This window comes from Ziziphus jujuba, chromosome 12, assembly GCF_031755915.1.
Source record: "Ziziphus jujuba cultivar Dongzao chromosome 12, ASM3175591v1".
NCBI lineage: Eukaryota > Viridiplantae > Streptophyta > Magnoliopsida > Rosales > Rhamnaceae > Ziziphus > Ziziphus jujuba.
Genome location: NC_083390.1, coordinates 13,893,989 through 13,966,077, shown reverse-complemented (window position 1 = coordinate 13,966,077; position 72,089 = coordinate 13,893,989). Strand labels below are relative to the sequence as shown.

At 31.8% G+C, this 72,089-nt stretch overlaps 3 protein-coding genes across 7 annotated transcripts; 1 reads left to right on the top strand and 2 right to left on the bottom strand.

Moving 5' to 3' along the window:
- The first annotated feature begins 42,591 nt into the window (after nucleotides 1-42,591).
- On the top strand, nucleotides 42,592-47,852 carry LOC107428961 (phosphate transporter PHO1 homolog 3). Its single transcript, XM_016039566.3, has 13 exons — nucleotides 42,592-43,764; nucleotides 44,118-44,481; nucleotides 44,605-44,653; nucleotides 44,813-44,884; nucleotides 45,106-45,235; nucleotides 45,338-45,458; nucleotides 45,649-45,907; nucleotides 46,012-46,116; nucleotides 46,284-46,328; nucleotides 46,442-46,591; nucleotides 46,751-47,032; nucleotides 47,143-47,279; nucleotides 47,421-47,852. Exons 1-13 carry the CDS (start codon nucleotides 43,173-43,175, stop codon nucleotides 47,518-47,520), a joined length of 2,406 nt encoding a protein of 801 aa, XP_015895052.3. The 5' UTR covers nucleotides 42,592-43,172; the 3' UTR covers nucleotides 47,521-47,852.
- Nucleotides 47,853-50,940: 3,088 nt separating this feature from the next.
- Nucleotides 50,941-51,879, bottom strand: LOC107428938 (uncharacterized). Its single transcript, XM_016039542.4, has one exon. It carries the CDS (start codon nucleotides 51,695-51,697, stop codon nucleotides 51,182-51,184), a length of 516 nt encoding a protein of 171 aa, XP_015895028.3. The 5' UTR covers nucleotides 51,698-51,879; the 3' UTR covers nucleotides 50,941-51,181.
- A 5,405-nt stretch (nucleotides 51,880-57,284) lies between these two features.
- On the bottom strand, nucleotides 57,285-63,112 carry LOC107428945 (phosphate transporter PHO1 homolog 10). 5 transcript variants are annotated; one of them, XM_048462167.2, is made up of 14 exons: nucleotides 62,730-63,110; nucleotides 61,483-62,036; nucleotides 60,857-61,175; nucleotides 60,699-60,747; nucleotides 60,496-60,567; nucleotides 60,049-60,178; nucleotides 59,790-59,910; nucleotides 59,426-59,684; nucleotides 59,158-59,262; nucleotides 59,025-59,069; nucleotides 58,782-58,931; nucleotides 57,984-58,262; nucleotides 57,757-57,893; nucleotides 57,285-57,660 (listed from the first exon to the last, which is right to left on the bottom strand). In XM_048462167.2, exons 2-14 carry the CDS (start codon nucleotides 62,006-62,008, stop codon nucleotides 57,558-57,560), a joined length of 2,295 nt encoding a protein of 764 aa, XP_048318124.2. In that variant the 5' UTR covers nucleotides 62,009-62,036; nucleotides 62,730-63,110; the 3' UTR covers nucleotides 57,285-57,557. The 5 variants fall into 5 exon arrangements, with proteins under 5 accessions (XP_048318124.2, XP_048318126.2, XP_060669229.1 ...); XM_048462169.2 differs by having other exon boundaries at nucleotides 62,756-63,110; XM_060813246.1 differs by having other exon boundaries at nucleotides 61,483-62,032; nucleotides 62,756-63,110.
- Between the last annotated feature and the right edge of the window lie 8,977 nt (nucleotides 63,113-72,089).

The window sequence follows — 72,089 nt, the reverse complement described above, 5'->3', positions numbered from 1 at the left end:
TCAATGAAAAGTGAAATAGGGCAGCTTTAAATTATCCAACTTATGACAAAGAGCTATATGCATTGGTTAAAGCATTGGAGACATGGCAGCACTACTTATGCCCTAAAGAGTTTATGATTCACACAGATCATGAGTCCTTGAAGCACATAAAGGGATAAGGAAAGCTCAAAGGCGCCATGGCAAATGGATGGAATTCCTTGAGATGTTTCCCTATGTCATTCGCTACAAGCAAGGTAAGGAAAATATTGTAGCTGATGCATTATCCCGCAGGTGTGTATTACTTTCTACTTTTGATGCTAAATTACTTGGTTTTAAACAAATTAAAGAATTATATGCTTTAGATCATGACTTTGGTGAAATCTACAAACTTTGTGAAAAGCATATTGAGGGAAATTTTTATAAATTTGAGGGATTCTTGTTTAGGGAAAATAAACATTGTGTGCCAAGTTGTTCTTTTCGTGATTTACTTGTTAGAGAATATCATGGTGGGGGATTAATTGGATATTTTGGAATAGCTAAAACCTTAACTGTTCTACAAGAGTATTTTTATTAGCCACGTATGAAAAGAGATATAGAAAGAATTTGTGATAGATGCATTAAATGTAAGTAATCTAAATTACGGCTGCAGCTACATGGGTTTACATGCCACTTCCTAACCCTAACCACCCTTGGGTAGACATTTCTATGAACTTTGTTTTAGGGTTTCCTAGAACGAGGAAAGGTCGAGACTCAATTTTTATGGTTGTGGATAGGTTTTCTAAAATGGCACATTTTATTGCATGTCATAAAACCGATGATGCATCTCATATTGCTGATTTGTTCTTTAAAGAAATTGTTAGGTTGCATGGAATTCCTAGAACAGTCGTGTCTAATAAATATACAAAATTCATGAGTTACTTTTGCAAAACATTGTGGGCTAAGTTGGGTACTAAATTGTTGTTTTTTACTATTTGTCATCCACAAACTGATGGACAACCAGAGGTAGTAAATAGAACTTTTTCTACTTTGTTGTGTGCGTTAATAAGTAAGAATATCAAAACTTAGGAAGAATGTTTACCTCATGTTGAATTTGCTTACAATAAATCTGTACATTTAGCCACTAAATTTTCACCTTTTGAAATTGTATATCGTTTTAATCATTTAACTCCATTGGATTTAACATCTTTACCTTTAAGTGAGTGTGCTAATTTAGATGGGAAGAAGAAAGCTGATTTTGTTCGGAACCTACATGAGACGGCTAAAGCTAATATTGAGAAAAGAACCAAACAATACATGAAGTAAGCAAACAAAAGGGGCCAACAAGTTGTTTTTGAGCCTGGAGATTAAGTTTGGTTGCATTTGAGAAAGGAAAGATTTCCCACACAAAGAAAGTCTAAACTCATGCCACGTGGAGATGGTCCATTCCAAGTATTGGAGAGACTTAATGACAATGCATACAACTTGGATCTTCCAGGTGAGTATAATATAAGTGCTACTTTTGCCAATGTGAAAGAAAGCTTGACGCAAGGAATCCTACAGCATGGTGATGTGGCAAGTTTTGATGGCATGGATGGTGATGTGGCATCCTATGGTGACATGGCACTTTTTCCACGTGGAGGGTGGTGATATGTGCCTACATGGCTTTCAACTAAGCTTGGCCGAATTTTATAATTAGGAAAACATTAGTTTTTATTTATGTCTTGAGTGGATTTTGGCATGTTGCCTATTTACTTTCCTAATTTAATTTTTATTAGGACTTCAAATTACTTTCCTAATTTTAATAGAGTTGAATTGGTCAAAAAATTAAAGGTCATTCAAATTAGGAAACTAGGAGCTAAATTAGGTTTTCTAAACCTAACCACATTAGGTTTCCTAAACCTATCAAAATTATTCTAAACCTCATTTTCGTCCATTATTATTCCATCATTATTTTTAGCAAATTTAGAAAGGCTTTGTAATTTATTTTGCCTATTTAAAGACACAAAAGTCATGAATAAAAATTAGATTACAATTTTGATTCAAAGTGAGAGTGATTCTCTTGATTCTCTAAGAACTATATCGAACTTTTTCAAGCTTTGCTTGTGGAGTTCAAATTCGACTTATCAATAGATTATTCCGCACCCTATTGTGGTGTCTTCACCATACCAAGGTTCTTACCTCAAATATACGTAATGGGTCGAAGTTTTCCATTGATGACTTGTAATTAGACAATCTAAATCAACCTTTGTTATGGGTTTAGGAGCAGGTCGTCCTAGGTTCGTATCATCTCCACTCCCCGCAGCTCGGGAATCACCCTTGAATCCTATGGATTCCTCTTCATTAACTCTCAATGAACCATTTCCTACTCCTCTTCTCATCCTTGAGTCTGCCATGTTAGTAAATATATTGTAAAAATAAAATAAATCCTCACCAAAATCACTCCCTCACATGTTTCGCTCAAATAAGATCTCAACACTCTTGTTTGCACACTAGTTTTGGCTTTTACCCTCTTTTAAACTGACACGCTCTTGTCTTTTTTCCCTCAAAGAATTATCTCAAAGTTCTAATTAAAACACCCACAAAACAACAATTAGATCACAAGTATATTTTAATTAATCTTATCAACAAAATAATAGCGAAAAGCAAGCAATACCGAGTGAAATAATAAAACCCGGTTCCCAGCTTTTCTAAGCAAAAACAAGGTAAATCAACAAGATAAATTTTGGAATGAAATAAAAGCTGTCCAAAATATGATTAAACCAATAAATCAAGGATAAAATATAGGGAAAGAAATTCAAACACGAACAAGAATCAAATTGAACAAAAATATAGAATAGTTGTTCGTTGTTGTTCTTTGTAATTCAAGTTTTTATATCAAATCGTTTAACTAATTTTAATCCAATAGTTTTAGCACCCAAAATTCAAATATCCAGCAGCAAGATTGAATTTCCAGCAACTTCAAATATTGAATAAATAAGCAACAACTTAGCGCCAACAAATTTCTAGCAAACAAATTCAAACTCCAAATTCATCAAAAATCGAACTTCTACAATTTTTTTTTATTTGGATTTTCTTCTCCTTTGTTTTTTCTTTCACTCACAGAATATACACTCAACTGCAGTAGCAGGAATTAATAACAAAATTTCAATCCAACACTAAAATTCCACCGAACATGTGACTACACAAAAATAAAAACAAATTGCACAATTTTTAGATTTTATGCAATATGATTTCAAAACTCTTTTTTTTTTTTTTTAATATATGAATGCAACCAATTAAGATTAAAACAGAAATAAAAATCAACAATAAACCAAATTAACAAGAACAATTATGAAAAACAATCAACAAACCAGGAAGTAAAAAATACAGTAAAACAAGGAAACCTAATTTGATTAGGAATAATTTTTTTTTTTAATGCATAATGTGTATGAGATGGATGCAACCTTAAACTAATGCTAAAATTGCAAAATAACACAAAAATAAAGAAAATAAATAAGATAGATCAAACCTGAACAAAATTGCCTCTGATACTAAATGATACAAATCTAGGTCGACTCGCACCTAAACCTGTATTATATTAGCCTGAATCTCAATTAAGTTCAATCCTAATCAACCTGTGATAAGAAACCTTGGTATGATGAAGATGCCACAATAGGTTATGGAAGTCTTAAAACAAAAAGTCAAAATCAAATAGGAAAACAATTGAGTATCTTTCAAATTAAGCTGTCTTTGACCAATCAATGACCAATTTTAGCTCCAAATCAGCTCCCATATGTCATGTAGGATACCAAATAGGATTATCATTGAGTCCCACATGTTTCCCTTAATTGGAACAAGGAGAAAATGCCAACTCAGCAAAATACAGTAAAGCCGGCAACAAAATCCAACAAAACAAGCCAACTTTTTCTCCTATGCGCACAAGCCCTTTTTGATTGCTTTTGATTCTGCCTTAGCTTGATTCCATAACCTCTTATTGTTATTCATTGATTCCATGAAGTTTTGGAACCACTTCTTGCTGCTCGGAGTCCATATTTGCATTAAAACATCTTCCCAAGTCTGTAATGGCTTCCACCATTGGATGCTTAAAATAGGCTTTGTATCTTCGAGTATGGACAAGCCTTTTTAAGAATGATAACTCCATGAATAAAGGCAGTCAGGTTATCCTTAAATTTTTTAGCTTGAGCCCTAGTAATTGGCCCAGTCTTCCTCGGTAATGGATTAGCACCCCAGTAGGTTGTCGGTTGTGCGGGTTTGGACAAATTTTCATCATATATATAAACATAAAATCGAAAATTATATATATCTCATAAAATCCAAATTAGATAATGGATATTTAATAAACACACAAGCTAAATGGCATGCCCATGCCCAAATAATTAAATAAAGCAATATATCAATAAATAGATAAATAAATAAACGAATAATTAAATAAATTATCTACATAAATAAGTAAGAAAATAGATAAACAAAATATTATTTTATCCTTAGTTCGAGATAAGCTTTTAATCCCTTTTTTGGAATTTTATAAAATACTTATTTAACAACAATTGGTTAAATATATAACTTCTTTAAATGTATCTTTTAATAATAACTAATTAAATAAATAAAATATACTTATAAATATATATACACACACAAATTTAATTATACTCACATACTCATATATATATATATACTCATATATTCACAATATATATACATCTATGCACATGCTAGAGGTGTACACGCATATACTTATATATATATATATATATATATATTTACAAACATATATGCACACATCTATACATAAACATGTCTTTATACAATTTAGCACAATTTTCACATTAAATACAAAAATTTACTGAAAAATGACAATATTCCAAATACACCACCATAACCTACAAACAAGGTTTCAATGGAAAGCTAAATGAATGACGAATGATAAACTAACCTCCATCAAGCTCAACATTACCCATGGTGGCCAAATTTTCAGTCAAAAGCCGTTGTTAAACTCACCCCCTTTGATACGAACCTAGGACGACCTGTTCCTAAACCCGCATTATATTAGCCCGGATCTAATTATTTTCAAATTTTATTGGTCACCTTGACCCCTAACCAACCTGTGATTAGAAACATTGGTATATCATGAAGACGCCACAATAGGTGATGGAAGGCCTATTGATAAGTCAAACGAAAACACTCATTCACTAATGATATTTTAGGTGTTCAAAAGAACAAAGAGAATTCAATCTCACAAATAATTTTCTGTATAAAATTCAAGCTTAATTCTTATTGAAAAATAAGCCTTTAAATAGCCTACAAAATCACAAAATAAACCCTAAAAAACAAAGGGAAAACTAGCCATATAAAGTGGTTTCCCATGGTGGCCGAAATTCTCACTCCTTTCCTAATCTAATTTGAATTAATTAATTCCTTTATTTTGAATTAGGAATTCATTAATTTATAATGAAAATAATAAAATAATAACTTTCCTAAACTTATTTCTCCAGAAAATAAATAAATAAAAACCAAAAAGTAATGGTAATTTCCTAAAACAAAAAGTAGAATCAAATTAGGAAACTAAAATACTAGCTTTTTGACTAAGTTGATTTTGACCAATCTTTAACCTCTTTGAGCTCCAAATCAGCTTCTATATACTTTTTAGGATGCCAAATAAGCTTATTATGGAGTCCCACACGTTTCCCTTACTTGGAGGAAAGAGATAAAGCCAACTCAGCACAATACAGTAAAGCTAGCACAAAATACAGCAAAAACAGCCAAATTTACTAATTGTCCGTACAACCCCTCTTTGGACAACTTTAAAGCTTCCTTGACTTGATTCCATGTCCTATTAGACATACGTATTGATTCCATGAAACATTGGAACCATTTCATGCTTCCCAGCCTCCATAATTGCACCAAAACCGCTACCCGAACCCGTACCGGCTTCCACCACTTGTATGCTCAAGATAGGTCTTGGATCTTCGGGTATCGACAAGCCCTTTTGAATATAAATTACTTCTTGGATAAAGGCAGCAAGATTTTCCTTAAACTTCTTAGCTTGAGCACTAGTGATCGGCCCGGTCTTCATCTGTATCGGGTTGGCACCCTAGCAGGTTGTCGGTTGAGCGGGTTTTGGCGAATTTGCATCATTCCCCTCCTCTTGAAAAGGATTTGCTCTCAAATCAAAGTCATCACCTGCAACATAAGCAAACAAATCAGCAATATTAAATGTAGCACGCATATTATATTCACCCAGTAAATCAAGCTTGTAGGCATTTTCATTAATCCTTTCCAAACCTTGAAAATATCCATTGCCACACGGCATAAGCTTGGGCTTTCTTTGTTCAGGAATCCTCTCATTCCTTGGTTGAAACCAAAACCAATCTCTTGGGTCAAACACTATCACAAAAAATACTAAAAATACAAGTTCATCAAACTTTTTAATATTAGCAAATAATATTTCCCAAATTTTCAAATTTCCACTAAGTAAAGCTTTCAACAATGCAGATAAAGTTCTATGCAACAAAAACATCTTTAAATAAGTATCTTTAAAATTCATGACCAGCAATGATTTTTATTCATAATTACTTTACTAACATCACCAAAGCTAAGATAAAAAAATTTATTTTTCTTCTCTTTCCTTTCTTTTTCTTTCTCTCTCTCGGGTTTGTTAAAATTTTTCCATTCAACCTGGGTTTTAGAGGACTTGCCTTGGACAACAAGCTCACCTTCCTCCTTTTGGATGGATAATGGAACCGTTGGTGCCACACTAGCCTTCTCTTTGAGCCTCTCGGCTTCCCTCCTTTGTTGCATTTGAAGCTGATCGCTAACTACTTCCTTTGGAGTTAATGGCTCCAGCTTAAACTTTTCCCCTTTATATTTAAATATAATTCTATTCTCTCTACCATAATGGATAGAATCTCTATCAAATTGCCATGGCCTACCCAACAAAATATAACCCACATGCATAGGAACAACATCACATAATACAACATCCACATATATATCAATGCTGAATTTTACTTTGGCTTGTTTATTTACTTTTATCTCACCACTATCATTAAGCCATTGTAATCTATATGGTTCAGGATGTTTAATGGTTTTTAATACCACATTACTAATTACATTACCATAACTTCCACTATCAATTATCATACTACATTACCTTGAATTTTACATTGGGTATGAAATATGTTTTCTCTTTGAACTTGATCCTCATCCTTGTAAACACTCAACATTCTCCTTGCCACCAAGCTTAATTTAGAATTTGAAACCTTTAGGGTTTTAGCTTCATCCTCAATTCCTTCCTCTTCATGCAAGGTCTCAATTTCAGCTTCATCACTGTCGGACTCCAACTCACCATTGTCCTTCAACACCATGATTCTTCGGTTTGGGCATTGTTTGGCAATATGTCCTCGACCCTAGCATTTAAAGCAAACAATATCTCTAGATCTTGAAGGTTTATGATCATATTTTACCTCATTTTTATGTGCATGGACAGATTCGGCTTTAGCTCCTTCCTTGGCTAATTGGTGCTTTCTTTTCCCACCTTCGGCTTTGGCTTGCTTTCATAGGTTGGATTGTTTCTCCAACCACTTGGAATTGATCTTCCGCTATTAAAAACTCCTCCAAACCATGAGCCTACACCCCTTCTCTTGAATTGATGCTCCAATCTAATAGCCACATGCAACATCTCCTCCAATTCCAAATATTGTTACAATTCTAGTTGATTGGCTATCTCACTATTCAAACCACCAAAGAACCTTTCTGATACGAACCTAGGACGACCTGCTCCTAAACCCGTATTATATTAGCCCGGATCCCAATTAAGTTCAAGTTCTAATGGAATGGACCTCAACCCCTAACCAACCTGTGGTTAGAAACATTGGTATAATGTAGACGCCACAATAGGGGATGGAAAACCTATTGATAAGTCAAGCTAAAACAACCAATTCTCTAATGGTGTTTTAGGTGTTCTCAAAGAACAAAGAGATAATTAATCTCACAAGTATTTTCTCAATCGAATCAAAGTTTAAAGTTATATTATTCATGAAAAAATAAGCCTTTAAATAGGCTTTGAAAGAAACAAAATAAACCCTAAAAACCCTAGGAAAAACCGGCCACACAAAGAAGAATTCTACCTTGGCCGAAACTTTCCTATTCCTAAACTAATTTGGATTAATTAATTCCTTTATGTTGAATTTAGGAATTAATTAATTTACAATGGAAATAATAAAATAATAACTTTCCTAATCTTATTTGTCCAGAAAATAAATAAAAAGAAACTAAAAATAAGGGTAGTTTCCTAAAAAAAAAAAGTAGAATAAAATTAGGAAACTAAAATACTAGCTTTTTGACTAATTTGACTTTGACCATTCTTTGACCAAAGTGAGCTCCAAATCAACTTCAATATGCTTTGTAGGATTCCAAATAAGCTTATTGTGAAGTTCCCCACGTTGCCCTTGCTTGGAAGTATGAGAAAAGGTTAATACAGTAAAATACAGTAAAACCCGCGGAGAATACAACAAATCCGGCCCTTTCCTTCTCCTTGTGCGCAAACCACCTTGTTGGTCGGCTTTGAAGCTGCTTTGGCTGGTTTCTATGACTCATCCTCCATATGAATTGAACCCATAAAGATGGGGTTCCAATTCATACAACCCGGCCTCCTTATTAGCACCAAAAACGTCACCCGACCCTGTTTTGGCTTCTATTGCTTGTATGAGTAAAACAGGCCTTGGTTCTTTAGATGTGGCCAACCCCTCTTGGCTATGACTTATTCCTTGTATGAAGACAGCAAGATTTTCCTTGAACCTCTTGGCTTGGGCCCTAGTGATCGGTCCCACCTTCATTTGTATTGGGTCAGCACCCCAGCGGGTTGTTGGTCGAGCAGTCTCGGGTGGATTCGCATCATTCCCCTCCTCTTGAAAAGGATTTGTCCTCAAATCGAAGTCATCACCTGCAGCAAAAGAAGATAAATCAGCAACATTAAAGGAAGCACTAACATTATACTCACCCGGTAGATCAAGTTTGTAGGCATTGTCGTTTATCCTCTCCAAAACTTGAAAAGGTCCATCACCCCTCGACATGAGTTTTGATTTCCTTTGTTCGGGGAATCTTTCTTTCCTTAAGTGCAGCCACACCCAATCTCCAGGTTCAAACACCATTGAGTTTCGGCCTTGATTAGCCACCCTTGCATATTGCTCGGTCCTCCTCTCAATGTTTGCTCAGGTTTTCTCATGAATCTGCTTTACAAAATCAGCTTTTTGTTTTCCATCTAGATTAGCACGCTCACTTAAAGGCAAAGGTGTTAAATCTAATGGAGTCAAAGGATTAAAACCATAAACAATTTCAAATGGAGTAAATTTAGTTGCTGAATGTAAAGACCTATTATATGCAAATTCAACATGTGGCAAACATTCTTCCCAAGTCCTTAAATTTCTACTAATTAATGCTCTCAACAATGCAGACAAGGTTCTATTTACTACTTCGGTTTGTCCATCAGTTTGTGGATGACAAGTAGTTGAAAATAAAAGCTTAGTACCTAATTTAGCCCACAATGTTTTCCAAAAATAGCTTAAGAACTTAGCATCCCTATCCGACACAATAGTTTTTGGCATTCCATGCAATCTCACAATTTCCTTGAAAAATAAATTAGCAATGTTGGATGCATCATCAGTTTTATTACATGCAATAAAATGTGCCATCTTAGAAAACCTATCTACTACAACAAATATTGAATCCTTACATGTCCTTGACCTAGGCAACCCAAGAATAAAATCCATAGACAAATCTATCCAAGGATAGGTAGGAATCGGCAAAGGCTTATACAATCCGTGCGGTTTCAATGTTGATTTTGTTTTTCGGCACTTCACACATCTTTCACAAATTCTCTCAACATCTCTCCTTATGTTAGGCCAATAAAAATGTTCTTGCAGCAAGGATAAAGTCTTTAAAATACCAAAATGACCCATTAAACCACCCCCATGTCCTTCCCGAACCAATAATTCCCTAATACTACAATTAGGCACACAAAGTTTGTTTTCCTTAAACAAATATCCCTCAAATATGTCAAATTTATTAAATCCATGTTTCAAACAGGTTCTAAAAATTTCTCCAAAGTCACTATCATGCTCATAAAGTTCTTTCAATTGTTCAAATCCAAGCAATCTAGCATCTAAGGTAGAAAAGAGCACATACCTTCGAGATAATGCATCGGCAACCACATTTTCCTTACCTTTTTAGTAGCGGATCACATATGGAAATGTTTCAATAAATTCAATCCACTTAGCATGCCTTCGGTTGAGCTTTCCTTGACCCTTGATATGCTTCAAAGACTCATGATCCGTATGAATCACAAACTCCTTTGGCATGAGATAATGCTGCCACGTCTCCAAAGCCCTCACCAAAGCATACATCTCCTTGTCATAAGTCGGGTAGTTTAGGGCAGCTCCATTCAATTTTTCACTAAAGTAGGCTATGGGCCTTCCTTCTTGCATTAAAACAGCTCCAATACCTACACCTGAAGCATCACACTCAATTTCAAAAGTCTTAGAAAAATTTGGCAAAACTAACAAAGGTGCATTACACAATTTTTCTTTCAACAAATTAAAAGATTTTTCTTGTACTTCCCCCCATTTGAAGCCAACATTCTTCTTAACAACTTCATTCAATGGTGCTGCTATGGTACTAAAATCCTTAACAAATCTTCGGTAAAAGCTTGCCAAGCCATGAAAGCTCCTCACTTGGGTAATGGTTGTAGGAACCGGCCACTCTTGGATTACCTTCACCTTAGCTTGATCAACTTTGATTCCTGCAGCACTTACTACAAAACCTAGAAACACAAGCTCTTCTTTGCAAAAGTCACATTTTTTAATGTTAGCAAATAATCTTTCATTTCTAAGAACTTGCAAAACTTGCTTAAGTTGATCCACATGGTCATCTAAATTTCGGCTATATATTAAAATGTCATCAAAATAAACAACCACAAATTTACCAATAAATGGACGCATTACATGATTCATAAGCCTCATGAAAGTACTAGGTGCATTGGATAATCCAAAAGGCATAACTAACCATTCATACAGTCCATATTTAGTTTTGAATGCGATTTTCCATTCATCACCTTCTTTCATCCTAATTTGGTGATAACCACTCCTAAGATCAATTTTTGTAAACATGCAAGCACCATGCAATTCATCAAGCAAATCATCTAATCTAGGAATGGGATGTCTATATTTGATGGTAATATTATTTATAGCTCTACAATCAACACACATTCTCCAAGAACCATCCTTTTTAGGTACCAACAAAACAGGAACAGCACATGGACTTAAACTCTCACGAATATATCCTTTATCAAGCAAATCACTTACCTGTTTTTGCAGCTCCTTTGTTTCTTCGGGATTGCTCCTATAAGCTGGTCTATTTGGTATGGCAGCCCCCGGAACAAAGTCAATTTGATGTTCTATCCCTCGAATAGGTGGTAAACCACTTGGAATCTCATTTGGGAAGACATCTCCAAATTCCTTCAAAAGAGAAATCATTGAACTTGGCAATTCAAGTTCTTCAAAGTTAGTTTGATCATTTAAATAATTTTCTTTGTAAAGCATGACCAGCAAGGGTTTCTTACACTCAATAACCTTATTAATATCCCCTAAACTCAAATAAAAATTCTGGTTTTTCCTCTCTTTTCTTTCTGTTCTTTTTCTTCCCTCGGTTTGGCTCTCATTGGCGGAAATTTCCGGATTTTGTAGGCTCTCGGGTTTGTTCTCTTTTCTCACCTCTCTCTTGGCTTTTTCTTGGTCTTTCCACTCAATATGAACCTTAGAAACCTTACCTTGGTCAGCAACCTCAACCTTACCTTCTTGAATGGATGGTGAAGCCGTTGGTGCCATGCTTGCTTTTTCCTTGAGCTTTTCGGCTTCTCTCCTTTGTTGCATTTGTAATTGGTCCTTGTAAACCTCTTTAGGAGATAATGGTTCCAGCTTGATCTTCTTCCCTTTAAACCTGAAAACAAGACTATTTTCTCGACCAAAATGAGTAGCATCTTTATCAAATTGCCATGGCCTTCCTAATAGTATATGTCCAGCAATCATAGGTACAATATCACATAAAACTACATTCTCATAGCTACCTATATTAAATTTTACTTTGGCTTGTTTGTTTACTTTCATCTCACCACTATCATTAAGCCATTGTAATCTATAAGGTTCTGGATGTTTAATTGTTTTCAAACCTAATTTATCAACTACAAGATTACTTATCACATTAGTACAACTCCCACTATCTATAATCATGCTACAAATTTTACCTTGTATTTCGCAGCGAGTGTGGAAGATGTTTTCTCTTTATATCTGCTCTTCATCTTTGTAGACAGCAAGTACTCTCCTTGAAACCAAGCTCAACTCGGCCTTAGATGTATCTACAGGTTCGGTTTCACCTTCATTACATTCCTCCTCTTGCTCGGTTTCAGCGCCACTTTCTTCACTTGCGGATTCCAGCTCACCATCACCCTTTAATACCATGATTCTTCTATTTGGGCATTGGCTGGATATGTGTCCTCTTCCTTGGCACTTAAAAAAAATTATTTCTCTAGATTTTTGAGGTTTAGGATCAGATTTTATCTCACCGCTAAGTGCTTGGACAGATTCGGTCTTGACCTCCCTTCTTGGCCGGTTGGTTGATTCTTCTCCTAATTTCGGCCTCAACTTGTTTTCATAAGTGGAATTGTTTTTCCAGCCACTTGAACTTGTCCTTCCACTGCTAGAAACTCCTCCAAACCGTGTACTAACACCCCTCCTCTTGAATCGGTTCTCAAGTTTAATGGCTACATGCAACATCTCCTCCAATTCCAAGTATTGTTGTAATTCAAGTTGGTTGGCAATGTCACGGTTTAACCCTCCAAGAAATCTTGCCATTGTTGCCTCTCTATCCTCCCTCATGTTTAACCTCATCATTAATATCTCCATCTCTTTGTAATAATCCTCCACGGACCTACTTCCTTGAGACAAAGATTGAAGCCTTTGATGCAGCAACCTTTGGTAATGGGATGGCACAAACCGCTTCCTCATGACTCCTTTCATTTGTCGCCATGTTGTAATTAAGTCTTCACCAAACCTCCTTCGGGTGCTTTGCTCATTTATCCACCATTGGAGTGCATAATGGCCAAACTCCATTGCTGCCATCTTCACCTTCTTACCTTCCGAATAGTTGTGGCAGTCAAAAATCATCTCCATTTTCTCTTCCCACTCCAAATAAGCTTCAGGATCACTTTTACCCATAAAAGGTGGGATATTAACCTTCATATTTCCCAAATCTTCATCTGTATCCTCCCTCCTATATCTTCCACGGCCAGCTCTATCTTGGACAGCAAAGGTTTCGTCCATACCTTCCTCAAAGTCACCGTCCAATGGCTCCTCATCAAATTCCTCCCTCGGCCTCTCGCGACCTCCTCGTCCTCCATGGAATTCTTGCCTATTTCTTGTATTCGGCCTTCCTTGTGAGGCTTCTAATCTTCCCACTCTTTGGTTTACATGCTCAAATTGAGCACTCATCCGCTGTATTGATTCCAAAATAGTTCTCAAGTCCACTTGGTCTCCACTACCGGTAGCTCGGTCATCGCCATGGAATGCTACGGACTCTTCCTCATTGATCCTCAAGGGTGGATCTCCTCTTCTTATTCTGGAATCTGCCATATTAGTACAATACTGCAAAAATAAAATAAATCCTCACAATATTCACTCCCTCACGTGTTTCACTCAAACAAGGTCTCGACACTCGTGTTTGCACACTAGTTTCGGCTTTTATCCTCTTTTAAGCTCACACACTCTTGCCTTTTTCCACTCAATGAATTATCTCAAAGTTCTAATTAAAACACCCACAAAACAGCAATTAGATCACTAGTATGTTTTAATTAAACTTATCAACAAAACAGTAGCAAAAAGTAGGCAATACCGAAAGAATCCAACAAATCCTAAATTTTCGGCTTTCTAGGCAAGAAAACACAAAATAATGGGAAAACGTTGGAATTTTTGAAAACTGCACCAGATGGTAGTAGATTATGAGTTCAAGAATAAAATTCCAGAAAAAGAAATTCAAATACGAACAAGAATCAAAGAGAACAAAATTATAGAAAAGTGTTGGTTGTTGTTCTTGTAATTCAAGTTTTGTATCAATTCCTTTATCTAATTTTAATCCAACTAATTTAAACACCCAAAATTCAAATATCCAGCAGCAAAAATAATTCTCCAGCAACTCAAATATTGAATAAATAATAAAAAACCAGCAGCTCCAACAAATTTCCAGCAAACAAATCAAACTCCAACAAACCGAAATATTTTTTTTCTTCTTTTTTTTTTTTTTATTCGGCTTTACCTCTTCTTTTTTTTTTTCTTTTTTTTTTTTCACTCACAGAACATAAACAACTGCAGTAGCAAGAATAATTACCAAAATTGCAATTCCAACTCCAAAACAAACACCAAACCCGTGACCTCCAAATAAACACAAATGTGCAGTTTTTTTTTTTTTTTTTTTTTTAATGTTGCTGCAAACTCTTTTTTTTTTTTTTTTTTTTGAATATATGAATGCAAATTTCTAAGACTAAAACAGAAAAGGAAAATCAACAAAAACCAAAATTATCAAGAACAATGATAAAAGACAACCAACAAATTAGGAAACAAAAATACGATAAAACTAGGAAACCTAATTCAACTAGGAATGAATTTTTTTATTTTTTTTTAAATGCAGAACGTGTATAGGATGGATGCAACCTTAACCTAATGCTAAAATTGCAGAATAACACAAAAACAAATAAGGCAAATAAAGATAGATCAAACCTGAACAAAATTTAGCTCTGATACCAAATGATACGAACCTATGACGACCTGCTCCTAAACCCGTATTATATTAGCCCGAATCCCAATTAAGTTCAAGTTCTAATGGAATGGACCTCAACCCCTAACCAACCTGTGGTTAGAAACATTGGTATAATGTAGACGCCACAATAGGGGATGGAAAACCTATTGATAAGTCAAGCTAAAACAACCAATTCTCTAATGGTGTTTTAGGTGTTCTCAAAGAACAAAGAGATAATTAATCTCACAAGTATTTTCTCAATCGAATCAAAGTTTAAAGTTATATTATTCATGAAAAAAATAAGCCTTTAAATAGGCTTTGAAAGAAACAAAATAAACCCTAAAAACCCTAGGAAAAACCGGCCACACAAAGAAGAATTCTACCATGGCCGAAACTTTCCTATTCCTAAACTAATTTGGATTAATTAATTCCTTTATGTTGAATTTAGGAATTAATTAATTTACAATGGAAATAATAAAATAATAACTTTCCTAATCTTATTTGTCCAGAAAATAAATAAAAAGAAACTAAAAATAAGGGTAGTTTCCTAAAAAAAAAAAAGTAGAATAAAATTAGGAAACTAAAATACTAGCTTTTTGACTAATTTGACTTTGACCATTCTTTGACCAAAGTGAGCTCCAAATCAACTTCAATATGCTTTGTAGGATGCCAAATAAGCTTATTGTGAAGTTCCCCACGTTGCCCTTGCTTGGAAGTATGAGAAAAGGTTAATACAGTAAAATACAGTAAAACCCGCGGAGAATACAGCAAATCCGGCCCTTTCCTTCTCCTTGTGCGCAAACCACCTTGTTGGTCAGCTTTGAAGCTGCTTTGGCTGGTTTCTATGACTCATCCTCCATATGAATTGAACCCATAAAGATGGGGTTCCAATTCATACAACCCGGCCTCCTTATTAGCACCAAAAACGTCACCCGACCCTGTTTTGGCTTCTATTGCTTGTATGAGTAAAACAGGCCTTGGTTCTTTAGATGTGGCCAACCCCTCTTGGCTATGACTTATTCCTTGTATGAAGACAGCAAGATTGTCCTTGAACCTCTTGGCTTGGGCCCTAGTGATCGGTCCCACCTTCATTTGTATTGGGTCAGCACCCCAGCGGGTTGTTGGTCGAGCAGTCTCGGGTGGATTCGCATCACTTTCCATGGTTGCTTCTCTATCCTCATTCATGTTTAACCTTATCATAAGCATCTCCATCTCCTTGTAATAATCCTCCACGGACCTACTTCCTTGAGATAAAGATTGAAGCCTTTGATGCAGTAACCTATTATAGTGTGATGGTACGAATCGCTTCCTCATGGCTCCTTTCATTTGTTGCCATGTAGTGATCAAGTCCAACTCTCCTTCGAGTGTTTTGCTCATTGGTCCACCATTGGAGTGCATAATGACCAAACTCCATTGCTGCCAACTTCACCTTTTGGCCTCCGAATAATTATGACAATCAAAAATCATCTCCATTCTCTCCTCCCATTCCAAATATGCTTCCGGATCACTTTTTCCCATGAAAGGTGGAATGTTTACCTTGATGTTCCCAAGATCACCATCTTCATTCCTTGTTGGTCTCAAATGTATTGGCCTTTCTTGAGGTTCAAAAATTTCATCAAACCCCTCCTCCAAGTCATCCCCATAGTTATTTCCCCCGAATTCCTCTACTGGTCGCCCTCGGCCTCCTCGACCTCGACCTCATCCTCCATGAGCATCTATCCTTATATTCAGCACTCCTTGGAATGTTTCTTACCTATCCATCCTTTGATTTAAATCGTCAAATTGAGTATTCATCCGCTGCAGTTGCTCCAAGACAGCCCTCATGTCCGTTTGCTCACCACTCCCCAAAGCTCGGGAACCGCCATGGAATCCTACAGACTATTCTTCGTTAATCCTTAAAGGTGGATCTCCTATTCTCACCCTTGAATCTACCATGTTAGTATAAATAATGCAAAATAAAATAAATTCTTACCAAAAGTCACTCCCTCACATGTTTCACTCAATCAAGGTCTCGACACTCATGTTTCCACACTAGTTTAGGATTTTACCCTCTTTTAAGATCACACACTCTTGCCTTTTTCTACTCAATGAATTATCTCAAAGTTCTAATTAAAACACCCACAAAACAGCAATTAGATCACAAGTATGTTTTAATTAAACTTATCAACAAAACAGTAGCAAAACATAAGCAATACCGAAGGAATTAACAAATCCTAGTTTTCGGATTTTCTAGGCAAAATAAGGCAAATCAATGAGAAAATTTTGGAATTTTTAAGAACTGGACCAGATGGTAAGAGTTAAAGGATTCAAGAATAAAATTTAGGAAAAAGAATTTCGAACACGAACAAGAATCAAATCGAACAAAAATTAAGAATAGTGTTGGTTGTTGTTCTTATAATTCAAGTTTTATATCAATTCCTTTATCTAATCTTAATCCAATAATTTAAGCACCCAAAATTCCAAATATCCAGCAGCAAAAATAATTCTCCAGCAACTCAAATATCGAACAAATAATCAACAAAACAGCAGCTCAAAGAAATTTCCAGCAACACCAAATTCAACAAACTGAAAAAAAAAATTTATTCGGCTTTTTCTTCCTTTTTTTTTTTTTTTTAACTCACAGAACATAAAACAACTGCAGTAGAAAATATCAACACCAAAAATTGCAATTCCATACCAAAAATCCACCAAACCCGTGGCCTCCAACAAAAACAAAAATGCAGTTTTTTTTTTTTTTTTTATGTTGCTGCAAACCCTTCTCTTTTTTCTTTTTTCTTTTTTTTTTTTAATATGTTCGCACGTCTCAAGGTCTCAATCGGCAGATTAATTATGCAATTTTTCCTTCTATTAGAAAAGAAAATTGTTAAAAATAGAACGTGGACTAGGATTTTCAAATAAAAAAGAGGTGATGTTGGAAAATTGAAAGTTTCACTTTTTTATTATTGATTTTTGGTCAAGGAACAATGTCATTTCTGATTCATGTTTTTAATTAGCTCTAGCTACTGAGGGGTTTTCCTCTAATATTGATTGCCATGGCCAGCCCAATTGAATTTGAGCATCTTAACGAATTTTCAGAACAATATATATTTTTTATTATTAGAAAATAAAATAAGAGAAATTTGTATTAATAACCCCTCCAACGATAAACTATTTGTAAGAAAATATAAAAATAATTAAAATATCTGATAACAACATACCTAAAAATATATAAGAAATTATATTCCGAATTTAATTATTTATTTTATAATTTAAACATTTAAGTTTTCTTTTGGGTCATAAAACATTTAAGTTTAGTGTTATAAATATAAATATATATATATATATATATATGTAATCTAATGTCTATTTACAGGCTAATACAACATATTACAAATTAAATGCAGTAATGAATGTTTGTTCCCAAAAAAAAAAAAAAAAATTGCAGCAATAAACGTAATCATATTATCAAAGCGTGTTTTTTTTTTTTTTTTTGGCCTATGAATTAAATGTACATTGCCCCCAAAAAAAAAAAAAAAAGTATATTGCAAGTCCTATTTGGTCTCAATTTATGTCGGAGAAGTTCTTTTCATAATTCTAAAAGTACTCTATTTAGTATTATTCTTTACAAATTACCATTTAAATATACAAAAAATGTAAATAACTTCATACAATATTTCTAATACCTAAAATATCCACAATTTATTGAGCTTTAACTAAACCAAAAAATACCTTTTTTTTTCTACACAAATTGCTTACAAATCAAACACCACTCTATGAAAACTTTTCAAAATGCTTTTAGACGAAATCGATACTCATGGAAATTTCATAAAATTTTCTTTTCAGTTAGAACAATTTTGGGCAATAAAAGGTCATATTAATTGGAGTGCTCGGTCTCAAAATTATGAGCGTCTTTAAAGATATTTGGTCATATATATCTGAACATATTTGAGATGTTCAGTCACATATTTCTGAATATATTTAATATATTCATATCTGAAGACATTTAGTCACATACATCTAAACACATATGAGATATTCATATTTAAAAAATATTTGATCATATACTTCTAAATATATTTAATATGTTCAATCATATATTTTGAACACATTTGAAATGTTCAATTCTATACTTTTGAATACAAATATGTTTAATTAATAAATATCCTTAATTATAATTTTAAATAGGGATAAAAATATAAATTTCTAATGGGACTGTATAGAATTCATTTCGTAATACAACTAGAACCTCTCTTTATTCTAATCATGTATAAAATATATGGAAGAGGTAATATTTTGACATTTTGCTTTTAAGTCGTTGTCTCAATCATTCTCTATTGAGCAATCCCAAAATTTTGGTAATGGGTTTAAATCATTTGAATCATTCAGCCAAACAAAAATACAATAGAGTCATCAAATTTATTTACTCGATTTTAAAGGAGTAAGGATTTTATAAATATTTTTTTACCATTCTATCTGACAATTCAAATTATCTGTATTTTATTGGTTTCTTGACCACTATTTAGTCTCCGATAAATGCCAAATAGCTTGATTAATTTCATAAGTGCACAGATCATTCAAATAATAAACCAAATGAGAAGAGTATCGTTCCAATAAAAACTTTTTAGACTTACAAAGCTAGGCCAAGTACCATAATAATTATGACCCAACTTTATTTTGACAACTAAACATATAAAAATTTAGGTAAATATACTACTAATATACTAAATACAAACCTAATATGATATAGACAATTGAAAAAAAATATACACCACACCAATGATATAAGCATGGAATTCTATGAATTCAAATTTTTAGGACACTGATTTCACTTAGACTTATCATGTGACTATCTTATTTGGCAAGTAATGACCAATTCCAATCAATTATTAACAAATGATTTCTAAATTCACTAACTCCCTTTACAAGGTAAGAAAGTATTTAAATCAAAAAATAACATTTTCGAAGATAAATATGCAATTTGAGAATTATTTAGATGGAGAAAAAATTTATCTAAGAGATAAATGATAAATTTTAATTAGGAATATTGGCAACAAGCACCCCAAATTTTATCGAGGTTGACACATTGCACCCCAAATTTTTTTCTGGCATTTTGCACCTCAAACTTCCTTTTTGCTTGTACTATTGGTTTTTGGGTTAAAAATGCAAAATAGAATGATCACATGTCATGCATGTGCTTAGCAAGCAAAGTTAAATCCGGTAATTTCATAGACCTCATCACGTGCCTCACAAATTTGATCGAAAGATCCCTCTCCAACTTTCAAATCCCACCTCTCTGTCGCATCATCACTGGCTAGCCATAAGTTCCGATCACAAAACGAAAAAAAAAAAAAAAAAAAAAAAACCCAAATGGTTAAAATCCACGAGCACATAATCTTAGGGCTTCTCGAAGAGCCTCCAAATGGAAGCAGCCTAGTGATTTTATCTTCCAATCTCACCCTCTCCAAGCTCATCTCCTCTCTCCTCTTCCTTCATTCTCCTTCCCAAGGTACCCTCCTCCTTCATTCTCCTCCCTCTTCCTCTTCCCTTAAATCTCAAATCCTCCATTACCACCACCACATCGAATAAATCACTGTCGACCTTCCATCCTGTTGAAAAGGTGGTAATCTTGCCACCTTGTGCAAACCAAAATCCACCAAGGTTTGCACCCACTTTCTTTCTTTAAAAGAAATATTTTTTTGAATGACCTAATGCAATATTTATGTCTATGTTTTATGTTCATTTTAATGCTTTTTTATTGAATTTTTATTGTATTTATCTTAGGAATTGCTCTTTGTTGGGTATTAATTTTATTTTGTAAAATGGCTATATGCTGGAAACAGTGTTTCCAGCAACATATGTCTATTATTGGGGTTGGCGTTCTTTGGGATTTTAGAGCAAGGTTATGATTTTTGGATATATTATAATAGACATGTAAAATAAAATATAGAAAAAAGAATGACTCAAAAAGGCCTTAGGAAGCCCAAGATATACAGGTTGCAAGTTGGCATAACTGCTGAGATTTTCAGCAGTTATGGCCCATGGGTTTGAGATGAATTGGAGGCCTTACCCAATTCTTTTGGACTTGGTCTTCTCCAGATTTCATCCTTGATATTTCAATATGCCATTCAAGCAATTTGGATGAAGATATCCCAGCCTTCCATCTGGTCAAAGTAGTAGTACAGAATTAGGTGGAGATAGTGTTTGAAATTCAAAATCTCACCAACTCTTGTCATAATTATGCACTCACATGTGAGCTGATGGTTGAACGGTTATGTATCATAATTTTGAGTGGGAAATGTGTAAATTTTGAATTTTAAAGACTTCCATTTGGTCCCACACACACCTCACATGTATGAGACAAGTTTTGTATCTATATATGCAACAAATAAATGAAAACCAAAAATGAATTGGTGTGCTGTACAACTTTGTGTGGCCTACTCTAACATCTTCTCTTCTTCTTCATCTTCTTCTTCTTCCTTCAAAACAAAAACCCTAACAATCCTAAATATTACCATACCAAAAACAAACACAAAAGCCACCTAAACATCAAACCAAAAACCGGATTAAAGGTTGCGCACAAGACTAACACCTTGTGTACAACACTCTTGCCCAAGTGAACCCAAAACCACACCAAACTCCAACTCATCCCACCATCATCTCTTCCTCTACACCTCCGGTTCCACCTTCTCCATCACTGCCCGAATCCTAATCGTCGATCTCCTTACCTCCAAAATACCCACTTTCTTAATCATTAGTATTACCTTCCTCACCACTCATTCTCTCTTTGAAACCTCCACCAAAGCTTTTATTGTTAGGATTTTTCAATCACTGAATCAAAATGCCTATGTTCTCCCTCTTTCAAATAAGCTGCATGCTATAGTTTCTAGGTTTTCGAAGACATAGGATTATGAAGTGTTTATATATAAGAAGGTTGCATCTTAGTTTTATGTGTCGCTGGAACCCTAATTTCTAGATTCAGAATAGTGAAATTACATGATTTAACTTTGCTTTATAAGCACATGCATGACACATCATCATTATGTTATACATTTTTAACAAAAGAACCAACAGTGCAAGTAAAATAGAAGTTTGGGGTGCAAAATGCCAGAAAAAAAAAAAAGTTTAGGGTGCAATGTGTCAACCTTGATAAAGTTAGGGGTGCTTAGCTGCCAATATCCCTTTTAATTATGGGATGGAGATAAATTTTATTTGGTGATGAAGATAAACTTTGATTGAGATAAGGCTTATCAAATATTTTATCACTATCCGCAATCTATGGAAGGAGGTTACATAAAGGAGTGGAAGGCACTATTCAATCACCACTCACAAAACTATCAACTCATTCTCTTTTCAATATGATACGAACTTAGGTCACTTGCTCCTAAACTTATAACAAGTATGGATGGTTCTAAGAGAAGTTTTAATAGAAACCTCAACCTTTAATCGACATGTAACTAAAGACTTTGGTATAGTGATGATGCTATAATAGGGGATGAGAAACCTACTGATAAGTCGAAAGTTTGAATGCCACAAGCAAAGCTTGTTAAGTTCAATAGTTCTTAGAGAACCAAGAGAATAACTCTAACAATTACGTTGCAAATTCTTAAATTATTTTATTCAACTAAAAAGGGTACCTATTTATAGGCAAAGTACAAATTCTAGTTTTCTAAAACAAAAATTGACATTAATACTAGTTTCCAAATCTTAATTTGACTAATCAACCTTCCTTGAATTGAAATTAGGAATGGTGACTTAATTACATGATTAAGGCAAATTAGGAAACTAATTTGACAGTTGTCCTAATATAAAATAAACATAAAAATAATTAAGATTTCTAATTACAATTTTGAAACTAATTAATAACTTGGACACCAAGAAAAGTCAATTCGGCCTTAAAGCTTTTCAAATCCACACAAATGCCACATAGGATGCCATATGACACTACCACATCATCCTATGGTTGCCAAGTCACTATGCCACTTCAGCATATGCCATGTCATCATGCCAAGTCAGCAAAGGTTTTTCTTCATGAATTTGGCCATGTAATCCTATACTTTAGACCATCCTTAATTCACCTTCAGTAGTGAATTTCTCTTAAGAGCTAAACATCTCCTAGATTAAACCATTTAGTGCTTTTTTGAACCTTTTAGCTTGAGCTTGTTTTATTGGTCCTGTTCAATTGTATAAGATCATGGCTCCAGCTTGTTATGCTCCTAAGTAGGTCCTCATCATTTCCCTTCTCTTACAAAGGATTTGTCCTCAAATCAAAGTTATTACTTACAGAGAAAAGAGATAAGTTAGAAACACTAAAAGTAGCACTAATACTATACTCACTTGGTAAATCTAAACGATATGCATTATCGTTTAGTCTCTCTAACACTTGGAAAAGTCCATTTCCTTTTGTCACAAGCTTAGACTTGCGTTGGGCTACAAATTTTTCTTTCCTTAAATGCAACCATACCCAATCTCTAGGTTCAAACACCATAGGCTTTTGGCCTTTATTAGCTATACATGCTTATTATTCTGTTCTTCTTTCAATGTTTGCACGTGCCTTCTTATGTATCTACTTCACAAATTCTGCCTTTTTCTTTTCGTCAAGATTAACGTGTTCGCTCATAGGCAAATGTGTTAAATCTAATGGAGTTAAAGAATTCATACCATATACAATTTCAAAAAGAGAATATTTTGCTGTAGAATGCATAGTACTATTATATGCAAATTAGAAACATGAAGCAAACAATCTTCCCTAGTTTTGATATTTCTACCAATTAAAGCATGAAACAATGTAGATAAAGTCCTATTCACTACTTTAATTTGACCATCTGTTTACGAATGACAAGTAGTAGAGAATAATAATTTAGTACCTAACTTTGCCCGTGATGTTTTCCAAACATAACTAAAGAACTTAACATCTTTATCGGATACAATTATTCTAGGCATGCCATGCAATCTAGCAACTTCTTTAAAGAACAAATCAATAACATGATATGCATCATCAATTTTATTATACGCAAAGAAATGTGTCATTTTAGAAAATCTATCCATGACAACAAAAATAGAATCATTTCCTCACTTTGTCCTAGGTAAACTTAATACAAAGTCCGTAGAAATATCTATCCATGAATAAGATAGAATAGGCAAAGGCATATACAACCTATGGGGTTGTAAATATGATTTTGACTTCTTATGCTTAATGCATCTCTCACAAACCCTTTTAACATCTTTTTTCATGTACGGCCAATAAAAGTTCTCTTATAGAATAGCTAAAGTTTTATCTATTCCAAAGTGTCCCATAAGACCATCCTTATGTGATTCCTTCACTAACAGCTTACGTATACTATATGCTGGAATGCAAAGCTTATTCTCCCTAAATAAATACCTTTCAAATCTATAAAATTTTCCATCACCATGCTTTTCACAAAGTTTGTAAATTTCACCAAAATCATTATCACATGAATAAAAACTTTTAATTTGTTCAAACCTAAGCAATCTAGCATCTAAAGTAGAAAGTAAGACATACCTATGGGTTAATTCATTAGCCACAATATTTTCCTTACCTTGCTTATAGCGAACGGCATAAGAAAAAGTTTCAATGAACTCCATCTATTTACCATGTCGCCTATTAAGCTTACATTGTCCTTTTATGTGCCTTAAAGATTAATGATTAGTATGGATCAGAAATTCTTTTGACCATAAATAGTGCTACCACATTTCCAAAGCTCTAACCAATGCATATAACTTTTTATTATAAGTACGGTAGTTTAACATTGTCCGCTTAGCTTATTATTGAAGTATGCGATGGGTCTTTCTTCTTCCATCAAAATAATACCTATAACTATTCCTAAGGCATCACATTCAATCTCAAACATTTTTGAAAAGTTAGGCAAAACCAGTAAAGGAGCATTAGTAAGTTTTTCTTTCAACAAATTAAAGAACTTTTATTGTTCCTCTCCCCAATGGAAACCTAGACTCTTCTTGATAACATCTATCAAAGGTACAGCAATAGTACTAAAATCTTTGACAAACCTTCTATAAAAGCTAGCAAACTCATGAAAACTCCTAAAATTTGTGATGGAAGTTGGCATGGGCCACTCTTGAATGGCCTTAACCTTCTCTTGATCAACTTTAATACCTGCAACACGTATTATAAAGCCTAAAAAGACAACCTCAAATTGACAAAAATTACACTTTTTTAGATTAGCAAACAACCTTTTTTTCCTAAGAACTTCTAAATCTAGCCTAAGATGTTCTACATGTTCTTCTAAACTCCTGCTATATATAAGAAGGTTATTAAAATACACAGCTACCAACCTACCAATAAAAGCATGCAAAACATGGCTTATTAATCCCATAAAAGTGCTTGGAGTATTAGTTGATCCAAATGGCATAATCAACCACTCATATAATCCATGTTTTGTTTTAAAAATTATTTTTCACTATTCACCTTCTTTCATGCGTACTTGATAATAGCAACTCCTAAGGTTAATCGTAGAAAACATGTATGTACCATATAACTGAAGTTGGATTAGTGTAATGAGGTATTAATGGGACCAATGGAAGGTTTAATTTCATTAAATTGGCTTACAAGTAAAAAACCCTAATTTTGGATATCGAGTATTTAGAAATCACAGTATAATTTAACTATTTGATGTCCAAGTTTAGATATTTTTGAGTTATTAATATTATTTTAGGATATTGGTTCATACCCAATGTCGTTGGTTTAAATTTTGAACCTGAAAAATATCTTATTATCATTTTAAGCATCGAGACTAATATTAGAGGTGATCCAATGGAGAGCTAGTTTGAGTTGTGAACTTTAAGTGAATTTTATTTCCAAAAATGGTTTTGGAAATTATGTGTTTGATTATATATGATATATAAATTATCATATTATTATTATTTTTGAAATTATTTAAGTTACATGCTTTATTACATGCTATAAAACAATGATTTAATTTATCATTTATGGTATATTAAAAAGATTGGTTTGACATAAATAGATTTCAACATACGGCATACAATTATATACATATTTATGTTGGTATATGTGAGAATACTTTTAATATGATGATTATGGATATTATTTAATAAATTATATAAATATATTAGGTTATTATAAATTCAATATTAGGTTGTGGATTATTGTGTGTCATGCTGTACTATGGATATGGATTTGTTAGATTTTGATTATGCGCATTTATTTGGCCATTCTTTACTTGATCACGTGATTCTTAAGGTTGGATGGGAGGTCCCAAGCTGTGACACCTGTGAGACACTAAGGGTCACATTAACAGTTTCCCCGTCTCAAGGTAGTTGACGAGACAATAGAATGCTAGTTGTGGTCATGTGGCAAATTATGGTAAAGCTTATGTTACACATGGATATTGTTGGGTGCACTGTGGATACAATATATATTTATATATATTTATAGTAATCGATATTTATGAATTATGAATCATAAAAGTAATATTTTATTTATGAATGGATGGATATTCTCTAATTTAAAATTTCTTATCCTTTGACTTATTGAAATTATTATATTTTTGGCGTAATTAAGGGCTTTGTGAATTGTTTGTGAAAATATGAAAACTTTTAAACAGTGAAATGAGGTCTTGAAAGAATGGATTTTTCAAAATCACATTTTTTTTTCATAATATTTCACATATTCTCTCACTGAGTTCATCCCATAGTTTTGTATTTTAAATTATTCTCCTGGACTTCAACTGACAGGTTATGTACATCCTGTTCAAACATTTTCATTGTTCGTATATTATCTCTAATTGATGATTTTGTAAGAATTCTATTAAAAATATTTATGATATCTTATCTGTATTGTTGGGTTATATCTAATTTATAAGGAGGTTGCACTTAACTTTTAGTGCCGATTCAATGGGGTTTCCCAAGGCGGGACCCTCTCACTTGTCCAGAAAATGCACCGTGGGCGATCCTGTGAATTTAGTCTCAAAGCATTAGGTTTATTGTTCCTATAGACTAGCACCTATGTGCACATCCTTTTGTTTATGACAATTGTTTTATCGTCTTGACATTACTCTTATTCTTGATGTTGAGTTGGTGATAAGGCGACACTTTAGTTACATCACCATCTCCTTTTGATATTGTTTTATCTTTTTGGACATTGCCTTTTATCTTGATATATGTTTGCCTAAGTTGCAATATTTAAGCTGCAACATCTTTTTGTTCTTCGATGTTTGATTTTCCTTTTTCTTTCTAGACATGTGAATTTGTCATTGTTGTACTGATTGGTTCTAATGTGATGTTTGAGTTCACATTTTCTTTCATATTGATATAAAAATGCTTCTTAATTGTGGACATGGCAGACTTAGGATTGAGCATCAGTAAGATAGGAGTACAATTAGACTGTATTGAGAGTGTATCCCATAAATTGTTTGGCTAAGGTTTTAACTAAGACTATTGAATGTGCAGTTTTTGAGGTTGAAAGGTAGGATGTTTTTAGTAGTGCTTAATGTTAACTTATTAATGGTACTTTCTTGGGTATTTTCAGCTGAATATTATTTAAAAAAAGGTTGTTACGGTAATGGTTTGTCTGGTAGTTTCAGTATTAGACAAGGTAGTATTAGTATCGGGATCGTGGAATTTATGGACTTACCTTCATGCATGGAACTAGTCCAGAGTTAATGGATTGCACCAGTGGTTCACATCATTTTGGATAGCTTAATGGTCACCAAGATTGACGATATAGACAAAATTATCATGTTCCATGTAGCTTTTATGGTAGACTTCACTTTACAATTTATCAGACTAACAATAGTTGCTATTATTGTGGATAGCTTAGTCATTTCAAGAGGGAGTATTATCTTTTGGTATTTAATAATGCTGGAGCTTTTGAATCTAGTTTTTTTTATCAACAAGCCAATGATATCATAAGACAGAGTACACAAGTAAGACATATGAATGGTACTTTTGGAAATAGGGTACAATTGATACCTAAAGGTAATGTTAACAATCATTAGACCGCAGTAAAGTTTTATCATGACACAGCAGGATGCTCATGCTACTTCAAATATGGCTACAAATGTATAATCACAGGTAGTGATTAAAAATGGAGGCAGATCTAATTCATTTGCTTTAAGGCTTCAATGTTATTTTGCAGATGGAATAGTTGCTACCAAAAATGCTTCAATAGATTTCTTTATAAAGAAGTTATGCTCCAGCGAATATGTCAACTTGAAGCATTACATTACAAATATGCTTCAATAGATTTCTTTATATGGAAGTTATGCTCGAAGGGCACAAAACTCTTCCTCCATGATTTATATGTACATTTTCTTTTTACATGATATTTACTCTATATGAAGTATATCCTATATACCCAACCATTATCATGGACACTTGAAAATCTTCATTCAGTTTAGGACATTACAAATAAAGAGGTTGACGATCTTGTAAATTGCCACCATGAGAAATAATTTTACTAGAAATCTTGTTGCAAATTTAAATACATTTTAACAAACTATTCTTCATAAGTATAAATTGGATCATTCAAGGTGTTTAAAGTAAAACACGTCTAGTTACATGGTGCTGTTGATATATGAGAAGCAACCAATGGGGACCCATTGTAAGAAAGACCATGTGTTCTATCCCGAGACTTTACCATTGAATAAAAAATATTGTGAAACAACCACACAAATGAAGCAACTACTTAGAGACTTGAAAAGCACAAATACGAGCTCAACATCCTTAGTTTTCCAGTTTCCATGGATATGAAATTTCTAGTACAATCTAGATATGACCTTTGTGTTTCTTCTAGTTTGTATGATAGATATCATGCTGGGGTTATGAAAGGTGAAAATATTGTTTCTATTGTGGATAGTTGGACCATTTCAGATGAGATTATCCTCACTAAACACATAACGATATTGGAGTTCCTTAAGTTGACAGTGGATTATTGATTCTGAGAGATAGGGTTCAAGAAAGCTAGACTATAGAAAATTCTACCAATGTTAGGTAGCATTGGATAATATTCTATACCTACAACAAAAAAGAAAGATTAGGAAAGACAACAAGTAGGTAGAGGCATATTGTTCATTATGACCCAGCATGATATCTAGATCATTTCGATAATATGATATAGATTTTCATGCCCATAGAAGATTTCTTATTGTATAGACAATTGCTTAAGAAGTGTCTTTTATAGGGAACGAGAATAGCCGCACTCATGTTTAATTTCTATTTTTAATGTGAAATGTCTATTTTGTAAGGGACATACAAGATACTTTGTTCTTGCATTGATACTCTTTGGTGGCTTTTCATCTTTAAAGGTATTATTGTTTTGGAGAGTATAGAAAGACTATAAGAGGTAAGATGAATACCTTTCAATAGTTTGAGTATCTAGTATTTAGACTCTTAATATTAGGTTGTAATATTAGAATTAAGATTTAAATTTCTTTATTGTTTGAGAAATGAATTCTCGGAGTCTACTCGAAATCAAAAAAAGTATGGTTTACTCAAGATTGATAGGTTTTTGAGAGAGCTTAGACTTAATCTTTTAGATGTTTGTTATCATTTATATTTTATTTTGGCATTGATTAGTATCTTTTACTACTTATAGGTTGATAATTTTGAGGATTATATCAGGTTTTATGAGACATTCAAAATATTTTATTAGAATAAATGAGGATATTTTGTTCGATGACTCTAATAAAGTAATTAGTAAGACTATGTTTTTTAAGGATTCGAGGATGAGAAAGTCAATGAAGATTATGGACAGGGTAAGAAGTTAAGAGGTTGAGGGGAAAGATAAAAAGAATGATCTCATTTTTTATTTTTTGTTTTTAGGTCATTAGTATTTGGTTTAAGGAAATAGACTTCAATTATAAATTTTTCTTTTAGATAATGAATTGATTATCAAAGTAAAAGTTATAATTGGTAAGAGATGTGATTTTTCTAAGATGATATTAATGGTTTTGAGATGTGATTTTTGTAAGGGTGATATTAATAATTTGGAGATGACTTTGGAATTGATCACTATAAGATATCTTGTGCAATTTTATTTTTAGAGTTAATAGAGATCTTTTGTTGTCGTTATACATTTTGTGAATTTGTTATTGATCACTTTAGGTTGATTTTGGCTTTTGAACTATTTGTGAGACATTAGAGTTTGATCTGTATTGTAGTTGTGGTGTTCGAGAAGTTAACTTTTGTTTTGTGAAGTTAGAAATGTTACCATTCTAGGGTTGGAATGTGAGTGCTTGGTGGTTTGCATTGTGGCATTACTATTTTCTAAGTGTGAGCTTGGTTGGGTTAAGTAAGATCTTGCAAATAAGTAGTTTCTACAAATAGAAATTTTATGGTTTCTCAAAAGTTGAGAATGTTGGATTACGAACGATTGGAACACATAGGCTTAGCATGTTTACATGTTCCAATAACAAGGTATGAAATTCCAAGACAATCTTTTTACATAGGGGGTAGGTTGTAATGACCCATCCCTAGAAAACACCTTTAATTTGAAATTTTTATGGTTTGACAAAATTTGACCAAGTTTGATCGATTTAAACTTTTAAGTGGACTAATTTTGACTTTTCTTTCAAGATGGATTTTCACTTTGACTTTTATATCTTTGCATAGAGCTCATCAATGTGAATATATAAATTGGTAACACGTCTAATTCTGAATTATGATTAAAAAGTTATAGTTTTGAGAAGTTTTAAAAATTAGAAATTTTATCAATGTCCAACCTAGTCCAAGTTTTTGTCTACTAGTGACCCAAAGACATATATATATATCTTGTGAGATGTGCCATAAAAGTAGAAAACTAAGAAAATACCCAATGATTTCCCAGAATCTCTAAAAAACCCTAAACACCTGTGACCATAACCCAATCCTCCAGAGACCAATCACCACCACCATCCTCCATTGGGTTTCACTGGAATTCATCCATTTCCACTCTGATTTTTGCTACATGCACTAGTTGGACTTATGACCCATCTCTCGTTGAACTCACCCACAAAATTCCAGGTCAAATCTTCCATTGGTGCATCAAGATCAAAAGGATTTCTGATGACCACTGGAATCTACACATTCATTGTGCAGCTGAAGTTTTCATTGAAATCAAACCACTTTCTAATCAAATTAAGGACCATGTACCATACACCCAGGTTACCCACAGAATTCCAACCAAATCACTACTAGATGCATAAAGATAGGCCATTTTTCCGTCAACTATCTGATTCAATGACGACCTTGTGTCACACCAGATTTTGGCCATTTCAGGTCATGCCATAGGTCCCCCGCCCTAATTTGGACCATCTGAATCTACTTTCGACCTTAATTCATCAAGATTCCACATAATTTGAGAGATCTATCAGCCTCAAGTTTGGTCGAAACTTTGGAGGCATTTTCCTATCATTGGCAGTGAAATTGGACCAAGGTAAGTACACTATTATGTTACCCATCTCTTGGGCTTTCTAAAATTGGATTGTGTTTGGATACAATTGGACGAGTTGGACAAAATTAAAGTTGGGTTATTGTAATTAGATATTAATTGGACCAATGGAAGATTTATTTCATTAAATTGGTCTTTGGTTAAAAACCTCAATTTTGGGTATCGGATATTTAAAAATCATAGTATAACTAGACTATTCAATATCCAAGTTTAGAAATTTTCGAGTTATTCATGTTATTTTGGGACGTTGGTACACACCCAATATCTTTGGTTCAAATTTTGTAGTTTCAAAAATGTCTTATTATTATCTTAGTCACTATGACTGATATTAGAGGTGATCTAGTGGATGAGCTAGTTTAAACTGTGAATTTTGAGTGAACTTTATTTTCTAAAAGGGTTTTGGAAATTGTGTGTTTTATTATATATGATATATAAATTATCTAATTATTATTATTATTATTTATGGAATTATTTAACTCAAATGCTTTATTACATGCTATGAAATAACCATTTAGTTCATCATATTATAGTATATTAAAAGGACTCGCTTAGTATAACTAGATTTTAGCTTATGGCTATACAATTATATGTATGTATATGTTGGTATATATGAGAATATTTTGATATGATGATTATGGATATTATTTAATAAATTATATAAATATATTGCATTTTAAGTTGGATATTGGATTTTAGATTATTTTGTACCATACTATACTATGAATGAAGATTTATTAGATTGTGATTATGCACGCTTATTTGATCATTCTCTACTTGATTACATGACTGTTGAGGTTAGATGGGAGATCCCAGTCTGCAATTCCTTTGGTATGCTAAGGGTTGCATTGACAATTTCTTGCTACCCCAGTAGTCGACCACACACTAGGACGCTAGTTATGGTCATGTGATAGGTTATGGTCAAGGTTATAATACATATGGGTACTGTCTGGTGCACTCTCGATGCAATATATCTTTTTATATATTTATGGTTATTGATATTTATGAACTATGAATCGTAAAAGTATTATTTTGTTTATGAAGGAATGGACATCATTCGATTCTAAATTTTTATCTTATGATATATGAAATTGTTATATTTTGGAGATAATTATGGATTTTGTTAAAATTATTTATCAAAACAAAGTAACTTTCAAAAAGTAAAAAAGAGGTCTTGAGAAAAAAGATTTTTTAAAAATAATATTTATTTTCAGAATAATTCACATGTTCACTAGCTCAGCTCGTCTCATAGTTTTGTATTATTAAATTATTCTCCTAGACCTCAGTTGACAGGTTACATACATCATGTCTAGGTATCTTCTTTGTTAGTATGTTATTTTGTTGCTGGTTTATTTATTGACTCTAATGATAATAAATAATCTTTCTTTCGCTGATTCTGATGTATACATTATATTGACTACTTTCAATATTTCAAATTTGTTCATTTGTACTCCTTAGACTATTTTTTTGGATTAAAAATGTTTATGATACCTTATCTGTACTATTGGATTATATCCAATTTACAAAGAGATCCCATTGAACTTTCACTACCTACATAATGGGGTTTTCCTAGATGGGACCTTAGGTGTTTGGAAAAGGACCCAAGTGGTCCTGTCATTAGTTGAATATCTTTTTGTATTTTGAGTGAAATGTTCAAAGTGTGTTTAGTGTTGAAAGATGTATTTTTGTATGATACTTGAGTGAAGAAAATCATGTCCAAAGACACTGCAAATTGTGTTAAAAAAAAAAAAAAAAGAAGAAAAAAACGAATTGCCTAGCCTCCTCAATTGACAAAAAAAATTAATAAAAAAATAGAAAGAAAAAAGATTGTTTAATTAACTTTTTTCTTTTAGATCCAATAAAGAGATTGTTATTTTAAGCATCAATTGAATATCGTCTCAAAAACAAATAAAACAAATTACATTAAAAAGAAATCAAATAAAGCAAAAAGAATAAAAATTGAATTGTATATTAGAAACTATGTTTGTGAATAAAATCTACAATACTAGGCAAATCAAGAATACAAAGAGGTAGAAATTGAAGAGATTAACAAACATAATAAATGTGTTGGAGGCTCTATTGTCAAACTTGCCCTAATCCTACTTCAATGCCTTTTTTTCTTCTTGTGGATCTCCCAAGCTCCAAACAAACTATTTCAATAGTGGAATGATGATGAAAGTGGCATATAAGAGAGAGGAATACAACCTTTTTATAGACCTATGGTGGTTTTCTCCATTCTTCTTAATTTTTAAAATAATATAAATAAAATAATATCTCTGGTAATATCCAACTTCTACAAGTTAAGGATGCCACCTAATAAATCAAAGATAAATAATCACAAAAACAAATACGATAATATCGATTACTTAGCTACCAATAAATTATATTGCTGGCTTTCAACACCAATTAGGGTTTTGGTTTTAAATGGGTAAATAAATGAATTTGGACTTGGTCTGGATTTCTATTATTCAGCATTTTAACCTTCTTGGGAATTCAATACATCGCCTATAGCCTATTGGATCCTTCTGTTTAGACTTTAATCAAATACAGCTTCAAAAACACTAAGTCTGTGTAGATATACTCACTTCAAATGGGTTTTGGTATTGGTCCCCTCATCATCTGGCCATGAAATTTTACATAGATGTCCTCACATTTCTTAAAAATTTTCTTCAAAAAAGAATCACTAAAAAGTTTCACTTGTAGCTCCAAATATAATCAAAACAGCAAATACAACGTAAAAACAATATTTCCAATGCAGCAAAGATTAAATCTTCAAATCTTTAAAATAAATCATCAAGTTTTTAAAAATCATGTTTGGAATAGAAAATCAGCAATATAGCTCTACTAATACTCCATAAAATATATCTTTCCATATTTCCCCTAAAAACAATCCTAAACAGCCTTAGAATAATATTTTTTAGTCATTTTACCTAAATATAGTAAAATAGTGATATCAATAGACATTTATTTTAATTAAGCAGAATTGTCTAAGAAAATTGCAAGTAACAAGCATAAATACAAGCTACAAAATAGTACTATTGAGCACAAATCTTACCCCCCAACTTAATATTTGTTAGTCTCTAGCAAATTATAAAAAATTAAAAAAAAATAAAAAATAAAAAACCAAAAATAATCAATTAATTTCAAAACTTATAAACATTAAAACCATAATTAAGGAATTTGATAAGTGTGCCTTAAAAGTTGAATAGATCATCAACTCAAAAATAACATCCAAGTAGTTATGCAATTCAACACCTTATTTTCCATCAAACATAATCATTACTTCCAAAATATATGTGTGTGTGTGTGTGTGTGTGCGTGTGTGTAATCAAATATACCAATAAAAAATATTCATTTATTTTTAAGGTATATCATCATTTATTGTATAATTGATATCATCATCATCATCGAATTTTTTTTTTTTTTTTTGAGATGCCTTTTTTTCCATTTGATTTCCTTTGGCTTTTTCTATATAGTTCTTTTCTTTTCTTTTCATTCATTTGGATTTTTTTCTTTCCATTTTTTTTTTTTTTTTTTTTTGGGGGTTCAAGTGATGATGGAATGATATGAATTTTGATGATCATATAACTTAGTACCTCCAACTTTTGATTTCAAATACATAAAAATCAAACTAATTCTCAAATTTCATAAAGGACTACATATATCAAAGCCATAATCATGCGTAAACCATACCTTCCAACTTAATTTTTCACTTTATTCCTCCTATCACATATTAAAAAACATATATTTATATCAATTCAGTATTAAGCTCTCTTTATAATATATAAAAGGGTAGAGAAAAAAAATTCATTTAGGCTTATAATAAAGGTAGGTAAATGAGGTTAAATGAATGAAAGGATGGAGAAAAAAAAATAATCATTTAGGCTTATAATAAAGGTATGTAAATGAAGTTAAATGAATAAAAGTTTCTACATATGCATCTTCAAATATGAATCCTAACCATGGCTCAACATAACAATAACATAGATAGGCTAGAAAGGTTTAAACTTATAACAAGCCTTTATCATTTTCTCAATAATGCAATACTCTAGGATATCACCTCAAACATTAATTATACAAGTTCTAGAGCTCAAACTTAATTATAGAACTCTAATTTTATGCAAACCTTCTTCAAAACACAATCCAAATCATGCATAATTTGATTAAGTGCTTATAAAGTTTTGGAAATAATAACATTTTGAAATATCTTAGGCATAAAAACATACATAAAAACAATTCAACTACTTAAGATCAAATCTATATCAATCATAGTTTTATAATTGACAATTATATTACTTAACCATAAGCACAAAAATTTTGAAAAAAATTTCACCAAAAATCCACTATAAAGAAGATTACTATCCAAAAAACAAAACAAACTAAAGCAAATAAACATATTTTGGATTTTTATTATTTAATCAAAGCAATTAAAAACTAAACCTAAGATGCAAAACAACTAAACTGAAGCCTAACATATTCAAGATCAACATCTTCATTTATGCTAGAACTCATTTTAAAACAATGAAAAGGAACCCCCAGCTTGATATGAATAGTGTCATCAATGTTAGAAACACATAAAAGTTCAAGGAAAATAAAAGATAAGAGTTAGAATACTTCTTTGATGGAAAATTAGCTTGAAATTGCAAGAAAATCCATGAGAAAGGTTTGAAAAACCATCACCAATTTCCAAACTTCAATAGGTGCGATATAAATATATAATTTATCAGGTGACAAATTTCTAATGGTCTTAGTACTCCTTTAAATACTTCATCCAATGCACAAAACCTTATAAGAATCGACGATGTCTTTCCTCATATTTCTTATAATGAAAGTAAACTAATTTTAAACCTTCAAAACATGAACAAACACATCAAACTCAGCTAAAACAAATAACAATAATTAAACAAACTAAATTTACAAGATTTAAATCCATTTAAGATACCAGTAAACTAAAATAAAAAGAATTAAAGCTTAGAAACAGTCCTTTGAAAATTTGAAACTTACAAAATTACTTGAAAACCATTAAAAAATTCTACATTAAAGCTATAGAATTTGACATTATTGGGTAGTACCTTTGAAGTTGCTTCCTAACCTGAAATTTTCACTATAGCTCTACAAATATTGAAATAATGATCAACAAAATTTTAAGCAAAACAAAGCTCATTTACTATTTTTCCCATCTGTTTGACTTAAGGGCTATAAACTGAAAACATTTTAGCTCATATGGTACCTAAAATTAATTAAAAATCTTGCATAACTAACAACCAAATAAAAAAGAATCTGAAAAAAATAAAAAGCGATGCATAAAATAAAAATTACCTTGTGTTACCTCTTAAAAAGTGATTTTTTAAAGTCATTTAGCTTGATTTTGATTATGAATCGCTTACCATTAGATTGTCCTACTTTATTGGCTAACAACTTTTTTTCTTCAAATTAGCTCAAGTACCTAGTGGAAGATCATACATAAGAACAGTCATTGTTCTAGCATCACAACTTAATTCCAAAATACCTTCATAAATTTCAGAATTAGCCTTATCAGTGGCTATGAATGGCCTTCTTAAGATGACTTTGTCTCTTTTATCATGCTTTTCTTTCAAACTCACAAAATCAATTGCATAATAAAAACCTCCATCATTAATTCTCAAATCTTTAATAACTCCATAAGGTGAAACATATTTACCATGAAAACATTATAATTTAAAATCTACCTCTTCAATCCTTCCATATCCTTAAAAGGAAGACAAAGAAAACTATCATAAATCATAATATTATCCGTAGTACTGATAGCTATTGGTATCAATAAGATATTTTCAAAAACATAATAATTTTTAATAAAAGAGATTTTTAAAACTCCTAAGTCCCCAAATTAGCATCTATTTCATTATTAATTAATGTTTCTAGTTCCTTTTCTAATTGAATCTTCCTATCTAATTCAATAATTTCTTCATTAGTTATTTTTCTCTCTTCTCTTTCACATTGATTCACCTTATTTTTACATGTATCACTTACATTCCTATTATGAGCTCTAATTGCTATATACTTTCTAGCCTCATTTTTAGTTAACTTCCTATTATTTCTCATCATTCTTCCTACATATATACTCACCTAACACAAATTCAAAATGTAGAAGGTCATCCTTCCCATTATGTTTTAATTCTAAAGCTTTTTCTTCCTCTAATTTTTTAAGTCTTGACAACTAGAACTATCGTAAATCTCAAATTTGCCTTATGTTTCTGCTTATAACTCAAGCTAGGAATGGAATTTTACGTACAAAATTTACATGAGTCATCATTGATATGTTGAGAAGGTCACCAAAAAAGTTTAGGTCCATTGGACTTCATTTGCTTAGTTAACCATCTATTTTTCCCACTGCTATCTAAAAATACTGCACTTTTCAGCTTCCAAACCATGTAGGCTTAGGTTTGGCTCTCTTTCTTATTAAAACTGTGCAACTTATCACTTCTACTTACTGCATTGGTTTTCGCTCATATGTGGGGGAATATACATTGAAATCCTAGATTCAGCCTCTTTCAGTTTGGATTCCAAAGTTTCAATTAAATCTTCAACTTCAATTTTATTGTCCATATTTGCCTCCCTTTCTTCTACAAGTGTGACAAAGGGCTTTTTATCCTCCATATTTGTTGGCACTTTACTTTTTAATTCCTCAATGACATTTTCTTTATCCTCATCTAATTCTTCATCAAAAATTTCATCTTCTATGTGTAAGTCTTGATAATTACTCATCACCATCATTGTTTGTTCTTTAGGATTCACCACTAGTTGACTTAGTAATTGTCCTTGTGGTCTTTTAGATGACTCGTAACGAACTAACCAAATTGTGTCATCAAAAATAAAAATTTATTATGTGTATACTTTGACAAAAGATCAAATTTAGATGACATATTTACAAAATTTTCTTCAAATTTAAGCAATTTATTGCTAATATCACTAGAATATGTAAAGTTCGAAAATTGTTTATTCTTTTGAAATCACTGTGCTTATGGTGCATTGTACTATGCTCCAGGTTGTTATCCTCCCTAGTTGTTACTATCTCTCCATGAAAAATTAGGATGATTTATCCATCTCGGGTTATAAGTATTTGAATAAGGATTGTTTTGCAACTAAGAATAATTATTAATATAAATTACCTCATTTGTAGTGGTAGATTAAGCAAAGGAATTACCCTTTTGGCAATTTACACGATCATGATCACCATCACAGTGCATCCAATAATTATCATAATTTGAAACATTTGAAATATTAGCAATATGTGATGACCCATTTCGATAAATAAATTAAAGTGTCTTTAAATGGTTTTATTGAGATTGACTAGCTAGACTATGAGTGGACCATAAGTTTGACTTTTAATGGTCAAGAATTTTGAGTTGACCAATACACCATAACGTAGAGCTTGTTGATACGAGTTCATAAACTGTTACACACTTAATTTTGAGCTCTGGTTAAAAAGTTATGATTTTGAAATTTTTTTAATATAAATACTTTATCTGTGTCCAAACCATTATTGAGTTTTTGTCCTCTAGTGGGTCCAAAGCCTATATATACATGAGGAAGTGTGCACATCATTATATAATTGATTAAACACCCAGTTAATCCTTAAAACCCTAACAGTCTTGCGAATTGAATTCCCCCATCTAATGAACCAGATCAACACACAACCCATCACCACCACAAGTCATGTTCTTCGATTTGACCTTCTTCTGGCCTTCGTTCTTCTAAATGCACTGTCCTAATCATTAGCCCAAATCTTGACTACCTCAGCCTTAAATTTTCAATGCCAACCAGTCAGTGATGTGCCTCATAAATGTTTGAAGGTCGTTGTTGATATTTGGTTGGGTTGCCGAAGACTGGCCATTTTTTGGCAATTTTAGGCCACCATATAACCTCTATCCCACTAGTTTAGACAACTCTAAGCTTGAACCTGACTTTTATTTGCTAAGATTCTTCATCATTTAAGAGACACATCAATGGGAAGTTTGGTCGAATCTTTCAATGAGTTTTCTGATCACAGATAAGACATTTAGATCAAGGTGAATATATGAATGTAATCCTCATCTTATGATCTTTTCATTAATATATAATTTGTAAAATTTCAATGTTATTTCATAATTTTTCCATTTTTAGGATAATTAATTTTATAATGGATAAAATTAGTTGTATTTGAACAATTTTAGACCAAATTAAAATTGCAAATGTGTAATTAGATGGTAATAGAATCCAATTAAATGTTCAATTTAATAAACTTGGCTTTCAAATGAAAAACCCCAATTATGGAGATTGGATATTTAGGGCTCGCAATATAATGAGACTCTTTAGTATCCAACTTTAATAATTCTAGAGTTGTAAAAGCTATTTTGGAATATTTGTCACACCAATATCTTTAGTTTACTTTATTTCCGGTCTGAAAAATACTTTATTATTATTTTAGGCATCTAGAGAGAGATTGAAAGCGATTTATTAATGGATCAAGTTTGAACTTCTATCTCTGAATAGATTTTATTTCTAAAAATGATTTAGGGTTATAAATATGGATTATATCATTAATTTTACTTTTTTGAAGTATTAAATTATTTGATTTTATATTATGCAATAAATGTTTATATGATCTATTATTTTCTGAAATAATTGCGGAAATGTTTGGTCAAAATTTGTTTTCAATATTTATCATAAATATATGAGTATATATTTCTATTGGTATTTTATAGGTTTATTATTATGATTGAATTTGTGGAAAAAATAATTTTGCATGATGAATATGGCTTGGGATTATGAATTTAGGGATTTTACATGTACCATTATCTTATTGTGATATCTAGATTTGATTAATATGGATTATATTGCAATCTTCCATTGATTATGTGCTTCATTAAAGTTGGATGGAAACTTTTAGCTCTACGGTATATTAGTACGCTAAAAACCGTCAAATAGTATATAAATAAGATGTATAGATGGTTGATGATTATGTGGATTATGACTATTGGAATTTGAATTTTTGCTCATGGGCTTACTATTAAAAAAGTAAATTATTTATTTGAATTATATGAACTATGCTATTGTTTTAATTTTTTATGTTATGTTTTTATATGAAGTATAAAATTTTATGGTTTGAGAATAATTTATGGATTTTGATAAAATTTATTTTTCAAAACAAAAAAAAATTTATAAAGAGTGAACGAAAAGGGTTGAAAAAAATGTTTTTAACTCTTTAAAATAAATCAAGCACTTTTTTTTTTTTTTTTGGTCCCCCAAACACCTATATAAGTTGCAATTTATTAATTTTTATATTATTTTTAAAAAACTTTGTTTTTTCTCCTGAAAATTACTGAGGATGAGAAGGATCGGAGCTTTCTTTTTTTTTTTCCTTTTTTTTTCTCTTTTTTTTTTTTTTTTTTTTCAAACGGGAAGGACAGTGAGTTCGAATGAATATTGGGGTGCCAATAATTTTTTATACATTTATTAATTCATCATACATTTTGTTAAAAACAATTGATAATTATATTTTATTAAAATTAGTACCATATTTCATAGTGTACATGCTATCACAGGCCAGTGCTAAAGTAAAGCGGATAAAAACAATATTAAAGAACAATACAATACAAATTTTATCTACTAATTTATTTGCCAATTTTTTTTTTTTTAATTTTTTTTTTTTTGGGGGTAGTTTTTGCAGCATTTGCTGCACTGCCACTCGAACTGGGGCAGGGAGGGGGCAGAAGCATGGACTTTTCCAAACCGGCTACAACTGCAATTTATTTGCCAATTGATAAATGAAACACCACGCTAGCTTCATATTTTTGCTTGTAGACTGCACGTGGTTGTGGACTGCAAGTGGCTGCTTACTATCCACTTGAGTGTACCTGCTATCACCGGCCATTGTTAAAGTAAAACAGATAAAAACAATAATAAAGAACAGTACAACACAGATTTTATCTACTAATTTATTTGCCTAGTGATAAATGAAACACCACGCAAAAGCATCAAAGCCCAAAACCACCCAAAAAAAATAAATAAATAAAAAAGAAGAAGAAGAAAGCCACCCTTCATTCACGCTTATTGAATGTTGAATAAATTGGAATTCGAACAAATTTAATAAACAAATTGGTATCCGTATCATTATTATTATAAAACTATATTTGTTCACTTAAATAAGAAATATACAGTTACTCAAATATAGACTATAGTGGATGGAACGAGTGAAATCTCAATTAAATAAATTAAATCTAAAATTTAATTGGGTGAATGACTACGGTTTATTATTTGTATTGTCAGTAGGTTCCCAATAAGGAAATGGAATTTAGGTTTTCAACCTATCCAAATCTATAAATATACACAATTTATTGTCCTTACGAAATAGAATTAATATAATACAAAATTCGCAAACTTCTGGATTTAACGCAATGTCCTTTGCCTGCTTACCTACTTTACCCATGAGACTTGTGAAGGAAATTAATTTGGTTCACCTGTTTTGATATTTAGCTAATTAATGAAAACAAGGAAGAATATTTTATCTCTGACATATTTACTTTGGAAAGAGGATAAATTAACACTACTTGTTGCGTTTTGACTACTACGTTTAGATTTTATCATATACTATGTTTGCTTTTCACTGTTCGTCAAAAACTCTGTCCCAACAGGCTACTGATGGATCACATCGCAATTAAGCCAATAACATCGAAACCATGTTGACCCATTCACCAAAGACACACACACATACGTCAAAAACTCTGTCCCAATAGGCTACTGATGGATCACATCGCAATTAAGCCAATAACATCGAAACCATGTTGACCCATTCACCAAAGACACACACACATACGTCAAAAACTCTGTCCCAATAGGCTACTGATGGATCACGTGGGAATTAAGCCAATAGCATTGAAACCATGTTGACCCATCCACCAAAGCACACACACATACCAAGAAAATAAAAAACCTCAGTTGGAACAATTTTGACGAGGCAACCACAGTATCAATGACTATTTCCATCGACCAAGTTTCCACTGTATATTAAAATAACAGGATGAAGGTCAGCTATATTTTTGGAAAGTGACTCCTTTTATTATTCTTTTACATCACTGCGATTTAAGATTGATTTTTTCTAATTATTATATATTATTGATAGGACACATTGCCTGTATATTATTTAAATTAATGGGGAAGTGCAAATTTTTATGTTCAAACTTTTATCTACATGTATTATTATATTAATTGCATTTGGTCTGTGACCCAAAAGGTTAGGTGAAGATTCGATCAAAACTAACGCGTGGCGACATTTCTTTGGAAAGGTCATTTGGTTAAATATTTTTAAGGCGAGAGAGTTAAATTTTGTACGAAAAGTTGGGTGTGCTAAAACTATATAATAATACATTGTACGTAACACATTTAATTCAAATCGGTGCCGTACTTTATTTCCTTTAATAACCGGGTGTTAAAAAAATATTATCAACTCTGGCTGCTCGATGGTTTCGAGAGTTGACTATCGGCACGAGTGCAAACTCCTTCCAATAGCCATTAAAGAAAATTGTTTGAAGAAATTTCAACGAAACTCATCGCAGAAGAATTAGTCTTTCTTTTCTCCTCGATCTGTATATAAACGTTCATGGATTTTCATCTGAAGCGACCCCTCCTACGTTTTTTGAGTTTGTTTTCATGCATTTGATTCTCCTGTTCTTTTCTTTTTGAGTTGGCTTTCGCCATCTTCAAAACCAAAGTTAACAACCCACACTCACTGTATTAGGAATAAAATCTCTTATTGATATTATTATTCTTAGTTTGTAGGTCCATCTATTTGTTCTCTATTTACCTTAAATGGTCTGATATATTGCCTTGTCTGAGCACACTATAGTTGGTATTTACATGTTCATATATTTCAATACAATTCACTATTGAAAATCACATCGAAAACCCACTCCACTAATTCAAGAGCTTTGCATTTTGGGTTGCAATAAATATCACAAAAATGAAGTTTGGGAAGGAATTCGCTACCCAAATGGTGCCGGAATGGCAAGAAGCATACATGGATTACAATTTTCTGAAAACCCTTTTGAAAGATGTTCAAAGTCTACGGCAAAGAAACCGACCAGCAACAGCGGTTCCGACCGGTTTGAAGCGAAGGCCAACGCTTTACAGAGCTTTCAGTGGTTTGGTAAATAGACACAATAACCACAACGCCACCAGCCCCTCAACTCCGGGTGACATTGAGAACCAGCCTATTCTGGTGAACTCTGTGCACAAGAATGGATCCGAAAGTTACGAGACGACGTTCTTCATGAGTTCGGAGGAAGGAGGAGAGTACGAGCTTGTTTACTTTAGGAGGCTGGATGAGGAGCTAAACAAAGTGGAGAGGTTTTACAAGTCGAAAGTCGAGGAGGTGATGAATGAAGCAGCTATGTTGAATAAGCAAATGGATGCCTTGATTGCTTTTCGGATCAAAGTTGAGAATCCTCAAGGCTGGTTTGATAGGCATGTGGAGATGACTCGTCTTGCTTCGGATGTTGCTGCTTCCGCTGCTGCTTTGGCTGCTTCAACTCCTCGCGGAGCTAGAGCAAGCAGTAAGTTTCTGTTTGTTAACTGCTCTTGAAAACACATTTTTAATTTTCTTTGATGCTTATTTTTGCAAATTGATATATACAAGGTTAACTTATAACCGGTTATAGGTTGATGATCCTCTGACTATCATTTTTGTCCAGGATCTTAAATAACCGCTTCACTGTTATGTGTATATATATATATATATATGTATTATGTTTTGAGCCCGTTATTCTATTTAGTGGTTTTTAATTACATGTTATTCTGTGTATATATCATATGAATTACATATAATCCACTATAACAGGATATATATATATAGATATATATATGAATGATACGCAAGTTTTGAATGTTAACAATGGTTGATGAGCAGGAAGATTTAGCACGGCCATGGATGTGATTGAAGAAGCTGAGCCAAGTAGCCAAGGGGAACAATCAGATGAATCCAGTGATGATCAAAAGGAGAATAAGACTGGTACAAAAACCGACAACCAAAAAGTTCAAATTCAGAAGCCGAAGAACGTGAGGTTCACTAAACCGGCTCCACTTGATGTACTGAACCATGTGCAATTCAACAACACTCTTGAGACCCCACGTTCCACCATTAAAGGTGTCCTTAACGTCCCTATGCAGACAGAGCTGACTTTCAGCAGGGAAAATCTTAATAAAGTTGAAGGACAACTTAAACGAGCTTTTGTTGAATTTTATCAGAAGCTTAGACTGCTAAAGAACTTTGGGTAAGAAAATATGTTTGCTTATATATATATATATAAATATGGCTTAATTCAATTCATTTGTCTCTTCTAGTTTTGATTAACTTTATATTTAATTAACCATTTCTCTTTGGGTATATGAAACAGCTTTTTGAATTCCTTGGCATTTTCAAAGATCATGAAGAAATATGATAAGGTAATTTTCAATCAACAAATTTAACAAGCAGTCTGATTTTTCTTTCGGTACTCCATGGTTATTAGCAGTCTTACGGATTGAGGTTTTTCATAATACTTTATTGTAATTTCGTCTTGGTTTGTTTTACATTTTTAATTTTTCTCTCAATAATTATTGCAGATTACCGGAAGAAATGCATCAAGGTCTTACATGAAAACTGTTGATAATTCCCACTTCGGCAGTTCTGATGAGGTTAGTGTTGGATTAGCATTTTGGTCACCACCTTTTGTGACAGTACATTCATATATTAAATGGTATATCCATATCCATCTTATACTTTTGCAAGACTTTGGAAGACTATGATCATATTTTGTGCTTGCTAAAGTTTGTTAAAAATTTTCCCAGGCAAATAATGCTTGATATGTACTTTTCTAATTTTATATATATGAATGGCATCCCCTTAATTATTGCAGGTTACAAAGCTTTTGGATAGGGTGGAAGTTACATTCATCAAGCATTTCTCAAACTCAAACCGCAGTAAAGGCATGGCCATTTTAAGACCAAAACAAAAGAAAGAAAGGCATAGGATTACATTTTCCACTGGTAGGAGGAATACTATTTTTGATTTACTTACTTTAATTTGGTATTTGAATATATAAGAACAATTTCATTGTATATAAATATTTATTGGGAAATTTTTTTCAGGTTTCTTTGCTGGCTGCACAGCTGCTCTAGTAGTAGCTCTTATTTTGATCATTCGTGCCCGGAAGATCATGGATAAAGAAGGAAGCACCCAGTACATGGAAAACATGTTTCCCCTCTACAGGTAACAAAGATTTGAATCTCATCTCCTTGCTTTTTTCCCCTAATATCTTCGTGGTTTGAATTGTTGTTTTTTTAATTCTTGGAGAGACATAGTATCTTGCTAATATGAATTCCTAGCCATGAATGAAGGGAAACTTGGCTTACTATCAGTTTCTAGGAAGTGTTTGATACATGTTAATCCGTCTTTGCAGCTTGTTTGGATTCATTGTCTTGCACATGCTCATGTATGCGGCCAATATATTTTATTGGAGGCGATACCGAGTCAATTATTCCTTCATATTTGGTTTCAAGCAAGGAACAGAGTTGAGTTACAGAGAAGTTCTACTAGTTGGTTTTGCTATAGCTGCGATGGCACTAGGCAGTGTGCTCTCCAACCTTGACATGGAAATGGACCCTAAAACTCAAGATTTTAAAGCATGGACTGAAGTTATCCCGCTGTTCTTGCTTGTGGTATGATAAATATACATAAGATCCCAAGCTTCATTATTGCTCCATTGATCATGGTTCTCAAAATACTGAACTAATTACTTCATATCACATTTTTTTCTCTGCAGTCTGTGATTGTTACATTACTATTGCCACTCAACATAATATATCGCTCAAGCCGCTTCTTCTTTCTCACATGTTTGTTTCACTGCATCTGTGCGCCTTTATACAAGGTAGAGTTATTATAAAATAGTTGCATGCATGTCCTAGTACGGTTAAATTAGTTTCTGAGAGTATTCATAATTAAATTATAACCACTACAATACAGAACTTAATATGTTATATATATATATATATATATATATATATTTTTTTTTTTTTGTTTTTTTGTCTCCTGCAGGTGATATTCCCTGATTTCTTCTTGGCAGACCAGTTAACTAGTCAGGTCAGTGAAGTGAACTATGCTTTCCTTGTTCCTGGTTCTTTTCTGCTTTTTATTTGCTTTTTTTTTTTTTTTTTTTTCATACTCAATCTTAAATGTTATGATGGATAATGCAGGTCCAAGCAATCAGAAGTCTGGAATTCTACATTTGCTATTATGGTTGGGGAGACTACAAAAAGAGACAAAACACTTGCAAGGATAGTGGTGTATACAATACTTTCTTTTTCCTCGTAGCTGTCTTACCGTACTTGTCACGTCTCCTTCAGGTACCATAACGATTTCTCTTTATTTTTCAAGCTTCAAATTTCCTTCCTCAAAGTGGCCAAAACCACAATTGGAAGTTGAAAATTTGATTTTTCTCCTTTTTTTTTTTTTTGGTTCCAAAACAAAGTAGCTCAAAGTTATCTGTGTCTTCCATTTCTCAGTGCCTCCGCCGCCTGTTTGAAGAGAAGGATCCAATGCAAGGATACAATGGGCTGAAATATTTCTTGACAATTGCAGCTGTTACCTTTAGGACTGCATACAGTCTTAGCAAGCCGTCATTTAGTTGGAAAATTTTGGCTGCTATTACCTCAGTCGCCGCAGCCATAGTTGGCACATATTGGGACCTTGTTATTGATTGGGGGCTTCTGCAACGCCACTCTAAGAATCGCTGGTTAAGAGACAAACTCCTAGTCCCTCAGAAAAGTGTATACTTTGGAGCAATGGTGAGTAAAAGTAGAATTCTTCTCCCCAAAGTAAACTTTGATTAATTTCATTGCAATACTAAATGATCTTGGAACTAAGTTAATTAATTTTATCAATGGGAAAACTTCAGGTCTTGAATATCTTGCTGAGATTTGCCTGGCTGCAAACTGTGCTGGACTTCGAGATTTCTTTCTTGCATAGACAATCCTTGACTACTATTGTTGCTTGCCTGGAAATCATTCGTCGTGGCATCTGGAATTTCTTCAGGTAATTAGCAAAGATTATGTTCATAATTAGCTTGGGAGACTCCCACCATATCATAAGAACATAAAAAAGTTTTTGAGCAGAAACTTTGTGAAGGTGAAGTAATTAACATGTTTGTAATATGTCTCTGTGGATTTTGACCAGGTTGGAGAATGAGCATCTGAACAATGTTGGCAAGTACAGGGCATTCAAGTCAGTGCCACTACCCTTCCATTATGATGAAGATGGTGATAAAGATGAGTAGCTTTGCTGCGAAACCCACGCACATAAGTGTTTCAACAATCTTCTACAAACTCAAATAATGTGGAATCGCAATTTGTTTCCATTTTACTTTGAATGCTCTATATTCTTTCATTTATTTGTTTATCTATTTTGTTTATTTTTGTGAGTGTAAAGTTTTGTTGTAAATGCAATGTTTAGCAGTCTTAGGAGTGTGACAAGTTGTAATTAGTCCTGGACGTTTATTTTTTGCTTGATAATGATTTATGGATGTGACAAAGAGAGTTGTCAGCTATCTTATCTCAGAATGGATTGAGACTTTTTGGGCTTTCCACATGAACGTACCTGACATTTCTACCTTTTAACTTTGCGCAAAACTCAAATCTATTTCCATTAACGCATCCTAGCATTCTGTGGATGGAAAATCCTGACCTAACATGCATCTGGAATAGCATGCGGGCGTCTAAATTGACTACTGCCCGTTTATGAAAAATAACATAATGCCCTGTTTTTTCTTTTCATTCCTTGTTTTTTTTTTTTTTTTTTGACTTTGACTTTTTTCCAACTAGGTCTCTGAAAAAGGTTTTTTTTTTTTTATTTTTTTTTTTTTTTTTTTAAATTTTTTAAATTTTTTAATACCAGGAGCTCATAGACAAAAAGGCCACGAAACCTAAACTTAAGGGATCAGCATGACCAATATACCTGAGACATAGGTACAAGAATATATAAACATATCAGATGAACAATTGAAAGCGCACATGACTCAAGCTTTGTGTCTAATTGGTCTTTCCATTTTTTATTTTTTTTAAAACTAAATATAAAACAAAAACAATTTTTTTTCTTTTTTTGGTAGTTTTACAAAAATATTTTGTAAGAGGGTACTTCCATTTATAAAATAGACCAAATTTAATATTACTAACCTTCTTTTTAACTAAATAAATTAATCTTGTATGAAGTATGGTTTTAACATTAGACTAGATCTTCAATTACATCAAAGATTAAAATGTATAAATCAATTAGTGGCCTACTATGTTTAATAAAATGCTAAAACCATGCTTTGACAAAGTAAACCAAGTGGGATTTAGGGAATAATTGTATTTTTAAATTACATTTCTCAAAGCAATTTAAAAACTAAGAAAAATAAAATAAAAAAGTCCAGTGGTCGGTTTTCAATTTTTAACTGAAGCAATCCAATAGGTCAAATAACCTAATTAACTATGTTGGATTTTTTTTTTTTTTTTTTTTTTGGGTAATAATTGGATTCAATCAAATTGATTGATTTGATTGATTTTTTGTGGACTCACAATTTTGGTCGAGTCTAAGGCTCTCGATCTTAGTTCTGGATTAGGGTTTCCACATCTATGAGCCCAAGCCCAATCTAGGGCTGTGGGTCCTAGACTTCTATCTTGATCATTCCGGACAACCGGATCCCATGTGCTAGGCTGGTATACTGGCTTATGATTATTCTCGTGTTAAAAGTTGTTTCAAAAACAAAGAAATTTATGAAATAGAAAACATAAAAATTGGTTTCTAATTTTTGGTTTTTCTTTAATATATATATATATATATATATATATTTTTTTTAAATTCTAAAACTCATGGGTAAACAACTTAATAGAGTTTTGGAGAGTAAATCTCTGTTTTTTGAAAACTATTTTCTAATTACATTGCCAAACAGTCCTAATATTTTTAGCCCAAAAAATATTGGAATGAATCCGGATATCAACACGAGGAGGGAAATTCTGATTTGAAGCAAGAATTGCAGCTATACTTAAACCAGATTATTTTTTATATCCCTCCCAGTTGGTCCTCCAGCTAAGGTTTATCTCTAAGAAGTGAGAACCAAGTTTATGATTAATAATAATAATAAAATGTCAGTCAGACCAAGGTGAACCAAATATCAAAATCAGCAGGTATTAGTTGTTCTGATGGCTAGCTTAAACTGGTAGCATTTCACCCGATTAAAAACATACTCTCACCGGGAAGGTAAGGAATACAAGATGCCCCCAGCTCCAAACTCTGCCTGGGGAAGTGAGGGGTACAAGATGCCCCCAACTCCATCATGCCACCATCTACGGTGTTGAGTCGTCTTTAGGCACATACACCAGTATGAATGCATACAGTGGCGCACCGATACACCGGGTGCTTCTAGGGGAGCAAGCTGTATCAGGGGCAGCTTTCCTAATGTCATAAAATAACAGAACATGGTTAACAAATCCAATGTCCAGTAGGCCGACAGACAATTATTTGCCGTGAAACGGGGATTCTGAGTGGGGAAGGACTGCTAGGAAAAGTGCTTCATCCAGGAAAGGATGAAATTAATCTTTAGGCAAATTAGATAGACAAAGCCTTGGACAAGCTTTTTACTTTTACATTGCCGATGGGAATTTAAACTATAAAAACTTTGTGGGAAGTAGTAGTTTAGCTACCACAACAGAAAGCTGAAAGAATGATGACACTATGGAAAAAAAGCCATATGTAGATATAGTTCAATATCAGTTAAAATTACATAGAATCTACATGAACGAAATATAAGTTAAAAGCAACTGCGCTTGGTAAGGCAAACCAGAAATCCAATAAACAGACTATACGAGGTAAGCTCACAGGCTAGGTATGGAATTCTCTAACTCTATTGCTCAATAACTTGAAACATTTTTGGCTATCTCTCTTTATGGTATTGGCAGCTCAAAGACAAATATCATCTTCTGCCAAACTCATCCTTAGCTCTTTACCCCAGTTTTGTCTCCTTGAGAAACTCAGATGATTTGTATTAGTTCATGAATTTTATGACAGTAAAACAACCAGGAAGAGGTTGAACTCTGTACTTCTAGTTTATCAACAGCAACACACGCACAGAATATGAACCTTGGCTTTATATATCAAGGTAAACACAAAGCAAGTAGGTGAAGCACAATAAAAACCATGGAGAAAAATCATGTCTTGTTAAGGAACCAAGGAATAATTATATGTAGAGGAAACATTTCAATGGTTCTTTTGGTGAACTCAAAACCCCGTTACTAACTAACCTTAAGTACTGGCGACTAAAGCAGAACTACTATCGGAATGAATCCTATCAATGATCATATGAAGTTAAAAAATATCTGAAGTTTATAAACATAGCGGTAATTAGGCAGGACTAAAGCCTCAAAAAGTTTTGTCCATTTTAACAAAACCTACAAGTCATTGTTAAGAAATCTAATAAAATATATTATGCTCAACAGCCAATGATAACAAATTGGATCTCAATTCCACCAAATTCAGAACCACATTATCAGCAACCTCATGAGTATTGAACATTATCAGCAACCTCATGAGTATTGAACAGTCATATATAAAATAAAAATGAATTCCATCAACCATACTACCAAAAAGAAATAAACAGAGCATTGCGGTACTAGTAGAAGTTTCAGAATGCATATCCATCTAGAAACCGAAGTCGATTAAATAAATAAAAAACAATTATCTTATTCAATTAATGTGAGCATCCCACTGTCAATGTGTGATTCAAAACTGAGTTTTTCATCATCGGGTTTATTCTGACCACAAAACCGTGGTACCGGCTTAAACATTTGTTTTCATCTTTCAAAGGTTTCTTGCCTCAAAATAATCTTTTTTTTCTTTTTTTTTTCTTTTTTTTTTTTTTTAATATCAAATTAACAGAGAAAAATCAATAAACATCAAACCCGCTAGCCGTCTCGCTTATTATCATCAAAAATCCCTTGGCTTTCTGAACTCTCAGTACCTGCATTTTGCTCCGAAGAGATCAATGCCGCCGCTTCTCTCTCTTTCTCTCTCTCCAATTCCTTGATGGCCTCTTCCTCCGCCGCCTTCTCCGCTTTCAGTAAGGGCTCATAGTAATCGCTATGAGCCTCCATGCACTTCTTCAGAGCACCAGTAATCTCAAAGCACTTCTGTGCGACATCCTCCTTGTTCTTCTCCGCGTCTACCATGCACTGTTCCCAGGCTTCAAAACTTTCTTTGCATCCCCCACCTTTCATGAACAAACAAAACCCACACTCTCCCTCCTCCTCGTCCTCACCTTCATCTACTTGATCTTCTCCTCCTTTGTCACCGACCTTCTCAGATTGACCTGGATCTTCCTGTGGTTTTCCTTCTTCTGGAGACTTCGCTTGGATTTGGGGATCCAAATCCAGTGTCGAATTTTCTGGGGATTCGGTGGTTTTAGAATCTGTAGAGGACATGCTTAGCTTTCTTGAGGCTTGAGATGAATTGGGCTGCTGAGATTTTCCGGGAATTTTTGAGTTTGATGAGGATAGTCTACGTTGTAGGTATCACTAGGGTTTGAGGAGAAGACACCTCCCATGGCTGCTTAAACCTCCTTAAAACCTCCACCGGAGCATTTTTTTTTTTTTTTCTTTTTCATTTTCTTTTAATTTTTTAATTTTTTAACTTTTTACAGTAATAATTTATTATTATGATCCTGGTCGATGAACGGCCAATATTGAAGAGTATTTCGGGCACTTAATTCTTCTTCTACAAGTGTTTAGTATTTGTTACTTGGCCGCCAACTAATAAACAAGATTTAAAATTTTAATATTAATGAAAATATTAAAAATTTAAAATATAAAAATTTCAATAAAATATTAAAAATATAAAATATCGATAAAAAAATTATAAAAAATAATAAATATTTATTTTAAAAATAAAAATTTTTATTTAAAATTTAGAATTAGTTTATTTAATCTATTAATTATTAAATTAATTATAAAATTTATAAAAATATTGAATAGATGTTATATTTTTTTAATCAATTGATTTTTAATAAGTATTAATGACCATAAATAAATTATTATTAATAAAAATATATCAAAAATACATATTTACTAAAATTATTTATTAATTAAAATATATAAAACAATTATTACAGTTACATTGTATTTTATAAATGTTATTTTAATATAATATAGAATTTCTGGATGGTTGAAAATTATCGATCTCTTCCTCATTTTGATTTTAAGATGTGAACTGTGTTAACTAGTTATAAAAATATATATGTCCTTCATAATTTTACAAATAATTATTAATGTACCAACCATATAGATTTTACATTATTAATTGACTATGTACATAATTACTACTTTCTAATGGTTGAGTTTAAGATGATATCCATAAATTGCTACTGTATGACATTTCATAAATATTTATTGAATAAAAGATATGAAAATGATTTTCATTCTTCATTAATGTAAAATTTATAGAAATCGAATCCTCTTATTGTTATGACATTTCCATTATAGTTTATGTATATAGTCTTTTCCAATGATACCAATTCCTTGACTTGCATTTATATTCTCATGATCTTCATCTTGTGTTGCATGTGTGTAATATTATTCACCAATAAATGAGCTTAATAACAACTAATATAGTAATTTTATTACCAAAAAAAAAAAAAAGAAAACTAATATACTAAGTTAATTATAATTGTATATATAGTAATTTAATTATATTTTTTTTAACTAAATTTGCTTATCAAATAACATAGTATATGATACATAATTTTTAATTAAGTATTCATTAAGTTTCACTTATCAATTTAAAGTTTCATTTTTCTATATAAATTATTTTTTCAACCTTTATTGTATAGACATATTACTTTTTATATTTTTTTATTAGTTTGGCTATTAAATTTTTTACTTATTTATTTAACAATTCATTACTCCACATCTAAATTTTTGTTTTTGTTTTTAATTCCAATCACTAATATGTCGCAATAATATGATAAATAATTTGGTGTCATGCACGTTATCTTTTTTTTTCTTTTTTTCTTTTTTTTTCAGAAGAAAAATATAAGGCGTATTGATATATCAAAGATTTCATTTCTGTACTTTTGTGTTTTTTTTTTTTTTTTTTTTTTTTGGAAAAAGAATTCATCAACCATGAAAATTAAATAGAGAATTGTACAATTAATTGTATAAAGAAATATGTAAAATAAAAAATTGAAATAAATTATGATAAAATTAAAGGTCTAAATTAAAAAAGGATCAATTTTATATATCTCCCATAAAACTTGATTTAAATACAAATTAGTTTTTCTAGTTTAAAAAAAAAAATTATCAATCTCCTTCCAAAAAGTTATGATTTTTTCTTTAATTGTTTCATTCATTTCGTTTAAAATAATATTACCCATATCCTTTAAAAATATTAATTGTAATGTTCAAAAATATGAGCTATTAGATTATAAATAATGCAAACTTCATATGTCCAAATGTAATATTTTCTTTTAAAAATAATAAATCTACATGTATTAAAAATTTAGACTTTGATCCTCTGTTTGTTTTCTTAATGCTTGTCATTGCCTGCCTTTGAATCATATCCATTCACTTATTAATCAAATGGCTAATATTAAATTTGTGCATAGTTATTATTAATAACATACTTGCACATGATCACTAAAATTCATTATTATTTATTTATTTTAATAAATAATGATATTTAAAACTCATAAACTTGAAATTAAACCGATCAAAATAAAAGATTTATCAACTTAATAGAAGAGATATCATTTAAACATCATAAATGCAAATAGATTTTTTTCTTTTTCTTTTTTCCTTTTTTAAAAAAATACTTCTGATTTTTTCACTAAAACATTGTAAACTCTCAAAAGTTTCAAACAGTATTGAAAATAAAATAAAAAATTTGGATACAGAGCTTATATATATATATGGAACATGTTGCCGCGGTCGCAGTGGCAGAGCAGCAAAGCTGCTATCTACGACAAAAAAATAAAATATATATATATATGGAAATATATGGAATATGTTTTAAGATCTATTAAATTTCTAGGTTTTAGTTTAATAATCATAATTACTTTGTAAGTATGAAGGATCTATAAATAGGGAATACTTATCTTTCAATATGGATAATTAAATAAAATAATTAGATGTTGATTTTAAACCCATAAAATTCTTCTTCTTCTTCTTCTTTTTCTTTTTTGTTTAATTTGTGACCGCCAAGAGAAAATTATATTTATTCTTATACGTGCATTTTTTTGGTAAAAAAGGCAATCTTTTAAAATAAGAAAAAAATGTGTGTTTTTTTAAAGAGAGAAAAAGAAAGTTCAATAGAAGTAAATAGTTTTTTTATTTGTGAGATTTACGTTAAATGAGTTAGAAGTGAATGGTTAGGATTAAAATAATTAATACTGATCATGTGAAAGTTATGTGACATTAAATGATGTGAAATAATAGATTAAATAAATTAAGAAGTGAATGGTTAATATCTAAAAGTAAGGCTCCATTTGTATGCAGAATAACTATTGCTTTAAAAATAAAAATAATTATTCATAGGAATAGAAAATAAAAAATGATTAATAATTCTATTCAAGGTTTAAAATATTCAATATTTTTTTGAAATTTCTTTGATATTTCTATTATTCGAAGGGGTCAAAATAAAATTTAGATTCGAAATAAAAATTGATAAAACTTTCATAATATTCATTAAAATTTCTAAAATTTCACCATAAGTCGATGGAAATTTTTGTAAAATATCCATATCTAATCCTTAACAATTTGGTTAAAAAATCTATAATTTCCATGGAAATTTCTGAAATTTCAGTGGAAATTTTGAAAATATTTAGGATTTTTTTTTTAAAAAATTCATAAATATTATGGATATTTAGTAAAAATTTTTATCAAATTAACTTCATTGATAATTTTTTTGTCCTTTAATTGCTTTTTAAATATTTAGAAATATAAGTAAAATAGAATGAATTGAATTGAATAATATTAATAAGTTCTATTTATTGAATATCAATAAAACAAAAATATAAAGATTGTGAATTATATTTTTGAACTTGGCAAATTTTATTGTCCGGAATATCTATTTTATAAATGTGAGTAAATAGATGATAAAATATATACAAATGAAATAATAATGTTTGTTTGAAAAATTAAAAAAAAAAATTTGACAATTCACAAGGTTTTATATATATATATATATATATACATTTTTGAAGAAGTTAGAAGAGGTAGTGGCCAAAGCGAACCATCAAGTTGAGAAGTTGGATTAAGTTCATTTATTGGTGAACAATATTACACATATATAACACAAGATGAAGATCATAGGAGTAGAGATGCAAGTCAATGATTCGATGTTGTTGGAAAAAAACTATATACGTAAAAAGAAATCTATAGTGAAGATGTCACAACAAGAAGAAAATTCAATTTTTATGAATTTTGGATATATTAGGGTTGGACATTATTTTTATAACCCTTATTTAATGGATATTTATGGAATGTCATCAAATGACAACTCATGGATACCATATCAAATTCAACCATAAAAAAGTAGTAGTTATGCACATAGTCAACCAATAATGCAAGATCTATATGTTTGGCATATTAATAATTATATGTAAAATTATCAGGGAGATATATTTTTTCATAACTACTTATTACATTTCACATCTCAAAATCAAAATGAGGAATAAACTGATGATTTTCAACCATCCAGAAGTTCTGTGTGGTATTTAGATGACATTTATGAACTATAATGTAATTGTAATACTTATTTTATATATTTTAGTTAATAAATAATTTTATCATATATGTATTTTTTGACATATTTTTATTAATAATAATCCATCTATGGTCGTTAATGCTTATTATAAATCAATTTACTAAGAAGAATATAACATCCATTCAATATTTTAGCAAGTTTTATAATTAATTTGATAATTGATGGATTAAATAAGCTAATTCTAAAGTTTCAATAAAAATTTTTATTTTTTAAAATAAATTTTCATCATTTTTTATAATTTTTTATCGATATTCGATATTTTTCAATATTTTTATGAAAGTTTTTATATTTTAAACTTTTGATATTTCTATTGATATTGATTTTTTAAACCTTGCTCTCAGTTTAAGCCATTATAGAAGAAAATTAGCGGAGTATCCTTGTTTACGCTAACTTATGGCAAAACGGGAACATCAAAAATTTATGATTAACCCTAAAAAAAATCTTGGAATACACGACTTCTAATATTAGAATTGTACTTATTTATTTATTTATTTATTTATTTTTAAAAGTAGACTTATGATTTTGACTTCTGGCCATAAAATAATATTTTTATGCCATTAAATAGGACCGTTGCATTTTACAATTTACATCATTTATGCAGAAAAAAAAATGTTCTTAGCCTTTTATTTTTTTATTTTTTTATTTTTCAAGGGAGACAAAAAAAAAAAAAAAAAAAAAAAAAAAAAAAGAAGAAACAATCATCTTTGCAATGCCATGTTGAAGAGTCACATATGAAACTTGTGTAGAAAATGTAGATTTGACTACAGGGAAGTAACAGTATCACAGCTTCCAGAATATGGAAATTTGGATCATACAAATTTGTATTGAATGTTGAAACTTGTGGTATGAAAGTTTTACTGGTTATATAATATAATTTATAAAATCCTTTTGGACTGCACACTTTGGACCATTTCAATCTTCAATGTTATTATCACTTTCACTATAATTATCATTTTTTTTTTTTTGGGTAGCCGACCGAATCAATCTTTTATGTGAACTCATTATTTGCAATATTAATAATACAAATTTTTCACAAAAGAACGATAGTCATTCTAGAATCCCCCCAAAAATAAAAAAAGAAAAAAAGAAAAATGGAAAAAAGGTTGGAACTAGTCATTTTAGAGCTGCTTTTGCAAAAATAGGTGTTCCCACTGAGTTTTGTATTTAATCATAAGAAAAGTTCACCTGACTGCATTATGTTTATTTTTTTATTTTGTAAACTATCATAGAAATTTGAACAAAGCACAAAAATATTTCAATATGAGCCTGTTTTATATTTGGATGGTTAAGTTACAGCTGCGTATCAAAACTGGGTTTCATGGTTCCTTTTCTTCTTTATTTGAACCAGCATACGAAAGAAATCTTTAACCATTCCCGAACGCTTTCTATTCAATCCCAAAGGACAGAAAAACCAGAGAATTATGGACCTTCTTCATACTAGAAACTGCTGTACAGATCATTTCCAAAGCAAATGACTAATGACAGTTCACTGCTGTCTATAACTGGAAGAAGGTTTTTTGATATTCAATCATCCTTGTTGTCATCATCATCTGAGTAATAAAATGGAAGTGGAACGGATTTAAAAGCCCGGTACTTCCCTACATTGTTCAAATGCTCATTCTCCAACCTGATACAAATGGTACCCTATTGTTCAGACACACTCTAAAGAACAAACATTAGGTGTGGCTTCCTTGAGAAAGTAACTGAGGAAAGTAACAAATACCTGAAGAAGCTCCAAATGCCACGGCGAATGATTTCTAAGCAAGAAATGATGGTAATTATGGTCATCTTATGAAAAGGATGCAACTTAAATTCCAACACCAACTGCATCCAAGCAATTCTCAGTAGAATGTTAGCAACCTGCAATGAAACCACACAAACATATAGGGACTAATACCAAAAACAATGACAGTAACCGCATTGATTTCAGATTCAGTTAAGCAATATTACCATGGCTACAACATATATGCTTTTGTGGGAGACTAGAAGCCTATCTCTTAGATATATATTCTTCGAATGCATTCTAAGAAGCCCCCAGTCGACTACAATGTCCCAATATGTGTTAAATATTATTGCTATTGCCGAGCTAACCAAAGCTAACACCATCCAGCTCGTCTGCCTTTTTAGTTCAGAAGCAGTTCTGATAAGAACTGCTACAATTGTTGACAAGTATTTTAAAGCATTGAATCCATGAATCTTATCTTTGTCTTCACACAATCGACGAATGCACTACATAAAAATTAAAAAGAAAAAAAAAATCATTATCTGTCAGTGCTAAAATGCAATGTAGGTTATTTTTTGAATTTTCTTCAAGGGTGCCTTTGTTTGGTTAAAAGAAGGGTAGAAGGGTTGAATTTGTTTCTGCCATCGGATGCATAAGAGCATGGTTGGACATGGAAGTTATTCAAAAAGACACATTTTGCAAGATGATAAGTAATCTCTCTGTTTGGAAAAGGGACATGTGGAAAAGGTAACAAAGTGCTGCTAAAGGTGCTTAGCGTCCCTTTTACTCGTCTCCATATTTTACACCAAAGAAAATTTTTAAGATATAAATATATATATGGAACAGTAACTGTAACAGAAATCTTAGTCAAACTAGTTTGGAGTATAATGCTTGACCTAGAAAGAAAAATCAAATGTCAAACTACATGGTGAAAGGACATTATCAAATATGAAGGACAAAAACAGAGAACCTGAATTATTTAAGTGTCTTAATAATTTCGAACTTGCATCAAGAATTGAAAATACCTGCAGGAACCGAAGCCAAAATGGTATGATAGCAACAACGTAATACAATGTATTGTAGACACCATGACTGTGGCACTTGTTTTGTCTCCTTGAGTATTCTCCTAAACCGTAATAGCATATGTACAATACAAGACTCCTGAAAGCCTGCATCTGAAGTCAAATAACAGCAAGGAGCCTAATTAAAAGATACAAACTTACAAATCTTCAATAATTGTAGCTATAAAATGCCTGAATGCATAAAACCTGGCTAGTAAGCTGGTCTGCCAAGAAAAAGTCCTGTAGTGTCACCTACAAAGTAGAAAAACAAAAATATGTCTTAGTCACTTCAGCTTTAATAAATACTAATTCATGCTTTTACTAAAATAATATGCAGTACCGGGTAGAGAGGGGCACATAAGCAGCGGAATGTACATCGAATGAAGAAGAAACGACTTGATCGGTATATGATGTTGAAAGGACAGAAAGTGATGACAAGAACAAGCTACACAAGGAAAGCAATCCTCAAAATTTGTAACATGATGAGCAAAGCTATACTTAGTGGAGAAACCAGATCTGAAGATGATCATTTAGCACCAATGAACTGGAATAATCAAGTTTAAAGCATCTTAGAAATATCATATTAACTACTAGTACCACAATCTTACAGTAACTAAGCCCAAAGGAACCAATTCAGTGACTTTCTTATACTTTTGAGTGCTTGATTGCATGTCCAAGTGCAAATTTGCCAAGAATCCGGCCAATGCAAGTACTGAAAGGCCTGTGCTAAGGAGGAAAACTTCTCGATAGCCCAACTCAGTTCCTCGCTTGAAACCAAATATAAATGGATAGTTGATTTGATATTTTCTCCAGAAGTACAGGTCTGCAGCATACATGAGCATATGTAGGACGGTGTATAGAAATAAACTGTGACAAAATCCAAAAACATCTCAGAGAAAACACAGGATGGAAGAAGAAAAAATATATGAGATTGTTGTGTTTGAATACATGGCTTCAAGGTGGTGATGTTACCTGTAAAGTGGGAAAATGCTTTGGATGTACTGCATGCCTTCCTTCTTATTCAATAGTTTTAGACTTTCTAATCTTAAAATAATGGCAACCAGCAGTGCAATCGTGCAACCAGAAAAGAAACCTGCAAGTCACAAATAAGATAGGACTAAAGTAATTCTGATCCCATATACGCTACTGTGAATTGTGCAGAAAGCAGTTTAGAAAAAAGTGGTATGTATGAAGATTCTTAACAATTTAACCTAGCACTGATATTATTTACCTGAAAAGAATGTTACAGTATGCTTTTCTTCTCTTGCTTTTGGCCTCAATGACTTCATACCTTTTTTGCGATTTGAGTTTGTAAAATTCTTAATGAAGATAGCCTCCACCTTCTCCAAGAGACCAGTGATCTATAATTATGTCATATATAGTAGTCAACAAGTCATATTTGCTGCATACTTCCTGTAAATAGACTCACTTTTTCTCAAAGGGAATAACAATTTTTATCCCAGAGGTAAGAAAATGTTCGACAATTTTCTTAGTACAGATTCGTGCATATGCTGTAAAGTCCCTTTGGGAAAAATTGAGCTGGACAAAGCAGTGCATTATTGATGAATAATTCTGTATCAATGAATCAAGGAAAATAAGGATTGTACTAGATGTGCCAATGCCATGTCACAACGACTTGACATGACCAAAGGAAAATAAACATATAAATGCAACAAACCTCATCAGAGTTGCCAATGTAAGAATTGTCCACAATTTTCATGTAAGATCTAGATGCTCTTCTGGATGTGGTCTGCACTATAGAAATTAACAACAAAGTGACACAACAATTTTCATAAAAACATGTTGGCATAAGCTGACATGGCAGATCATAAAACTAAGAAGGTCTTAAGAAGCATGTTGGGTTTTAAGTATGTGCCTGACCTTTTCATACTTTTTCATAATCTTGGAAAATGCAGAGAGGTTCATAAAACTGTTCCATTCATTTGCAAAATGTAAGCAAATGATAGTTCAAGGAAATCTGAAAGGCAAGACCATGTATCTAAAAGGAACTTTATGAAGATCCAGTTGCTATTCATCACCTGTAGTGTTTTAGAAGATGAAGCTTATGGTAAAATTCAATGAATGCTACTCTCAATTTCTCTTCAGCTTTCTTCAGTTCTTCTCTATTAAAACTCAACTCATCTTCTTTCGAGTCCTTAAAAACGCCTTTGATGGTTGAGATTGGAGATTCAAGTGTATTATTTATCTTAACATGATCAAGAATTTCAAGCGGATCTTCTTTGTTGTCATTGCTGTTCGCTTCCTTTCTGCACTCCCTACTACAGCTGCTAACGGGAATGATTTCCAGATCACCAGCAGAATGTTGCCTATGACCCACGTGATGCCCATCATCAGGACCTATCAAAGGTTTTGTAAGCTGGTTAGTTGGTTACTGAAATGTTAATCACTTTAATTTCAAAATAACTATAAGATGTTCAAGTTCCATTATATAACAGACAAATTAGTTCATTATAGCATTTTGTACACCATGTTGGACCTAGAGTTTTGTACTTTTTTTTTTTGGTTAATCCTATTTGGAAAAACAGATCAGAGAACATACAATCGACCAAGCTTGCAAGTCTAGTTCCTAAAACCGTGCATTAAAGATACAAACTGACCTACATTCTGCATCAACTGGAAAGTCCAGCTCCCACAGAAGTAGTACCTGTTAAGGGCATTGCAGAAGCATTCTGTCTCTTTGAACTAGCGCCATCAACATTAGGCTGCGCTACCTTAATCCTTAGTGCAATCAATGCATCCATCTGTTTACTCAACTCACTTTCTTCGCGTGTCACTTCCTCAACTTTGTCCTTGTAAAACGAATTTACCTTGTTGAGCTCTTCATCAAGTTTCCTAAAGAACATTACCTCAATCTCTCCTCCTTCTTCGAACTGCTTTAGAAAGTTTGTCTCAAAATACTGTCTAGAACCATCCCGATGCAATGTGTTAATATCAATTACTTGGTCCTCGATGTCCCTTTGGTTATGGGGGCTGCTAGATTGGTGGCTTAGCTCACTTGGGAACATGTTCGATGTTGTTCTGTGCTGTGAAGCTCTAGAGGGTATTTCAGGGTGCTTTTTCTGCTTGTGTTGTCTGATTTCACGCAGTATCCTCTTGAGGCCATTGTAATCCATATATGCTTCAGTCCACTCTGGAACCTTATGTTTCTTAAATTCTTCCCCGAATTTCATCTTTTGGTATACGTATAAGTGCCACTTCCTTATACAAATAGAAAACAGAAAATATGAGAGAGAGAGAGAGAGAGAGAGAGATTGAGTGAATACACACACCACAAAAGAGCTTATTGTTTGCAAAGCCATAATTTTGGATATATAGGGCAATTAATCTTCCAAAGCAGAGTTTCAAAAAAAAAATTTACCCAAATATGCCTAAAACATCAATAAGTAGTTTCTTCACAAGGAAAACAGAAAATGGGATCCGATTCTTTTTAACATATCAACACCAACGGGTTATCAAATTCCTCTTGCAATATCAGTAATTTTCAACACAAACAAAGACCAAAGACAAATGAAATACTGTACGAGCCTTAAGTTCATAGAGAACCCAGTAATCGTTCTTGTTCATTCCAAATCAGGTTTAGGCTTGTAATTAATTAGTTTTTATATTTTTTCCTCATAACAATTCCAATCCATAAGAAGAAGAAGAAGAAGCACAAGTAGAATTAGCAGTATTACTCTTGACGTCCAAGAAAAAGCAATATTATTTGTCAGATCATTCATTGAAAAGGAACAGGTCAAATAATAGCATGCTACAAAATTTACGTATAATATAAACTAGCAAACTATATATGTATATATATATATATATATATATAGAGGATATATTTATATATAAGCACATACTCCTAGCATAAGTTGTCCAAAAGAATAAAAATAAAAATAGCATAAATACCTTGTTTTGGTGAAAAGGGTAAATACCTTGCTCTATATTTTCTTTTTTGGTGGCAAATTACCTTGATCTATATATATAGTCTTACTTGTTTCAGGCATTATTTGGAAGGGGAGGTAGACTATACATGGTGTATACTACTTATGAATCACTAGCACAGCTATCTGCCACCGATTCAAGTTCCACACGATAAATAATCAAGTGCAAATGCTCCTTTATTGGGTTTGGAACAGCCACGAACTGTGGTCTAAACTCCGATCAAATATTGCATGGTTCTGGAATTTTATAGGCTTTAGACATGAAAATATTATATAAACCGTGAATCCCACACAATGTTGTAGGGACTACTAGGTCTGGCTATATAGGATTTTTTTTCTCTGGACAACAGAGCAAATCCTGTATTGGTGAAATGTAGTATAAGATCCAACATAATGAACACGTGTCAACATCTGAGGGACGCTTAGTAAGTTAAGTGTCTGTGGAAAAAGATAATGATGCGGTGCCTGAGGATCACTGTACGTAACAGACTTCCGCTGTGACGTGCTTGATTTTCTGAATGAGTCGGTTGGTAGTAAATGAACAGTTAATTTGGCATACTTTGAGGTTTTCCTCTTCGTTGGCTGATTCCACCTATCAGTTAGGGCCCTTGTGTTATGTTTTGCCCATCGGAGCTTCGATAAAATATTTTATTTTTTAAAGAGTTAATCGCAATTTAATATTTTCTAATTTGGAGAAAATTTTATTTTGGATAAATTTTAATTTATTACATTTTTTTCAATAATATTTTGAGGCAAATGGTGGTTAATCGGTTGTTTAAATGAGACATAAGTTTATAAGATTAGACCAAGTTGTTTAAATTATGAACAAAAAAAGAAAAAAAATTATATTCTAATATTGGTGAAATGAGATTAACTTAATAACCACAGTAAAATTAGATCGGACTAATATGTAATAAATTAAATTTAAAAACTTAAATTGCAATATTATAAATTTGAGAATACAAAATATACTAAGGATAAATTTATAAAAAATGATATTTTCATAATTGAAAATAATTTTATTAAATATTTTCCCATATAGATAAGAATATGATTTCTTTGACTTACACTTTCTCACCTCCAAATAATAATTCAAATATAAAAAATTTATTATTAATTTAAAAAAATTAAATTTCTACTAACTTTACAATTTACTAATTGAGACCTAAATTTAATCAAAAATATAATTTCTTCAGCCTACACATTTTAATCTCTGAATAATTACCCAACTGCAGGAAAATTAGTCATTTTTCTTAAAATTTTTACTTTACCATTTATCAAACAAGACACAAACAAAAAGAAGAAAGTTTGAGTAAAAAAAAGTGAGAGTAATACAACATAAAATTAAGTTAAATAAATAAATAAATAAAATAGTAAAAAAAAATACGAGTTAAAAAAAAATGTTAAAAAAAGACATGATTAATATGAAATGGACTTAAGTTAAAATATAGAGCAAAAAAATCCTCAAAAAAACAAGCTAGGGAAAAATAGAGTAAAAAACAAAAATACTTAGAAAGTTAGTGAACACGCAAGTAAAAAATACTTCAAAAATCTTTTCTTCTTTCAATCCAACCTAAGTTAGAAAAATTATCTTCTTTTAGATGGATAATTTATCATTCATCCCTCCTTATCTTGTCTTTCTACTAAACAATCAAATAATTTTCCATGCTTCAAATTTTCTTCTCTTCTATAGGTTTTCCTTCCATTTCTCCCTTTATCAAGTGCTGGTTTAATCCTTTTTTCTTTTATTTCCCCCCTTTAAAAATGCAAATACGAATAACAATAACCCTGAAGTTGATATCTATGTTCTTATATTGTTGTACTTAACATGAATAGTTTAATTTTAGTTTTTAAATTAAAGAAAAAAGAACAATGTATAAAGGATTGTTCATCTATAATTTCAAAAAGGAAGATATAATAAACATTCATGTGTAAAGTAAATGTATAGACTAAATTTGAGGATGAAAACTACTAGCAAATCTTTAGTATTTGGAGAGTATGTTGTCTGTGTTAATATAGATTAAATCAACTATCAATCCTTAATTGTACAATAATAGCATTATGTCTGCAAGATCTAACATACAATCATATACTGTATTTTAATTAGTGATATATTAAATTTACTAATATCTAAAATGCGGCCATGAACTCATAAGATCTTTCAAATTTTTTAATATGCAAAACATAGTATAGGAGGAGTGCATAATGAACACACTCCTTTCTAACATTTCTCTCTTAGGTTTTTACCAAATAGGCATTATGGATGCCTAAAGCCCTAATCTTCATATATGTTGTTGTCAAATCATGACTTACTCCCTAATTTATAGGTACATAAAATAATTAATAAATAATAATAATAATAAAACAAGCAATAAGTCAACTAGGCTTTTAGAGAGAGCAGGTTCTTCAGTTCAATGGGTCAACTGAAGTATTAAAAAAAAAATACGTGCCTAATGACTCTACTGCAAAAGTTAATAAACAAGCCAGTTCTATTACCAGTATAATTAACCATGTGAATGAGTCACATGATTATGACTAGTCCATATAAAATATTTAACAGGCTCTCACTTAAACTGCAAAATCGTTACATATAACAATAAAGATTTACCATACCATTTGCAATCCGCCAACACATGATACTATTTCATTCAAGTATAATGTGTACTAACATGATAAAACAACATATTGAAACTAGGTAGAAGAAACTTACTATGGTACTTGTGGATCAATGTACATATATACACAAAGATTAAAAGTCTCAAACAAGCTTGCAAGCATAAAGAGCAAGAATATGTGTAATAAATATCTCATCATAATGATCTACATATATACATGTATTGCTTACAAGAAAGTTCTCAATTATATAAGACATACAACATGGATATTATTGCAGATTAAACCCCCATTGGGTCATCGTAATCTCAATGCTCCGTAATCTCATATAGGGACACATGCTGATCAAACAAGACATAAGCCAGCTTTTAATAGTGGATCTGCTACGGTGTTATAATAGGCATGTGCACAAGAAAATGAGACTCTTCAATAGAATGATAAAATTGAGGAATTACCATAAAATAACATTATTAACCATATAGCAAAAGTGCACACAAAAGCATGTGTCGTAGTCTCAAAACAAGCAACATATTCTGCCTCCACAATTAATAAAGCATAAATATTTGTCAAATACTATTCACAAAATAGCTTTTTAGTGCTATGATAAATAACATTCTCAGTATTAGATTTTTAATCATTTATACAACTGCCATAATCAGCTCAAAAGACTCATTACATCGAAGTAATGATGCACTGATTTCAAAACAAACATGTCCACATAGCTACTATAATCAGCTCACAAACCCCACTATAACAAAAAAGTAGTGTGCTGCTAATCTCAAAACAAACACGGCTATTTCATAGTACATGTAACAGGGATTACTCAAGCATTTACCAGAACCACAACACAAACAATATCTTATGGTGTGCAATCTTGAGTGAATATTAAACTGATAAATGTAAAAGAATATAGGACTACTCTCATTTATCCCTTTCACTCTCATACTAGGAATATAATTTCTTAGAGAACTTGTCACCTTTAACTTTCGATACCATACTCAACGAACTAATGTGCGTATTAAATCTTTGTTTGATATGCAACACACACAATTGACTCTATCTCAAAGAATTTTCGTTTCCAATATAAATGAAACCTCTTTAAGATTGGCTACACAATATGTATGTATATATATATAGATATATATTTATCTCAATTATTAGGTCAGTATTATTGATAGCCAATAGTATGTTAACAACATACAATACAATATAAATATAAAACTACTCCCATTTATCTTTATATATATGGACCAATCAATAACATTATCTTTAAAGTCATTCTAGGTGAAAATTTCATCAAACTTAAGATACCACTACCACGAGACTTGCTTAAGATCATAAATGGACTTCTTAAGCATACAAACCAAATTCTCATTCAACACTACTTAGAGTCAACAAGTAAGACTATATACATGTCCTCATACAAATCTCCTTTTCAAAAAAAAAAAAATTAGTTCTAATATCAATATGATGCAAATTCAAGTCAAAATGAGCCATCATTATCATAATATTTCTAAAAGAATCTTTTGTGGATATAGGAGAGTATGTCTATTTACAATCAATTTCCTCCTTCTGGCTAAACTTTTTGACAACTAATTTAGCCCTATACCTCTTAACTTGATCATTATAGTCTTTCTTGGTTTTAAAGATCCATTTGCACTTAAAAAGTTTGCTATCTTTAAGTAACTCAACCAAAAACTTACACATCAATTTATGTCATGAATTTTATCTTCCATCTTCCATTACATCAACTGAAAGTCAACAACGATCTATTCATGTCTTCCTCATAGGTGACTAGATCCAATTCATCACTTATGTCAAACTTATGTTCTTATCGATGAACCTCATACTCATCAAGTACAACAAAACTCTGAACCTTTTGTGACCATCTCAAAACCATATTAGTAATAGCTGCAATAAGAACATCTCATTCTATCTTAATAGGTTCAATCCTATCTGACTATTGGTTTTACAACTATCAAATCAACAATATCTTTCGTAGGAACATCAATCGTGAGAATGAATATGCTTTACTCTTTAAATTCAAGCTCTTTTGGACCTTTACTCTCATCAACGCCGAAATATCCTCAAAATAGACAACTCTATCTGACTTAACAATCCTGATGGTATGATACAAACAATAAAATTTGAAACATCTGGGTCTTTTACAATAATTAACAAAATAACCATTAAAAGTTATAGGATCTAGAATCTTAAGTTAAGAATTATAAATCACAATCTCAGCTTCACAACCTCATACATGAGAAAACTAGCAAATTAAAATTTGCCAACATATACCGTATTATATCCATCAAGTGCAATTCCTCCTCTCAACTATGTCATTTGCTAGGAAGAGTGCAAGGCATTTTATATTGTATATCAATGTCACACTCATGCAAATAATTTACAAATGACCCTAGATTCCATCCAATCTTGTTATATCTACCATAATATTTTGACCACCCTTGTCCTCACAACCTTCAACTCCTCATCATTAATTTGAAGTTTAGTCTTCACCTTGAACTCTTTGAATACATCCAAAACATCAGACTTCTTATATATAAATGCAATATATGAATAAAACACCTATAGCCTTTCAAAGTAGATGGTATAACAAAATAATAGACATTAGCACCATAACATAAAAAATTATTGCTAATTCTAACACATACAGGTGCAGCTACAAAAGTAACAATAACAAAACAAGAGAATTAATACAAGTATCAGCTTATAAACCAAGTTATCACAAAATACCACATAAAATCTCATAATGATCAATCTCAATTGGCTTAACATTCCATGTCATCTCCTGTTAAACCATCAACTTTTAATGATTGGCAAAAGTTACACCATTTAGTAAATCATTCATTCTTTCCACCTATTAAAAGCAAACCCACTTATAACCTCGCACTCTTGCCTTTTTCCACTCAAAAGATTATCTTAAAGTTCTCATAAAACATACTTAAAACAGCAACTAAATCATATATATATTCTAATTAAACCTATCAATAAAACAGAAACAAAAAGAAAGCAAATTCCAAGTGAATTTAGAAACTTAACTCTCGGCTTTACTATCCAAGGGTAAGGAAAATAACAAAATCAATTTTTGGATATAGCAAGGAAATAATCCAGAATATTAAGATGTCAAAATTCAAGGATAAAATTTTAAAAAGGATTCAAACAATTAACAAGAATACAATTTGAATAAAGTATAGGATAGTTGGTGGTTATAGTTTTTGTAATTTAAGTCTATGTCTCAAATCCCTTAACAAATTTTAATTCAATCAATTAACACCAACATTCAAATATCAGCAACCACTATTGAATGAATAAATAGCAACTCCAACAATTCTCAATTGAATTTCTCAAAACCAAACAAACTCAAATCTTTTTTTATATTTTTTGTATATATCGTTCAAACCGGCCTCTTGTTTTTTTTTTTTTTTTTTAAATCACCAATCACAATAATATCAACACAAACTCTAGCGAAACAATTACAACCAAAAATCACAGCTCTAATAACAAACAACTTATCAAACCCGATTCTTCCTTTCAAGCTAAAAACAAATTGCACAATTTTAGAGTTTATGCAATATGTTTACAAAATTTCTCTTTTCTCTTTTTTCTTTTTTAATATATTAATACAAATAATTAATATTAAAACAGCAAGGATAAATCAACAATAAACCAAATTACTAAGAACTAATATGCAAACCAACCAACAAACTAGAAAGCAAAAATTCGGCTAACAAAAAATGAAACCTGATTTGGTTATGATTTTTTTTTTCATATGCAGAATGTGTATGAGTAGAGAACAACCTTAACTCAATGTTAAAATTGCAGAATAACACAAAAATAAAATGAAGCAAATAAGATAGATTAAACCAGAACAAAATTCAGCTTTGATACCAAATGATAAGAACCTACTTCAACTTACTCCTAAACCTATATTAAATTAGTCCGGATCGTAAATTAAGTTCAGATTCTAATGGTCACCTTGACCCCTAATCAACTTGTGATTAGAAATTTTGATATATAAAAAATGCCACAATAGATTATGGATTGTCCTATTGGTAAATCAAGCTAAAACATTAGTTTTCTAATGGAGTTCTATGTGTTTTAAGAAAACAAAGAGAAATCTCTCTCACAAATAATTTTCTATATGAATAATGTTCTGTATATTATTGAGAAAATAAAATTTTAAATAGGTTAGAGATATAAAATTCAACCCTAAAGCTATTAAGTTAAATTCAGCCAACATAGCAAAAGAAAGAGTAATTGCCGAATTTCCAAGTCTTTTCCTAAATTAATTTATATTAATTAATTTCTTAATTTTGAAAAAGAAATTAATTAATTTATAATCAAAATATTAGAAAATCAACCTTCTTAAATAAATTTGTCTAGAAAATAATTAAATAAAAATAAAAACAAAGACTATTTCCTAAAACAAAAGTCAAATTTCATATTTGGAAAGTATTTGACCAGCTTTCCAAATAAGCTATCTTTATCCAATCACCAGCTAGTTTAAGCTCCAAATCATATTCAATATGCCATGTAGTATGCCTACTAAGATTAGAATTGGTCTCCACACGTTGCCATTGATTGGAATAGTCAAAACTTGCTTCGAATGCCAACAAAAAAACTCATTCCCAACGCAAAAAACAAGCAAATTCGGCCATGTTGAAACTTTTGCACCTTTGGACATGCTTGAATGCCCTTGACTCTACCTTGAATGATTTTGTGACTTCTTAAAAAGCTCAAGCAATTTCATAAACTTACAAACTCATCCCTTGCTGCCCAGAGTCCTTAAATGCATCAAAACGGCTTTCCGGGTCCATATTTACCTTCAAAACATGTATACTAAGAGCGGGCTTAAAATCTTCTAGTATAATTACACCTTCTTGAGATTTAATAACTCCTTGTATGAAGCTAACCAGATTGACCTAAACCCTCTTAGCTTAAGCCTTTGTAATTGGTTCGGTCTTCAATTGCATAGGATCAGTATCCCAGCATGTAGTTGTTGGTGAAAAAGTGAAGGCTTATGAATTGCTTTGCTCTTTCATGTGTTATGTGTCATGTTTTATTATGTTAGGTGTCTTGTCTGTAAAATTTGATACATGGATTAGCAAACACATATCATTTGGATTATGAGTTTCAATTTGAATCATATGTAAAGAATAATGAATGAAATTGGAAAAAAAAAAATGCCAGTAATGCCATTTATGTCAATGGCTCTAAGCTCATATGCAGCAAATAGCAAAAATATTAGAATACACTTTCAATTGTAAGAGTGCTTTTATATGCATTAAAGTGCAAATGTTGATGGCTCATAAATTCCATAAGCAAAGACTATAAAATTGTAAACAGAACTAAGGACCATTTGAAAACACTAATTATTATTATGAGCAAAAACATTAATCATAGGCAATATCAAATAACTTTCATTAAAAAGCTTCATTTAATATCAAGGGGGATAATGTCATACATATATAAATATGAACAAAAACATTTGCTGTTTCTTATCAATTTATATATTTAAGTTATGCATCATATGTTTTTCACAGGTAGTGCTCCAAAATTTAAATTTACACAACTGTTATGCCAAAATGTTATTGTCATATGCCATAAAACATGTTAATATTGTAGGCCATAGTAGTTATCAACTTCCATCGAAATATAAACAGTAAATGAAAAGGCAAAAGTCTACATAAAAGGCTGCACATATTAGCTTCTACAACATCTTTTGCTTGCCCTTGTCCTTTCCATCTTTCTTCACATTTGACCTTACTAGTGGTGGTGGTGATGGTGCTAGGCTAACTGAAATGGATTTTGCTTGCTTGGCATGCTTCCTGGGTGATTTTCTAAGTGGATTTATAAGCGTTTGGTTGGTTGAAATGAATTGTTGTTGCTTGCCATGCTTTCTAAGTAATTGTCTGATTGGCTGTGCGGATTCTTTCTACTTGCTAGATAATTTTACAATTGGCTGTAAGGGTATTGGATGGCCCTGCATCGAATCTGAATGGCTTGGACTAATGGGTTATTGGTTCATTACTCACTGGTTGACTAGTTGTTGAGTTTCTGATTGGAAACTTTAGCCTATATTCTCTTTTTAAAAGTTGAACCCGCATTCAACATTGAAGGAAAATTGAACCATCACAATCACAATCACAAAAAAATTGTTCAATCATAATATTTAACTAATCAATACAATAAACAAAATAGGTTAACCTACATGTGATTGGCCTCAATGTTGTCTTTCGAGACCAATAGGTCCCACTGATGGTCCACTAAAACCAACATCTACCACATGGAGACCAATAGGTCCTATTGATGGCTCAATGAAACCAGTAAACCAAGGCCCTTCTATATTTCCTTACCAATAGGAGAAGTAGTTTGCATAAATCTAGTAAAATGAAACTCGTAAACCATGGAGGTTCCATTTACAATGGGATTCTACTTATGATGGCCTACGATTAGAAGCAACTTTAATATTTGGTGCCTTATATGGTGATGCCCCACTAAAACCAGTTGCTCTTATGCTAAATGCTTTATTTAGACCAATAACTCTAATAATTGCAGCCTTACTAACATAAGTAGTTCCATACTTAACATATTATTGAGGTCATCATAGTCCATCGATAATGCCTCATTGGGAACATCATCTTCCCTTATATTTGCTTTTTCACCATTATTCTTCTTCTGTTTTTTGTTG

Bases quoted from the DNA above. Each gene is read 5' to 3' on its own strand.
- LOC107428961 (XM_016039566.3), top strand. From the start codon at position 43,173: ATGAAGTTTGGGAAGGAATTCGCTACCCAAATGGTGCCGGAATGGCAA. The intron at 44,885-45,105 runs GTTAGTGTTGGA...TAATTATTGCAG, and splicing joins ACTTCGGCAGTTCTGATGAG to GTTACAAAGCTTTTGGATAG. The intron at 45,236-45,337 runs GTAGGAGGAATA...AATTTTTTTCAG, and splicing joins TAGGATTACATTTTCCACTG to GTTTCTTTGCTGGCTGCACA.
- LOC107428945 (XM_048462167.2), bottom strand. From the start codon at position 62,008: ATGAAATTCGGGGAAGAATTTAAGAAACATAAGGTTCCAGAGTGGACT. The intron at 60,179-60,495 runs GTTTGTTGCATT...ACATAATTATAG, and splicing joins ACATTGGCAACTCTGATGAG to ATCACTGGTCTCTTGGAGAA. The intron at 58,932-59,024 runs GTTTTATGCATT...ATTTGACTTCAG, and splicing joins CAGACCAGCTTACTAGCCAG to ATGCAGGCTTTCAGGAGTCT.
- LOC107428938 (XM_016039542.4), bottom strand. From the start codon at position 51,697: ATGTCCTCTACAGATTCTAAAACCACCGAATCCCCAGAAAATTCGACA.